The sequence below is a fragment of the Ictalurus furcatus genome, chromosome 21, assembly GCF_023375685.1.
Source record: "Ictalurus furcatus strain D&B chromosome 21, Billie_1.0, whole genome shotgun sequence".
NCBI lineage: Eukaryota > Metazoa > Chordata > Actinopteri > Siluriformes > Ictaluridae > Ictalurus > Ictalurus furcatus.
Genome location: NC_071275.1, coordinates 19,199,706 through 19,270,388, shown reverse-complemented (window position 1 = coordinate 19,270,388; position 70,683 = coordinate 19,199,706). Strand labels below are relative to the sequence as shown.

At 42.2% G+C, this 70,683-nt stretch overlaps 6 protein-coding genes and 1 pseudogene across 30 annotated transcripts; 2 read left to right on the top strand and 5 right to left on the bottom strand.

The window, feature by feature from the left end:
- Positions 1–3,849: 3,849 nt before the first annotated feature.
- On the top strand, positions 3,850–5,845 carry si:ch211-213o11.11 (probable G-protein coupled receptor; the record flags this gene model as incomplete). The annotated part of the gene is made up of 1 exon (XM_053652373.1): positions 3,850–5,845. A coding segment is annotated over one exon (1,296 nt), but the record flags the coding sequence as incomplete, so codon positions are not given.
- A 6,632-nt stretch (positions 5,846–12,477) lies between these two features.
- cav4a (caveolin 4a) lies at positions 12,478–16,010 on the top strand. 2 transcript variants are annotated; one of them, XM_053652474.1, is made up of 3 exons: positions 12,478–13,246; positions 15,276–15,463; positions 15,709–16,010. In XM_053652474.1, exons 1-3 carry the CDS (start codon positions 13,004–13,006, stop codon positions 15,857–15,859), a joined length of 582 nt encoding a protein of 193 aa, XP_053508449.1. In that variant the 5' UTR covers positions 12,478–13,003; the 3' UTR covers positions 15,860–16,010. The 2 variants fall into 2 exon arrangements, with proteins under 2 accessions (XP_053508449.1, XP_053508448.1); XM_053652473.1 differs by having other exon boundaries at positions 15,276–15,747.
- A 3,256-nt stretch (positions 16,011–19,266) lies between these two features.
- Positions 19,267–26,667, bottom strand: LOC128624749 (nuclear transcription factor Y subunit alpha-like). Of its 11 annotated transcripts, none has more exons than XM_053652440.1 (10): positions 24,783–25,021; positions 24,280–24,385; positions 22,902–23,016; positions 22,690–22,767; positions 22,111–22,257; positions 21,772–21,903; positions 21,458–21,557; positions 21,214–21,359; positions 20,854–21,027; positions 19,267–20,406 (listed from the first exon to the last, which is right to left on the bottom strand). In XM_053652440.1, the coding sequence occupies exons 3-10, from the start codon at positions 22,977–22,979 to the stop codon at positions 20,209–20,211; spliced, it is 1,053 nt and encodes a 350-aa protein (XP_053508415.1). In that variant the 5' UTR covers positions 22,980–23,016; positions 24,280–24,385; positions 24,783–25,021; the 3' UTR covers positions 19,267–20,208. The 11 variants fall into 11 exon arrangements, with proteins under 11 accessions (XP_053508415.1, XP_053508416.1, XP_053508420.1 ...); XM_053652441.1 differs by having other exon boundaries at positions 22,902–23,011; XM_053652445.1 differs by lacking the exons at positions 24,280–24,385; positions 24,783–25,021 and adding an exon at positions 26,606–26,667.
- Positions 26,668–26,683: 16 nt separating this feature from the next.
- LOC128624754 (nuclear transcription factor Y subunit alpha-like) lies at positions 26,684–30,596 on the bottom strand (annotated as a pseudogene).
- A 2,092-nt stretch (positions 30,597–32,688) lies between these two features.
- Positions 32,689–41,577, bottom strand: LOC128624751 (nuclear transcription factor Y subunit alpha-like). Of its 13 annotated transcripts, none has more exons than XM_053652454.1 (11): positions 41,511–41,577; positions 40,634–40,881; positions 38,149–38,263; positions 37,926–38,006; positions 37,654–37,800; positions 37,314–37,445; positions 37,010–37,109; positions 36,766–36,911; positions 36,406–36,579; positions 35,882–35,983; positions 32,689–34,610 (listed from the first exon to the last, which is right to left on the bottom strand). In XM_053652454.1, the coding sequence occupies exons 3-11, from the start codon at positions 38,224–38,226 to the stop codon at positions 34,536–34,538; spliced, it is 1,035 nt and encodes a 344-aa protein (XP_053508429.1). In that variant the 5' UTR covers positions 38,227–38,263; positions 40,634–40,881; positions 41,511–41,577; the 3' UTR covers positions 32,689–34,535. The 13 variants fall into 13 exon arrangements, with proteins under 13 accessions (XP_053508429.1, XP_053508432.1, XP_053508437.1 ...); XM_053652457.1 differs by having other exon boundaries at positions 38,149–38,258; XM_053652462.1 differs by lacking the exon at positions 37,926–38,006.
- Positions 41,578–41,588: 11 nt separating this feature from the next.
- sort1a (sortilin 1a) lies at positions 41,589–62,890 on the bottom strand. Of its 2 annotated transcripts, none has more exons than XM_053652434.1 (21): positions 62,355–62,890; positions 55,656–55,715; positions 53,511–53,584; positions 53,287–53,389; positions 52,949–53,110; positions 52,696–52,769; positions 52,040–52,089; positions 51,804–51,931; positions 51,463–51,607; positions 51,036–51,191; positions 50,542–50,648; positions 49,772–49,874; positions 47,774–47,945; positions 46,172–46,362; positions 45,510–45,699; positions 44,970–45,086; positions 44,223–44,331; positions 44,008–44,120; positions 43,761–43,881; positions 43,623–43,680; positions 41,589–43,527 (listed from the first exon to the last, which is right to left on the bottom strand). In XM_053652434.1, exons 1-20 carry the CDS (start codon positions 62,604–62,606, stop codon positions 43,660–43,662), a joined length of 2,448 nt encoding a protein of 815 aa, XP_053508409.1. In that variant the 5' UTR covers positions 62,607–62,890; the 3' UTR covers positions 41,589–43,527; positions 43,623–43,659. The 2 variants fall into 2 exon arrangements, with proteins under 2 accessions (XP_053508409.1, XP_053508408.1); XM_053652433.1 differs by having other exon boundaries at positions 43,644–43,680; positions 62,355–62,889.
- Positions 62,891–64,434: 1,544 nt separating this feature from the next.
- Positions 64,435–70,072, bottom strand: psma5 (proteasome 20S subunit alpha 5). The gene is made up of 10 exons (XM_053652469.1): positions 69,994–70,072; positions 69,253–69,291; positions 68,173–68,239; positions 67,743–67,869; positions 67,472–67,539; positions 67,211–67,318; positions 66,744–66,802; positions 66,506–66,608; positions 65,593–65,679; positions 64,435–64,799 (listed from the first exon to the last, which is right to left on the bottom strand). Exons 2-10 carry the CDS (start codon positions 69,279–69,281, stop codon positions 64,722–64,724), a joined length of 726 nt encoding a protein of 241 aa, XP_053508444.1. The 5' UTR covers positions 69,282–69,291; positions 69,994–70,072; the 3' UTR covers positions 64,435–64,721.
- Between the last annotated feature and the right edge of the window lie 611 nt (positions 70,073–70,683).

Genomic DNA, 70,683 nt, shown 5'->3' with positions numbered 1-70,683 from the left:
TAGTCTAATCTAATAGCAGTATTATATCAGTATAGTCTAATCTAATAGTAGTATTATATCGGTAGTATAATCTAATTGAAGTATAATACCATTAGTGTAATCTAATGTTGGTATAATTATTTAAGTACAATCTAATAGTAGCATACTACTACTACTACTACTACTACTACTAATAATAATAATAATAATAATAATAATAAATTATTATTCTATTAGATTGTACTTAAATCATAACAACATATAATACCAATCATGTAATCTAATAAAAGTATTACACCAGTAGTCTAATCTAATGTTAGCATAAACATGTTAGTATAATCTAATGGTAGTATAATAATGATAGAATAATCTAATGGAAGTATAGTACTACTAGTCTAATCTAATGGAAGTATAATAATGGTAAATAAGAGCACAATGTTTAGAATCTTTTGAGTGTAGGCTTAAATCATGCTAGTGTCTGACAAGTGCTGATGAGTTACTATTTGTTACTATAGAAACAATAACGTATCAAACCTGTGATTTGCAGCTGCACTACTGTCAGTGGTGCTGTTACAGAAAATCAATCAGCACCTTCTGACCAAATCTAAATATTTTTATACCACAGCGTGGAAGGATGGATAGATGGATGGAAGGATGGATGGAAGGATGTATAGATGGAATAATGGATGGAGGAAGAATGGATGGAAGGGTGGATGGATGGATGGATTGATGAAAGGATGGATGGAAGAATGGAAGGATGGATGGATGGATGGATGGATTGATGAAAGGATGGGTGGATTGAAGGATGGATGGAAGAATGGAAGGATGGATGGATGGATGGATGGATTGATGAAAGGATGGGTGGATTGAAGGATGGATGGAAGAATGGAAGGATGGATGGATGGATGGATGGATTGATGAAAGGATGGGTGGATTGAAGGATGGATGGAAGAATGGAAGGATGGATGGATGGAAGGATGGATGGAAGAATGGAAGGATGGATGGATGGAAGGATGGCTGGTTGGATGGATGGATGGATGGAAGAATGGAAGGATGGATGGTTGGCTGGCTGGATGGACGGATGGTTGGCTGGCTGGATGGACGGATGGATGGATGGATGGATGGGTAGGTTGGTTGATAGATAAACATTTAGGATAAAGCTTCTATACATAAATAGATTATAGTTCAAGGAAAGATTCATTTAAGGTGGATCGATTCATCTGCTGTAGATTGTTGATCTCAGACTGACATTGACCAGAAACTTTACCATATTATCAGAACTGTTCAATTATCAGATCGGATGGGGAAATCAGATCGACTTTCTGATCAGATGTACAGATTTTTTAATTCATATATACGTCTGTGTCATTGGCTGTTTTTCTTCATTATAGGGAAATTCAGTCAGGTTAGTTATGATCATTATTTCTCATCTCATCATTATCTAAAAGAAAATAATGGCAAAGTCAGCGTCATCACTAATTAAAGTAAACAGGCGTTGTGATCGCCGGTCATCGCTGTTCTGTGCATTTTAAAAAAAAATAATTTTTATTGCAGTGTGTGACATTTTAAAGAGACTGGCTGAAATCTTATATAACTGTCATAATCCGAAACAGCTCTGTGTCCTGACCTCATTAATACACACCGTGGACCAAACTCGGTCCATTAGAGCAGATTAGTGTGGATAAAATCAGAAACGTGCCACATGGCCTGAACTAATGAGCCTGTAGCACTGAAGCATTCTGGGAAACTTTCTAAGAAGATTCTGAGAAGAGCACAGAATTCACACGGTGCTCAGAGATAGTTGCTCATGTGTAGGCTCTGTTTGTGTGTGTGTGTGTGTGTGTGTGTGTGAAGGAGAGAGGGTTAAACACAAGGTAATATTTCATGTTTTGTACTCGGCGTTGTTATCAACGTTTCACACCAGACGGGCGAGGAGTGTGTTTGGAGATAAAGCTCTTTGGCTTCCTCATCCATAGGAAAAAAGCGTGGGAGCTGAGTGTGCAAGCCCTCATCCTATCCATCTGATCCATCAAGATCCACGCAGCGATAAAGCTGAAAAACACCATGCAGCCGTGATGATGTAACACACACACACACACACACATTTATAACACCCATTAGTGTCTATAAAGTGTATTCACCGACTGTGGCTCATACGTGCACAAAAAAACAAACCCTGAGATGATGGGCAAGCAAACAGAAGGTGATGCAGGTCCACTATCAGCAGGCACGATCGGTTTTAGGAGACGTTTCAGATTTCAGGTTCGATTCTGAGTCGGATTTTTAATGCAAATAATCAATGCTGCTTGGATGTCATTGAAAACGTAGTCTTTTGTTTAAGTGGTGCTCGGTTTTCATGCTCTCAGTTGAGATGCTGATTTTGTGGAGATTTTGAGTAGTGTGTGTGTGTGTGTGTGTGTGTGTGTGTGTGTGTGGAGAAGCTGTATTACAATGCATGTTGTATGAGTGTGTGGGAGGATGTTTCTGTGTGCATGGGGGCTTTGTATGCGTGTGTGATTGAGAGAGAAAAAGAAAAAGAAAAAGAGATTTTGTATGTGTGTGTGTGTGTGTGTGTGTGTGTGTGTGTGGTGAGGTGCAGGTGACAGTGACCTCACTCTAATGCTAATGCCGCTTAGAGCAGAAAAGCTTCCCGCAGCTGCAACCCAACAAGCCGCCTCATTATACTCACCATCAAAAGGTTGGAGAGAGACAGACAGAGAGACAGAGACAGAGAAAGGAAGAGCGAGAGGAGAGGGAGACAAAGAGAGAGAGAGAGAGAGAGAGACAGAGAGAGACAGAGACAAACACACACAGCGGGAGAGAAAACAGAAAGGTCGAGACTGATAGGAAAAGACAAAGACAGGGAGAGAGACAGAAAGACGACGTGCAAAAGGAGAGAGAGACAGAGACACACGCAGAGAAAGAGAGAGATGGAGAGAGACGGAGCGAGAGAGAGATAAAGACAGAGCTGAGATGTGAAATGAGACAGAGGTCACTGAGAGATGCAGAAAGATGCAGTGCAAGCAAAGGGGCGAGAAAGAGAGCGAGAGAGAGAGAGAGAGAAAGTGAGGGAGAGAGAGTGAGAAAGCGAGAGAGTGTGCCATGAATAATTCTCAGTGATCAAACTCCCACTCTCTCAATTCTGTAACGACTCATCCATGCAAGTCAAATATTGAACCAAAGGATTATGAGTCTAGAATTAAGCTGAAAACAATGTGACACGCTTTAGGGCTTATGGCACAAGTATAAAAAATAAAAAAAAATTAAAAAAGAGTTGCAAGTTAATAAGTCCTGATGCTCATCACTGAACTGTGAGGCTATTACACGGTCATAATTCCAACAATTTATATAACAAGTTGTTAAACTTGACTTATGATGGACTCGTGTCCCATCCAGTGGGAATTCTCCTGACTTAAGCATAAGAGGCTATGAAGATGAACGACTGAATGAATGAACGAGTTCCTAAACTTGTGGTAGGCGATACAGCAATATTTTAAAACGAAGACATTTTAACGATATTCAGTACATATATCATCTCATAAACTCGAATAGTCTCGAATTTAAAGGGGAAAAATGTATGATTTGTATATTTTGTGTACAGTATATTTTGAAATATTTCCATCTATATAATCATGGGATCATCCATGGGAAAGAAGTTAACCATTTTTAAAAAAAAAACAAACATCTTTTTTGTGTTTAGGGGTCTTTTTACACAAATGACTACCTTATCTGTTATTTCATCAACAGGTCTGGCCTGTGATTAGTCAAGCCCAGCGTCCCCGGTGCTGGACAATGGAGGAATCTGTGATTGTGACCTGCACTGTGTAGATCTGAGCTCCAAACATGGCAGAATATGGATTCCCTCAGACCCCCAACCTCAATGAAACACAAGCCAACCACTCACTGGAACATGGTACGTCTGGGCACCCTACTCCCAGCATGCAGCTGGGCACCATGTCCAACCCACAGTCCCGTCTCCGTGATGCTGTGGGTCTGGCGGCCATGGTGACGCTGAACGCCGTGGCTCTGTTGGCGAATCTGGCCGTGCTGATTGTGGTGCTGAAGGCAGCACACCTGAGGAAGTATAGCTTTGTGTGGCACCTATGTGGCGTGGATGTGCTGTGCGCAGCACTCCTCATGCCCCTCGCCATCGTGTGCGGCTCACCAATCTTCGCTGGGGTCGTCTTCACGCCACTTGAGTGTCGCCTGTACGTCTTCCTCAACGCTTTTCTGATCTCCGCCTCCATCTTCACAGTGACGGCGATCAGCGTCGAGCGCTACTACTACATTGTGCACCCGATGCGCTACGAGGCCAAAATGACGCCCCGCATTGCTGCTGCGGTCATGGCGTTGGTCTGGTTGGCGTCTGCTGTCCTCGGATTGGCCACTGTGTTTGGGTGGCCCAGTTATCGCCACCACAGCGCCATTGCTGCAGCTCACTGCTCACTTCACTGGAGCCACAGCGGGCACCGGCGTGTTTTCTCCATCATCTTCTGCGTGCTTTGCTTTTGCGTCCCCGCCGCCATCATCCTAGCCGTGTACGCCAACGTCTACAAGGTGGCGCACATGGCCGCCCGACACAGGGGTCCTCTGCCTAGCTGGGTGCCTGCAACACCCCGTCCAAAACACCGTTCTGACTCCGTCAACAGCCAAACCACCATCATCACCAGCAGCTCAAGTGCCAGGAGAGGGACAGGGACACACGCACCTCGCAGGCCACGTCGGACACTGGTGGGCGGTAAAGCAGCACTCACACTGGCCGTCATCGTGGGCCAGTTTGTCCTCTGTTGGCTGCCATACTTTGCCTTTCATCTGCACTTGTCCCTGGGCGTCGCGCACACCTCGGCTGACGAGGCTGAAGGCCCTGTCACGTGGCTGGCGTACTCTTCATTCGCTGCAAACCCGTTTTTCTACGGCCTGCTGAACCGCCAGATCCGCGAGGAGGTGTGTAAGACGATGTGCTGCTGCTGCCGCTCTCCCAGCAGACCCGCGAGACCCCCGGCGTCTGGCCACGATGCCTCGGCACATGAAGATTTCCTGCACTTCCTGAAGCGCAGCAGCTCGGTGGAAGCCACACGCAGCAGTTACAACACCGCAACTCCCAGAAATACACTGGACCAAACCGGGTTCAGGATACCAGGACAGATCCCTGAGGAACTCACCTAGGCTGTTCTGGAACTTTCGAGTTTGATCCAAATCTGGAACGTCCAAATTAGCTCCAGATCCTGAACATTCAAATTGGATCCAAATTCAGAACATTCGAATCATATCCATACCTGGAATATTCAAATTGAACCCAAATCTGGTTGATTTAAAACGGATCCAAATCTGGAATGCTTAGATCCAGATCTGGGAAGATCATATCTGATCCAAATCTAGAACCTTCAAATGGCATCCAAATCTGGGACATTTCAAACGGATCCAAATCTAGAACCTTCAAATGGCATCCAAATCTGGGACATTTCAAACGGATCCAAATCTAGAACCTTCAAATGGCATCCAAATCTGGGACATTTCAAACGGATCCAAATCTAGAAGATTCAAATGGGATCCAAATCTGGGACATTTCAAACGGATCCAAATCTAGAACCTTCAAATGGCATCCAAATCTGGGACATTTCAAACGGATCCAAATCTGGAAGACTCAAATGGGATCCAAATCTGGGACATTTCAAACGGATCCAAATCTGGAAGGTTGATATCAGATCCAAATCAATGTTCAAATCAGATATAAAGAGAAAAACTGCAGAAAAGGGGGGGAAAGGTCACTTCTGCTATTTTAGCAATTGATCGGACGCCGAAAGCAGGTCTAATCAAACAAATCTGCTCAAGCGAACAGAAAAATAACAAAAGGACAATTCAAATCTCTTTTGGTTCTGCTTTGTCATGCTTATAGCATGTGAAAGTGTAGTGATGTAGTCAAGGCCACATACACACACACACACACACACACACACACACACACACACACACACACCCAGTACACTCACTTTTATACTGGGTTGTTTATGTATACTGAATTTTAACATGGACTACACCACTGGTGATTATTATTATTATTATTATTATTATTATTATTATTACTATTTAAATAATAGAGAAGGTCAGTTTTTAGCATATTATCAGAAATGACCAAATTTCTGGTTCATTTCTGAAGTAAAATGTTCCAGTGACTTGACTTTGATTCCTATTCAGATATGTGAAAATAAAATCTGATACTGAGGTCGGGCTTTCTGAAGTCCACCTCAGATACTCAGGGCTGTTAGAAGTGAGAAGCTTTCCTTACACGTACGCCACAATAACGCCTTGGATTACCGCTTTCACCCGTGTTTTATTCAGAACAAGAATTTTCATCGCGGTCCGTAACAACACGTCTTCATTCGTTTGCCTTAAAATACAACATGACACTTTAAAGTCATCTATTTTGTTAATGATTTTAACAAATATCCTGTATTTTGGTACCAGTGTTTGTCGAGCTGTTCGCCGATTCACCTCGTTTTACGCAGCCGCACAATACTAAGGACTCCATATGATACTGGATATTACAACACGGTGTTGTTTAAATATTGTTTAAGTATTTATTTTAACAGTCGTTTTCGGTCATTTGTGATGCGAGTAGTTTCCTGTGCAAAAATGATATTTATTTGGAACTATATTTATTCAAGTTGTCTTGAAAGCTGTCTTTCTGTTTTTATCTCCTGTTCACGTTTCACCACGTGGCTCTGAGATGTTTCTAAGATCTCCTGTCTCCGTGCTGAATTCAACATAAATAAATAAATAAAACCCACCCTTCGCCCTGTCACGTGCGCTGTGTTATACAACACGTCTTTGTTTAGAAGAAAAAAAAAATGGTTTAACAGCCTTGGCGAACGCCACTGCTGGGTAATGTGTCTGCTAGTCAAAGTCCAGGGGATAAAGAAAGGCCTACTTATCACACTATAGCACAAAAAGCATAAGTAATGACCTTATAAGTGTCTGCTGCATTTAATTCTCCATAACAACCCAGTAAGACGGTACATTACGAAGTGGAGCGTTTTTTTTTTGTTTTGTTTTTTTTGTGCAAACAGTCCTATAACATGATAACAAGTGCACAAGTGATAAATAACAAACTATAAAGTGCACACAAGACCCCTAATTTAGATTTTCGAGAGCTAAATGTCCCAACTTCCTCTCACTATTACTGTTATGTCCTTGTATAATACACTTAACTTAAAGAATACTTCCTTTGGCACGCACAGATCAATGGCATATCGTGATTAAAAGACGTCAGTAAAACTTCAGAACCGATTTATTATCGCAATACGGAGGAAAAAAAATGTTATGGATTGCTTGTATTGGTTTAGCCGATTGAATTCATTTGTGATGTCACGCTCCACTGTAGTTGTGTTAATAGCTCATATGAACGTCATATAGCTCATAGCATCAATAGCTCGTATAGACACTCAGAGCTTTAAGAATTTGGAAGTTCTTGTGCGGAGTTTGCACGTACTCCCCTGAGGGTTTCCTCCGGGTTCTCCAGTTTCCTCCGCCAGTCCAAAGACATGCACGGTAAGCTGATTGGCATTTCCAAAGTGTCCGTAGTGTATGAACGGGTGTGTGATTGTGCCCTGCGATGGATTGGCACCCCGTCCAGGGTGTACCCCGCCTTGTGCCCAATGCCTCCTGGGATATTCAATTCAATTCAATTCGATTTTATTTGTTTAGCGCTTTTTACAATAGACATTGTCTTAAAGCAGCTTTACAGAAACATATAAACACAGGATAGAGATTTTAAATGTGTGAAATTATCCCAATTGAGTAAGCCGGTGGTGACGGTGGTGAGGAAAAACTCCCTATAAGATGTTAAGAGGAAGAAACCTTGAGAGGAACCAGACTCAGAAGGGAACCCGTCCTCATCTGGGTAACACCGGATAGTGTGAAAAAGTTCACTATGGATTTATATGAAGTCTGTTTTGGCCTTAGAAGCAACCGTAGTACCAGCAATCTGGACTTGGAGTAGATGAGAGCTCCATCCAGAGGTAGGACATCCGAAACGGATCAGGCAGGTCCGGAGAGCAGAGAGGATCAGGATCTCTAGTATCTCCATAAAATCGTGTGTGGCTCGACAGAAGGAGAGAGGGAGATGAGAGATTATTAGGACTGTGCTTAGCGTAATAGAAAGTCTAGTCAGGGTAGGCTTGAGTAAACAAATACGTTTATACGATATGCTCCAGGTTCCCCGCGACCCTGAAGGATAAGCGGTACAGAAAATGGATGGATGGACGGATGGATGGATGTTCCTTCCCTAGAAAAGAAAGGACAGCTTTTCTCCTCAGAAGTGTTCAGGCATGGATAGAAAAATGCTTCGTAGTTTCGAATCATACGATGATAACATATGCTTCGCACGATATATAACATATAAAACTTACCAACCTCCTAAAACAACATTATGACAGGCTTACTGTACCAAGCTGCCTCTCTCTTTCAAAGCAGCGCACCATCCATTTCCTCCATCTGTCCATCCAGAGTGGAGGATTTATGAGGAGTAGTGACCCTGATGCTGATGTGTACGGTTATATAAGAGAAAATCAGCACTGGAACAGCTGTAGAAGCAGCAGGACTACATGCTACAGCTGCGGAAACATGAAACACACAAACACACACACACACACACACACACACACACACACACAGAGCTACCTGTCTGGGTCATGATGACACACTTCTACATAACACCCAACAGACATGCAGCATGAAAACATAGAGATCTAACAAATTGTCAGATTAGAGTGTATAATGCATTGGGAAAAGATTTTCTGTCCCCCACAATGCTGTGTGTGTGTGTGTGTGTGTGTGTGTGTGTATGACAAAACAGGGATGGTATTAAACAAAATTACTAATACAGTACTTTTTTCGTACTCATGTTCGACGCACGTGAATCGAAGAGAGCTTTGGCTGAATGCGCATTGCGATGACGTCACATGACGCGTCGCGGGTCATATATATATATATATATATAGCGGAGTTTGCTTGTTTTTGCGTTCGTTTCTTTTGCGATCGCCAAATCCTGGAGGAACGTAGATTTCGACGCGGGATAACTTTAGCCGAAGAGCGACATCCGGTAGACATCGTGTCGGCCAATGCTTTAATCGTTAAGGGGCTCCGACCGAGTGAACGTTTCGATAATGTAAGAAATAAACGTAACCTGCATCGGGGTGCGAGATTTACGCGTCGTCGAATTATACGTGCGGTCGTCAGATCCCTCCGCTGCAGCTTCACGACAGTTCACGCAGTTTAAAACGGCGACGTACGCAAAAGCTACGGCAGTAAGAGCGCCCCCTTGTGGAGAATTTTCAGCCTGCGAAATAACCGTGATTGAGATGAGAGCTTAAACAAAAAAAACCCAACAACAACAACAAAGAGAAAGATACACTTCTGTTTATAATCCACTCAGGAGACATGAACTCCTTTTTAAAATTAAAATAAATCGGTGGTCTACTTTCTGTGAATACTGCTTCTGTTTTTATTCGTTAGGTTTCTTTTCCTTTTTAATGCAAAAAGTTATACATGACATGTTCATCTATTCGTTAGGTTTCTTTTCCTTTTTAATGCAAAAAGTTATACATGACATGTTCATCAGCCATGTACTGTCACACACACACACACACACACACACACACACACACACACACACACACACACACACACACACACACACACACACACACACACACACACAGCCATCTGCCACAGAGACGTCGAGTCCATTAGTGCCTTCATATACCACAGTAAGTAAATGAAGCCCAGAAGCAATAAGCATTGTGTGTGTGTGTGTGTGTGTGTGTGTGTGTGTGTGTGTGAAAATAAAGAACAAGAAGAGCAAGAGAACCAAGATTCATTTGGTTCTTTTCTCTTTCCATCTCTACTCTTCTTGCTCTTTATTTTCACACACACACACACACACACACACACACACGCTGTACACTGCATATATCAGTTTAAACACAAACACAGCCTGTGACTTAATTTGTTTAATTTCAATACCTATTCATGAAATACAAATCAGAAGATTTTTCATGTAATAATTCGTTTGATTCAACGAATCAGAACTCAGGACTCACAAAGTGTTTAAGAGAGAAAGACACACACACACAAAAACCCCCCACAATATTTCTGTATTTTAATCTCACTTCAGTTAAACTGGTTGTGTGGCTATAAATACACACTTAAGTATGATGTGTGAACAGAACAAATCTCCCTAAGAGCTCAAAGAGGGTTTTTTCTTCTTCTTCTTCTTTTCATTCCACATCATCCCGTCGCCGCATGACGCAACGCCACGCGTTTCTGTAGCGGATTGAAACGGCGCAGTGTTTCTCTGAAAGACGTCATGGCTGACTTCATTAGTGCCGATCGCGCACACGAGCACGTCGTTATGACTAACGCGTTCTGTCGAGCAAACAATTCACGCGTTAGATGAACGAGACGACGTGCTCGTGTTAAACAAAGCGGCTTAAACACACTTCCTGAGTGACTGCACGTACAGTCAACATCTCATAACTAAAGAAATGTAATCATCTCCTTTCTTCTGTGAGCGCTGGATTCTGATTGGTCAAATGGTGTTGATTCATTTTCTATAACAGCAGCTCAGACAGTAGCGCAGCCACAAGTCACGGGTTTATATGAACGCGCTCGTTCTAATATATATATATTTTTAAATGCGTACAATGCATCGCATCGTAATCGTTAAAGGTTTCCGTAAGGAGAAATGTGTTTAATTAACATTTATGGAAGGAGTCTCCAGTGTCAGTGTAACAGTCAGAGGTTTAAGATTTCCGACATCTTCAGGACAGGAGAATTTATGCTTTGTGGTTTCTCAGGAACATGATAGGATGCGATTTTGTAACTACAAAGTAAAAAAAAAAAACTTCAATCATGGGAAACTGCTGTAGTATAAGAGGAATAAAACACTCTCCGGATCATTTTTATTCATCATGTCTACCCACAATGTCGATCATCACTGTAAATAACTTTGTAGAACATAAACTTCACGTTGTTTTTTTTTTTATAAATGCGTGAGAATAATAAAACGTAAAGATGCTAGTCTTTGTGTGTACAGTGCGTAATGTTCAGGACGGCGACTCTGAGGCGACTTTTTTAACTGCCATTATGAAACACTGACAGGTCACCAACAATCTCAAACCCATTCATCACCTCGCTGTCTGCGTAATGGATTCCAGCGGCGTACAGAGTCGCAGTATCAACGCAAGCTGGGTTCGTGCTGAAGGCACTTTGCAGCTCTAATAATGAATCGTTAGACATTTGAATCTACAGTCGGGTCCGTAAGTATTTGGACGGTGAGCGATTTTTTCAGAATTTTCCCTCTGTACACCACCACGCTGGATTTGAAATGAAGCGATCGAGATGTGACCGAAGTGTAGAATTTCAGCTTTAATTCAAGGGGTTTAACAAAACATATCGCATCGACAGTTTAGGAATTATAGCCAGGGTCCATCCATTTTCACAGGCTCAAAAGTAATTGGACAATTATTACAATATTTATAATCATAAATATGAGGATTATTTTTAATACTTGGATGCAAATCCTGAAATCTGGAACCCATGGATATCACCAAACGCTGAGTTTCCTCTCTTGAGATGGTTTTTTAGGGGTCTAATCTGACCCCTTTCTGTTCTTGAGTGTTACCAGTGGTTTGTATCTTGAGGTAAACTTTATTCAAATAAACGTCTTTATTTACATTCATAAAGGCGTCTCTTGATTGTAGACTTTGACAATGACACGCCTACGTCCTCCTGAGCGTTCTCGACTCGGCTAGATTTTGTGAAGGGGCTTTTCTTCAACAAGGAAAGAACTCTGCATTCGTCCACTTCAGTTGTCTTCAGTGGTCTTCCAGACCTTAATTTCCATGACTTAACTTGTCATGAAGTCATGAGGAAACAGGCCAAACCTGGCCAGGAAATTGGCTTATTAGTCAATTGTCCAATTACTTTTGAGCCTGTGAAAATGGAGGGACCCTGTTTAAATGGGTAGCTTATAAATAACAGTGTTAAAATGAGCTGTAATGCCCAGCTCTAACTGCAAACAGCTCTTCTGAAGCTCAGCAGAAGCCAAAGGTGGTGCTGTTGAGCCTCTATCGAGAAGTTTCAGCGAGTCAAGTCACACGTTAACTCAGAGTCAGAGTCAGTAGAGAGACTTTTACTAAATCTTTGCAGTGATGAAAACCCTGTCTCCGTAAAGCACGGTCACGTCTCAAACCCGCTACACGACTACACCGTAATCCTTCCACAGCCACAGCTAAACATTTAAGGATGTTTATATATTTATTTATTTGACTTTTTTTTCCCAACTCCTACAGATTCACAAAACACTTTATAAAGTGTATAAAATCCTCCCATTAAAAATGTCCAGTTTCTTGTAAAGATGCAGCTTATAAACATTCAAATGTTTCCCAATCTAATTCAGTTTAAAATGAAACCTAAAATTAGCCATTTGAAGTATTTCCACGCACTTCAGTTTCTCCATTTCAGGCTTGTTTACATTTTTCCAGCCCAGAAATTAGCCCCGCCCATGCTCAAACAGAAGAGAAGAGCTAAGCCCTGCCCCTCTTTTCCTTAAACAGCTGCTCATGTGGTATATAGTGTATTAACAGAGGAGGCGGGGTCATTTCGGGGAAAGATGAGTGTTTTGTCAGAGGGCAGCAGTTGGCTATAAACATCGCAGACTGCCCCTTTAAGCTTATGTCTATCCATCCAGTCATGCAAAAAATAATTTGCTTTCATTGAGAGGAAGGTGGGTCTGACCCTCCATGTGCTTCTCTGGTTACTTACAAGAGGAGCGTTTAAAAAGTGACGGCCCATCGTGCGGTATTTATAGCTCATCTAGCAGGGGGTACAGATCTTCCCACGGGGAATTCTTGTATGAGCACGGTCACTTTCCTAATATATCCGTCCCTCGACCCCGGCACTGCAGCGACACAGCTAACACGCCGTTCAGAGTTTTACTGAGTTAAGGAGTTTTTTTGTATTCATGACCGACACCATGATGCGGAGTACGATCCCTGTAGATACAGAGATCGACCTCGGGGACTACGGGGACAGCGAGGACAGCGAGGACAGCGAGGGACAGCAGCCATGGAAGACGCAGCTGGAGACGGTCATGGAGGAAGAAGAAGAAGAGGAGGAGGAAGAGGAGGATATGGTTTCGACACAGAGTGACACAAGGCCTTTGATCAATGAAAGAGATCCACGACAGATGAACGAATGCCTGAAGGTAATTGAACGAATTACTGGATCACAGTTAGTGATGAGGTACGTCCCAGATGAGACACAGTACTCATACTGACAGTGTGATTTAATCCAAATCCAAATGTGCTTAGTCTTGGAAATGGACCAAATATTTGAGAGGAACTCCATGTACTAAGAAATCCTCAGGTTCTTGACATGATGTGGAAATTCTTAGCTCCATAGGGTGACATCATGTAGATTGGGATACTTTTCAGCATGCAATTTTCTTCATCGCGTGCCAAAAAAAAAGCAATGCCGCACCAATTTTAGCAATTATCCATCGCCAATAACCAAATTCGAAGACGTAGTAAAATTATCTGGCTTATTTTGCCCTGACTTCATCTTATATTGTGATTATTTTGCTCTGGACCACCGCTGCATCAATAACTCCTGCAGAAGCGGAGCAAAACATCTCCACGAAATGCTACAGAGTCGACATGAACCACAATTTGCACTGTAACTCCAGAACAAACTGTGCTCGGAAGTACATTTTGAGCACGCAATACAGTGCACTATAGCGCTAACGTTGAGAAGTAGTCCTGCCCTTCTGTGGTCCACTGCACCAAACAAACATGTTTCTCTCCAGAGGTCTGCGTTTCCTCTTCGCTCGTTAGTCTTGAAGTGAAAGCGAACAGCTGCTGCTCTGAGACAGATGGAGGATAAAAGCAGCACAAGTGTTCGGATCATGAGCACAATTATAGCAGCGCACTGATGAAGACTCATCTTATATTGTGTGAATGGGAAATCCCGGCTTCTACAAATAAACCATGGCTTTAACAACACTTTAAACCATGAATGTTCTTTAAATAAATGACAAAGTTGTGTAAAACATATATATATATATATATATATATATATATATGTAAGTGCATTCATGAGTTCTCTGGCTAAATCCATACAGGTTATATCTTCACGTTACATCACTAAAGCCATTTATACCACAGCTCTGATGATTCTGATTGGTCACAAGGTGTTGATTATTGTTATATTAACGCGCTCAATCAAACACTATTAAATCACTAAACAAATTTAATACGTGTAATATATATATATATATATATATGAGTAATGGAAAGTAAATCAGACACATACATTATACATTTTTATCAACCTGCGCTGTTTTGTCTCAAGTTCACTCTGTTGAAACATGCTCCACATCATTAGCCATTGAAGTATTCTCCAAACCCCCCTGATTAGCGCTCACAGCGTATGTTGTTCATATGCTAATATTCCAGTAATCAGCTGAAGGAGTTTCAGTGCAGGTTTGTTCGTGCAGGTTGATGTTTGTCTGCATCACATGAGACTAACACTACACTCTGATCGAGAGAGGTAACACAAAATGATCCGAAATGACCCAAATATGATACTTGGCTCAATGAAGGTACTAATCCAGTTGAAAAGTTCAACGTGTGATCATCATTTAGCGTCAAACTTCGCAGTGTTTGTGGTTACAAGATGGCCGCTACTGACATGATTTTGTTTGATTAATAAACATCAGTGCGACATGATGAAGTAACAACACGACAAAATGCTCAATTTGTGACTTATTAACTTCAAGAGAGAAGGAAATAAAAAGCGGCCAGTGAAGGAGTGACTGTTTATAGCTGCTATAACATAAGTGAGAACAGGAAGTAAGTCGTTTTGTGGTCGTTCCACAACGTTAAACATAACTACAAATGGATGGGAAAAAAAACCCCAAAAGATTGACGTGTTGTTTAATTAATAAAATAAAAATGTCTAAGCAAAATTCTTTGGCAAATTGCTTTAGTGGAAGAGGATTGAAACACTTCGGGACATGCTGTTATAGGTAAATAATAAACTTCAGGATGGTAGCAGTAACTCCACTTCATCAAACCACCCTGTTGATTATTTTCCTATAACGGAATGACATGGTGTTTTATTCTCTGTTTATAGCACATGATTACACAGCTATGTCTCTGAAAGGTCAACCAATGTTAAAATATCAGGTCTGATGTGTATGCCGTGCGTGTCTGTGTGTGTGTGTGTGTGTTCAGGTGAGTTTCGAGGACGTGATAGCCGAGCCGCTCTCAGTGCGCACCGGAGACCGGGTGTGGTTCTGGAGCAACGCGCTGTTCGAGGTGTCCCGGGTTTGGTTCTATCGCATCGTCACCGCGGTGCTCGCCATCCCGTTCTCCATCATCGCTGGAGTTCTCTTCGCGTTCCTCACCTGCCTTCACATCTGGTATGTTTCATTTAATATCAACATCCTGGTTTTCAAATCATTTACAGCTTTGTCGAGGGGAACTGAACCCGTGGCATCTTCACGTCACTTCATCGTTCACACTGACGAGTGGGGTAAAACGTCAAAGCGGGACGAGATTGGTGCAAATTATACGCTTCCCTTTAAACGGACGGTTGCGTTCATAGAGTTTGGATAGAGATGCTGCGATCTTGTAATGACTTGAGCTTTCCTCTCTTGTCCTTCAGGCTTCTCACTCCGTGCGTAAAGGTAATCTTCATGAACACCAGCTGGCTGGAGAGGTTATGGAGAAGCCTATTGGACATTTTCATCCTCCCTGTCTACCGCAGCGTCTCCAAGTCCTGCATGAGCATTAGCATGCGACTGACGAGCGAATGAAAAACTCACTCCTGGACCATCTGTATCGTAAAAGGAGCTTTCAGAGCAGAGACATGATCACCAGATGTAGAGTGGTAGTGACAGGACTCTATGGATTCTCTTGGATTCTTCTTCTTCTTCTTCTTCTTTTTACAAGGAATGACCAGATAGGACTGGTGTCATAGTTTTGTTAGGGAAAAAAATGTCCAATCAGGATCAGGACAAGAAAATGTCATGATCATCCTGTACCTATCGACTATACGGTATACCGCACCATTTAAGGAGATTTGCCATTTTGTAAGTCACGTCTAAAACCGTCATCCAATCCCACAATGCTCTGCAGTAGACCGGTGTCTAAACGTGCTAGCGTTATTAGTGATGAAGAACGACATTGTGCATTATGGTGGTGGTGAGACCATTTGAACACCATGAAAACTTTAAACACAAGTTATTTTCGTCCCACTTTAATCTTTAGTCTTTAATACCTGTGTAATTACACATTACGCTAGACAGCAGTAAAAGCACTGTTTACCATCAACTAATCTTATCATACTGTATAAATAACGTTAACAGGCACCGGGAATTTATAACGGTGAAATTTGTTTTGTTTTTTTCACAAACATGCTAGTAATATGATGGAAATTACATCTTAACGTATAAAAATGTATTTATTGGAAAAAAAAACAAAAAAAAACCGCTGGATTCCTATTGGTTAATCCTGTTTCTCATCATAGTTGCTGGTAGCCAATAAAATGTGATGAAACAAACTGAGGGATGAAAACACCTCAGGTTTAAGAAACCGTAATTATATTTCATGTAAACGTTTTTATTTACTTTCCGATCCTGCCTAGGATATCTCCCTGCAGTTCAGCTCACATGGTGGTAAAAAGAGTCAATCTTGGGCGGGGCGATATGACAAAAATATCATAATCACGATACTCGAGGGCATTTCTACGATACACGATGCGTATCACGATTAATAATTTAGCTAACAAACTGCCTGCAAAACAGCAGTAAAATAAACAAAAAAACAACAACGTTAAACTGAGTTTAACGCCTACAAAGACTACGTTTTTTTTAAAAATCACATCAAATCAACTGCATCCATTCAGTACTATTTAATTTCTAATGATTAATATATATATATATCACCATACCGACGATATATCAGAAAATTGTATCGTGTAATGATCTATCACGATATCGATATTATATCGATATATCGCCCAGCACTTAGTCAATCTGTCGAAAGATGTCTAAAACCTACATGATTTTTCACTTAGTCAGTTTATGCGTATGATTGCAGGTCTTTAAGGTAATTTCATCTGTATGATCTCCGACGTACTTTTACCACCTCAGGTTACATTACAATTGTGTAACAAACACAGGTATTTTTGTAACGCAATATAAACTCAGGCCGCCATTTTTAATCCTTTGTTGTTGTTGTTGTTGTAGTTTTTTACCTTAAATCTATATGATGTTATAAAAAGACAGCCAAGGCTTATCAATCCGTCTCTCTTGTCTTAAATTCAAATTGGGCGACGTGCTGCATTTTATCCCAGCTATTGAACTGAATACATGAAGCACCTTTTGTTTGAAAAAGAAAATATTAGTATTCAAATTATTCTGCACGCTTCCAGGCCTGATTATTTGTAGCACACCATTTTCATGCTAATGTGTGGCTATTGAGCTGGAAGAGCTGGTCCAGTGGGTGGTTGTTGGTGGATGCCTCCATTTTTCTGCTGATCTGAGGCCAGTTTTGACACTCTGACAACGAGCGAGGCTTGAACACCAGAACAAAAAGGAATATCAATACCAAGGCTCATTTTAGGGACGCGGTGTTCTCCAGACCGCTGAACAGTAAGATCGTGATCGTACACAACACGTCCGGCTCTTCTGAACAGCACCCTCTAGTGGTGGGAAGAGGGTAGTCGGTGCAAGAGATTGTAGACACTTGTAACAATTTTTGTCGTATAAAACCCTAATCAATAAAAACCCACCTTCTTTTTTTTTTTTCAAAACCGGCTGTTCAGTCAGTGGTATGGAGAATGTGCTCTGATTCAGCCCATCTCTCTCTCTCTCTCTCTCTCTCTCTCTGTGTCAAAGGTATGGTCTACAAGCGTGGCATTTGGAAATGACTATCAGGCATCTATATTTAATCACAGTTCCTCTGGGATGTTGTGTAGTTGCCTGGCAAAGAAACAGAAGTCCGATTCGAAATTAGACATAGCCACACCCATGAAGAAACTTCTCTTTGAAAGTGGCGAGATTTTTGTTCTATTTCTTTAAAAAGCAAAACAAAAGTCGATGGTCAAATTAATTCTTGCAAAACAACTTCTCCTGCACGGTGCCAATAGTTCCGGAGTTTACTGTGTACAAACGATCTGATTTATAAAAAAAAAAAAAAGAGAGAGAAAAAACCTCACCCACTACTGCTAAACACATCCATACATTCACAATGCTTGCATTTCTGAAACACACCAGCTTTTTATTCATCAAATGGATATTCGTGCTGTAAAGTTCACGTGAGACGTGGCCTTGGAGACCTTGAAGTATTTGGTACGTTCTGGAGAACGTTCAGTGTGGAAGTGCATAGTCAGAACATTTCAACTTTTCACAATTTGTACGAGGAAACACAACTCGATAAAACATGCCAGATGAGTTTAAATAACTTCTCTGATCCGAAAAACGTTGGTCTCGCTACAACGTTCACGGTCGAAATATTAAAACTCGTGCTTAGAAGCCAATCAGATCCCCCATAGAAAAACACAGCACACAGGAGCGACCTCGCGAGATAAGAAACGCACAGGATCCGTCTCTTCGAGTCTCTCCAAGCTTTCATACAGAAATTGTCAGTTGTGCAGGGCACCGATCTGGGATCTGTTCTCCGCGCCTTTACAGTAGCATTATATACAAGGTGAAAGGCGAAAAACGGATCCTAGCTCTGCGTTCTCGCTCATTAAGCACCAGACTCGAACAGAGCCAGTGTAGAAAGCTGTACAAAGCACCGGCACCGGATCTTTCAGCTTTATGCTGCAGTTAACACCGTACGAAGCGTTACGGAGGGTTATGAAACGCTGATCATTTGAGTCACAGCTTCCTCTCCGACCGGGGCCTGCTCTGACTCCACCTGCCGAACAGAGAGAGGAAGAGGAGGTGCGATGAAGGCAATTACAATCAATTACACTGTGACATTACACCTGTTTTATTACACTCACACACTAACCTGAATAAATAAATAATAAATAATAATGCATTTATGCTTCGCATGTGCGTCTGCATCACTCCATTAATATCACTTTAAACGTCATTAAAAGGTCACAAAATCTCGAAACATTCTCAATATTTTACATTATAGTGAAGTTAGAAAAAAATATATATCGAATAATCGTTTGGATATGGATATTAAAAACAAGAAAAAAGAAACGTCAAAATATAAAAAAGTGTTTATTTGCAAATTAAAAAAAAAAAAAAAAGTAACAGTACAAGAAAATAGCAGGACTACGAATATGACAAAACGGCTCGTTTTATACAGCAGGTCACAACGCAAGCTCGGTTCTGCGTGCATTCTTTTCTATAAACACTTTTAAACATGCAAATATAACTTATGACAAACAATTAAGCAATGATCTAGAGCTCTGAAAGCGGCAGAGATACAGATACAGGCAAGGCATGCAGACGACACAGAACACTTTACAGCGAAAAGCAAAATCCTGCAAACGAGTCCTGAAGCTGGATGACGCTGCGAATCAGCTTGGAATAATAAGAAATTATATGGAAGGACAATATTATAATACTGACTTTACGGAGATCAAGTGAAGTCAGATTCAAGTCCAGTGTAATTTCGACTTTCTATCAGCGAGAGAGCTTTAAATGTAAGCACTCGCAATGATGTGCTCAAGGCTGTTTTAAGACATTATATACACACACACACACACCGTACAGTACAGTGCCATACAGGCGGACGAGTTTTGGCTCTGAAACAGTGACTGTAAGGATAAAGTGCTGGACATATTTACTATGTATTTATTACATAATTATAATAATAATTATTATTATTAAGTTAATCATGCAAAAAAAATTAAGCCCTTCTTATCTAAGAGGCGTGTATCACGGCATCCTCCAGTCACTGCTCAGATCCAACCAAATACACAAAAGCACTTATTAACAAACGTCCCACTTGAAATATTCCACGGCTGCTGCAGCGTTTTAGGGAAATTCTGATTATTCTACAGTTCCAGCATCGAGCCACACATTCTCAGCAATAATAAAAGATGCATGCATGTGAAAAAGCCTGACAGGATTATCACACACACAAGCACGCGCATGTGCGCAGTCTTCTTTGCCTGGCAAAAGTGAACATGTATTGCTTAAAAGCCTGCGATATTTATCCCAGGGGGCGGGGCTGAGAAGGCAGTCCAATCAGTGCTGGGATTGATCTGGAGCCTCCCGCTCACCTGCACGTCCAGCTCGTCCAGCTCGTCCTTCTCCTTCCCCGAAAAGAAGCGCCCGCCATCACCACGCTTCCGCGCCATGGCGTGCCGATGACGAGACTCGTGCAGGTATTTCTAGGACAATAAGAATAAATCAGGTTAACACACCCACACACACACACACACACACCCACACACACACACACACACACACACAGACCATCACTAACTCTTAGTATGTGTTCCAAAACTGCTGCAAGCTTAAAGGGGTGGGTGGGGGGGGGGGGGGGTGTTGTTTAAGAAAAAGGGGCGGAGCTGAGGTGGAGCTAACATCCAGAATGAAAAATAAATTATACAAACAATAATCTGAAACGGAAAAAATTAATCAGGCAATATTGAGAATCACGTTTGTATTATGTTTTTATTTAAATCATGCGATTAATACAGGTTTAACACACTCTAAAACAAAAATAAAAACACACACCACATCTTTAAAGGCTGGAACCTCATTACTGGAACATAGAAACATTTCTCGCAGAAAGTAAATCCATTATATCTGCGAGTTTTGTTTGTTTAACTCACCCTCCTCTCTTTGGGGATCTTGCCCTCGGCCTCCAGCTTGGCGCGGGCCTGGCGTCTCTTCAGGATGCGGTGGTACTGCTTGGCGTTGACATAGAGCGGCTCCTCCTCCAGCATCTCAGCTCCGGGGAGAGGGATCCGCTGCATGGTCGGGACAGAGCCGCCGCTTTGGACCATCTGATAAATACACAAGTAATACAACTTTACTATCGGCCTACGATCCTGCTTGAAGCACCATGACAGAAACGCGTGTGATTAAGCGAACAAATTTATACGACATATAACGTCAGAAAGATATCGGTCCTGCATGCTGTTGATAAATGCCAGTAAACCTGGGCAAACCTCAGCCCGTGAGTGACCCACCATGACCATTCCTCCAGCGTTGACCATGTTTCCTGTGACGGGAACGGCGACAGTCACGGTGCCCTGACCCCCGGTGCCGCTCGCGTTTGAACCCGCCTGGATGATCTGACCTCCTGCTAAACTGGCAGCCGGAATAGTGATCACGCCTGAAGAGAACAAACTCCATCAGAAGACTCCCTCAGAGCTCACACACACTTTCTGTAACATCACAGTTGTGCACTAGAGTGTGGTTTTATTGTGTTACCCTGCTGGAGGATGGTTCCATCGGCGTTGACCGGCTGGTACAGGATGGTCTGACCCTCCGCCGTCTGAGCCTGCTGACCCTGCACTGTGATCTGCTGAGGCTGACACACACACACACACATTTACATTTACACAGGAGCTTGTGTGTTGCATTCTATAAATATAGTACAATATTAATCTAGTGTTAAACAGTATGTTATGTAGTCTTTATAGTACATTATGGTAAACTACTGCGTTCATACAAACTGTAATTTTGTTTTTATTTATGCGTGTGTGTGTGTGTGTGTGTGTGTGCGTGTATGTGTGTGTTGAGACCTGGTTCTGTCCTGCGGTCACTGCAGTCTGCGGCTGCTGGATGATGATCTGCTGAGTTTGTCCCTGTGCTGTTTGTACCTGCAGCGTTTGACCTCCTGAGAGCTGAATCTGTCCTGGCTGCACGAGCTGGATCTATCAGAGACGCATGACAAAAACAAACAAATAAACAAACAAACAAACAAACAAAAAATCAGCACAATTATCAACTATTACTCGGGATGCTGGGACTAACAGTTGGTGTCTACTATTTAAATTCTTTATTTGATACTTTATACCACACACAGCCAGACATTATTGTTATTATTATTAATGTGATAATAAACACACACTCTGGCTCACCTGCTGAAGACCCTGCGAGCCCGTCACCGGTAGCTGCATGATCGTCTGCGCCTGTCCTCCCGGCATGGCCTGTACCATTATGGGCTGCCCGGAAGGGGTGATGAGCTGACCCCCACTGACCTGCACCATTAAAGGCTGCCCTTGAACCTTCAAAGAGAAGAGCAATGAGGGTTATTTTTCTTTTCTTTTTTTTGGTGCCACGGGTCTCTTTGTGCTCTCACAGTCCAGATCAAGATGACATCATGCAGAACATATACAGGGGTCTGCAAAACAACCACCGAGTACGAACACGCTCACACACATTCGTACACTTAACAACGAACACATGCGCTGGAGAACGATATTTGTGCATTGTTATAATGGCTGTATGTCATGATATAATCATGCAGAGTAACATGAATGCACCGAACAGTTAAATATACACATGAAATGAATGAACGAGGCGCGGCTGCACACGCACGTGACTGCACGGATTTAACGTACGGACGATCGTCGGTAACCGTGCGATTTCGGGGAAATTTTTTTTATGTAGTCGCGGACATGCAGACAGCTGACGAGCCGGAGAGAGAATACCACTACCTGGAGCGTCTGAACCTGCTGGCCCGCACCCGCATCCACCTGGCCGTCGGCCTGCAGCTGCACTGCAGTCACTGTGCTCTGGACCACAGAGAACGAAGCCGTACGGTTATAAACACCACGCTCTTCTCACGCACACACGCACAATGGCCTGCAGCAACCGGTCATCAGTAGTACCGCACCCACTCCCATGCATTCAGAGGCAGATCTCGTACCTGCTGTTGCACCGCTCCACCGGACGCCTGCACCACGATCTGCTCTCCGCCGCTCGTCGACTCGGCGAACTGCTCCATGCTCAGAGTCTATTCAGAAACAAGGCTCAACACTACACTGCGGGAACACAAACAGAGGAAACAGGTACGAGTACAGAGAGAAGGATTTAGTTTAGTGGTACATTTTGGCAGTGCACAAAATCCACATTCTAGTCAGGCACTCAGAGGGGCACGGTGGCGTAGTGGTTAGTACGCCGTGGGTTCGAATCCCACTTCCGCCCTGCGTTAGCGCATGTTCGCCCCGTTCTTCGGGGCTTTCCTCCACCAGTCCGAAGACGCATTGTAGGCTGATTGGCATTTCCAAATTGTCAGTAGTGTGTGAATGTGTGAGATCATGCCCTGCGATGTTTTGGTACCCAGTCCAGGGTGTCCCCCACCTGGTCCCGCCCCTTTTCCCCAAATACATAGCTGTGCTGAATGGGGTGTAATTCAGGGTATATTCTTCGATATTACATGAGCTCTGATATAAAAGGTGCTCATCTTATGAGCATTCGATTCGATAATCATCATTATTGATATCATTTGCATTCAAGCCACATTTTGCAGAACATGGAGCCAGAACATGGACAGAAATAAAATTTTTGCCTAGTGTCCCGATGAATAGTTTAATAAATGACACATTGCACCTTGAATACAAGATAATTAAAGAAAAAATAAAGAAATAAACTCATTTATTAAATAAACTAAATTTCCATGGTCACGGCGTACAACAGCTTGGAATGAATTGGTTCGTTTGCACCGTTGGAGTCACGGGTCGTACCCCAAACTGCTCCTCGCTCCCTTCGCACGCACACTACAAATGCACCCCAAGCGACGACGCCCTACGTTCTGTTTAGTGCCCTAGCAAGATAAGTTTACGCATTTGGGATACGGCCATGTCCGCTGGTTTAGTAAATGCAGTATAACGTTATAACGAAGTTATCGTTAAAACGCGACTTATAACGTTACTTAGGCCAGTAAATAAATTCTGTATGCTTTTCGAAGAACATGCCAGGATGAATAACTTTCATCCACACGAAGGGGACATGTTTTAACTTCTGGTTTGAGACACAGACGCTAACTATTTATTTATTTTTGCTAACAACACAAAGACACCGACGGTTAGGTTAGCTACGCTAGCTAGGCCTCTTTATAGCGGTTAGCTTCTCGGCTAACTCGGTCCAATTCATCTGTGAGAATTACACCGTCCGGGTTAACACGCACACGGATCGTGCCCCTTAAATTCCTGTTTATAATTATTTTAGTCTTTTGGTTGGTCGGACGCACACCAATCGCCATCTGTTACCGAGTCCCATCCCCTCTCAGCGCCGCGCGCACTCACCGTCTTCCCGCTATTATCACCGCTGATTGGCTCCAATGGCGGCGCGCGGAGCCCAATCACAACTCTCTCGCGCACAGGAACACAGCGCGGCAAAATGGCGCCCAGTCTGAAAAGGGGGCGGGGGAAATGGGGGGCGGGGAGAAAGTGGGGCGGGGCGGGGTTCAGTACAGCGCCGTGTGGGTGTGTCTCTTCCTCTCTCTCTCTCTCTCTCTCTCTCTCTCTCACACACACACACACACGCAGGAGATTTGATTCTTTTTTGACAAAAAAACCCCAACAAACACCTTTAATACAATATCAGTAGAACATAAACTGCTCAGTGTGTAACTACAAATAAAGACCATCAAGTAAACATGGAGGGAAAAACACACTTATCCCCAAAATAGAAAGCAAATAAATAACATCCTCATGTCTCGAAAACTCATACAATTTTGTAAAAGATTTCATAAGTCTGTTAAACTGTGTAAAGAGGGATAGTATAAAATAATAAATAAATAAATAACCTGAGTAAAATAAAAAATCCTTGTGTAATTCCTGGCTTAGCAGTCAGCATGTTCGCCTCACACACACACACACACACACCCAGGGTTGAGGGTTCAATTCCCCCCGGTGTGCGCGCGCGGGTTTTCTCCGGGTACTCCGGGTACTGGAATAAAGTGGGTGTGATGTTCGATATTCCCGGAAATGAGGAAATTAAGGGACCGTCTCTAAAGTTACATATGACATTGTTAAACACGTTTCTAACTTCAATAGTATTTGAAGGGAATGGCTTACAGTCATATAACCAACTGTAAAGTGTTCATCTATGATGCACACCTCTTAGATTTCTGATATTTATCAAAATAAACTATTAAATCATATATAAATATTGTCATGTATTTTATTACTGCATGGGCCCATACACTATCTATCTAACTATATATATATATATATATATATATATATATATATATATATATATATATATATATATATATATATATATGTATGTACAGTATCTCACAAAAGTGAGTACACCCCTAAGTGAAAATGTCCAAATTGGGCCCAAAGTGTCAATATTTTGTGTGACCACCATATTTAAAATCTGGAGAAAATTCCATGTAAATATTACATTCTGACTCCACTGAAATACAGTGGAATAAATCAAATATAAGAATATTAAATATGACCATGAAAGCTATATTTATTTTTATACACACCTATATTCAAATCGTTTATTAAACTGCCACCTTATCTACAGCACGTGTAAATTGACTTATCATTATTGAGCTTTAAATAATGTTATATTTTGTGTATGGGCCCATGCAGTTATAAAATACATGACAATATTTATATATGATTTAATAGTTTATTTTGATAAATATCCAAAATCTAAAAGGTGTGTCTCATACTGGACACCTAGATGAACAGTTTACCGTTGGTTGTGTGACTGTAAGTCATTCCCTTCAAATGCTACTGAAGTTAGAATCGTGTTTAACAATGTCGTATGTAACTTTAGAGACGGTCCTTTAATTTCCGTGAATATCGAACACCCAACGTCAAACCAACTTTATTCCAGTACTCCGGTTTCCCCCCGAGTCCAAAGACATACATGGTAGGCTGATTGGCATGTCCAAAGTGTCTGTAGTGTGTGAACGTGTATGTGATTGTGCCCCATGTGCCCTGTGATAGGCTCCAGGTTCCCTACGACCCTGTAGGATAAGCAGGGAAAAAATGGATGGATGGATATAGATGGATAGAGTGTTAGACATTTAGGCAAGGAGTTAGAGTTGACGGTGTAATTTTAAGTTGTCAGATATCTTCAGAACACGGGTTTCTCTATGACATGGCAAAAGAGAAGCAGATGAGGAAGTTTTTTTTTTTTTTTATAACTGCTGTAACATCAGTCATAACAGCATTTAAAGTTGTGTATACCACAGCGCTACTGAATTCTCGATTCTGATTGGCTGATAGATGTTCCGAGGTGTGCAACGATTTTTCAGTGAACGGGCAGCTAAAGTAGTTCCAGTCAGGTCTTGACCGCATTACAGTTCCAGATCACTTTGCAGTTAACTGAAATAACCACCACGGCACACACATTTACCAACAAACAAATCGACAGAAAATGTAGATTTTCCAGAAATAAGTAAGGAATAATTGACTCCGGTTCGTTGAATTATTAGACAATAAATGCACGCCCGAGGTGTAACGGCCTCATTGCCACCTCGGATGTGCGTTATTTTCTAATAATTCAACAGCCCATTGTCAATTGCTCCTTATTTGGTGGATTTGATAACTAATTCACAGTAATTTGTTTCACACAAAAGTCACACACAAGTGGATATACCATAAACTCTCATTTGTCTTCGGTTTGTTAAATATCCCCAAGCGCTCTATGCTCACACAAAGAAAACCCACAATGGTATAGGTGTTTTAAATTCTTTATTCTGATTGGGGGGGTGAGGGGGGACAACAACCAACAACAAATAAAGACAACAAAATCTTCTCAATCAAGGCTTTACATTTTGAATGGGTTTCCGAGACTTGGATTGAGACGTCAGACATATGAAATGTAGTTACGAACAGTAGCTTATCTGTACATATCTTATTTACAGCACTGGAATTACAACGTCGTGTTTACTCCCCTTACATTCAAAGACAGATGCTGTAAATTCTCTGAATTACCCCAGTAGCATTAAAAATACCGAATACTGACAAATCCATCCAGCGATCAAACACAGAAACTCACTCAAGGTTTTTCTCATCACATTTTGAAGCTGAAGGTGAAAACCAGGGGCCCCTGAGATGTGCATTATTAAAAAATCAGTACATAAAAAGTATTGTATTCACATCTTATTTGGGCAGACGCCCTCCTGACAAATCTGTGCACTCAAATCGATCGTAGTCTTACACCGACTGGCCTTGTGGGTTTTATTTCCCGACTGGCATAAAATCTGAAATAAAAGTGGCCCTTTATCGAGCTAATTACTTACATACATACATTGCATTGTTGCCCAATACTGTCGGGTTTACACATCACACACCGTGTCGTAGTTAAGATTAGACAAATAGTCATTCGATTAATTATTGCTATGAAAAGTAATTATACCTTTGCGTAGTAAAAACATACGTTCTCAAACTCCCTTATCATTCATTTCGCCTAGTGTATTACTTACTACAAAATCATACAAAAAATATTTAAAAATTTTAGCTTAATGAACTGTTATTGCTTTGCAATACTGCTTTAATTACTCGGGCTGAATTCTTATATATAAAAAAGAAATACATGTATAAAAATGGCACTGGTGTGTCAATCAGAACTACAACCAGTGAAGCAGTCTGCCGAAGAAGAAACACACAAAGAGGAAAATAAAGAGGCGTCCAAAAAGAAAACCCTCGTCACAAAAATCCTCCAACTGCCTCCTGTCCAGTGGCTGGAACCAATTAATTTGAAAAAAAGTCTACACTTTCATTTCCTCATCCTTCAGTAAACTGGTCCGGGCTGTCACTATCCCCACACGGGGTTTAACGTTTACCTGTCACCAATCAGAGAATGAAGACACGTAAGTAATCGAACATTACTGATCGCACACACACACACACCGTACAGTTCAGTGCCATACAGGCGGACGAGTTGGGTTTTGGCTCTGAAACAGTGACTGTAAGGATAAAGTGCTGGACATATTTACTATGTATTTATTACATAATTATAATAATAATTATTATTATTAAGTTAATCATGCAAAAAAAATTAAGCCCTTCTTATCTAAGAGGCGTGTATCTCGGCATCCTCCAGTCACTGCTCAGATCCAACCAAATACACAAAAGCACTTATTAACAAACGTCCCACTTGAAATATTCCACGGCTGCTGCAGCGTTTTAGGGAAATTCTGATTATTCTACAGTTCCAGCATCGAGCCACACATTCTCAGCAATAATAAAAGATGCATGCATGTGAAAAAGCCTGACAGGATTATCACACACACAAGCACGCGCATGTGCGCAGTCTTCTTTGTCTGGCAAAAGTGTGAACATATATTGCTTAAAAGCCTGCGATATTTATCCCAGGGGGCGGGGCTGAGAAGGCAGTCCAATCAGTTTTGCGTGTTTAACTCACCCTCCTGCTTTTGGGGATCTTGCCCTCGGCCTCCAGCTTGGCGCGGGCCTGGCGTCTCTTCAGGATGCGGTGGTACTGCTTGGGGTTGACGTAGAGCGGCTCCTCCTCCAGCATCTCAGCTCCGGGGAGAGGGATCCGCTGCATGGTCGGGACAGAGCCGCCGCTTTGGACCATCTGATAAATACACGAGCGGTACCACATTTTACACACGGTCCATTTTCTTTCAAAAAAACAAAAAACAGATTTAACAAATTGGCGAATTATATATGAAAGCGCATTTACAGGTAATCACGTGTGCGTGTCTCAATCAGATCCCTAGTTCAGTAGCCCAGGCACTGATCAGGGAGTCGGTCATTTTAGGAGCCGTCGCAATCACAAAATCCTTCCAGTGCTCCCTAAAAAAACATCCCACAATGCACCGCAATTCCTCAGCTCGAAAAAAAACCCCAAAATGGCAAACGAACTCTCAGCCAACTTCGTCTACAAATATAAGTAGCTTGTTATCCTTGTTGTGGCTCTCAAATGATTAACGACTTTTAACTTTATTTGACGTTCTATATACGATTTGTTTGAGTCTAACGATTTTTCTTTATTAAAAATCCACTAGCTACTACGGCCTACTATCGGCCTACGATCCTGCTTGAAGCACCATGACAGAAACGCGTGTGATTAAGCGAACAAATTTATACGACATATAACGTCAGAAAGATATCGGTCCTGCATGCTGTTGATAAATGCCAGTAAACCTGGGCAAACCTCAGCCCGTGAGTGACCCACCATGACCATTCCTCCAGCGTTGACCATGTTTCCAGTGACGGGAACGGCGACAGTCACGGTGCCCTGACCCCCGGTGCCGCTCGCGTTTGAACCCGCCTGGATGATCTGACCTCCCGCTAAACTGGCAGCCGGAATAGTGATCACGCCTGAAGAGAACAAACTCCATCAGAAGACTCCCTCAGAGCTCACACACACTTTCTGTAACATCACAGTTGTGCACTAGAGTGTGGTTTTGTTGTGTTACCCTGCTGGAGGATGGTTCCATCGGCGTTGACCGGCAGGTACAGGATGGTCTGACCCTCCGCCGTCTGAGCCTGCTGACCCTGCACTGTGATCTGCTGAGGCTGACACACACACACACACACACATTTACATTTACACAGGAGCTTGTGTGTTGCATTCTATAAATATAGTACAATATTAATCTAGTGTTAAACAGTATGTTATGTAGTCTTTATAGTACATTATGGTAAACTACTGTGTTCATACAAACTGTAATTTTGTTTTTATTTATGCGTGTGTGTGTGTGTGTTGAGACTTGGTTCTGTCCTGCGGTCACTGCAGTTTGCAGCTGCTGGATGATGATCTGCTGAGTTTGTCCCTGTGCTGTTGTACCTGCAGCGTTTGACCTCCTGAGAGCTGAATCTGTCCCGGCTGCACGAGCTGGATCTATCAGAGACGCATGACAAAAACAAACAAACAGACAAAAAAAATCAGCACGATTATCAACTATTACTCGGGATGCTGGGACTAACAGTTGGTGTCTACTATTTAAATTCTTTATTTGATACTTTATACCACACACAGCCAGACATTATTGTTATTATTATTAATGTGATAATAAACACACACTCTGGCTCACCTGCTGAAGACCCTGCGAGCCCGTCACCGGTAGCTGCATGATCGTCTGCGCCTGTCCTCCCGGCATGGCCTGTACCATTATGTGCTGCCCGGAAGGGGTTATGAGCTGACCCCCGCTGACCTGCACCATTAAAGGCTGCCCTTCAACCTTCAAAGAGAAGAGCAATGAGGGTTATTTTACGGACGGTCGTCCGTAATCGTGCGATTTCGGGGAAATTTTTTTATGTAGTCGCGGACATGCAGACAGCTGACGAGCCGGCGAGAGAATACCACTACCTGGAGAGTCTGAACCTGCTGGCCCACACCCGCATCCACCTGGCCGTCGGCCTGCAGCTGCACTGCAGTCACTGTGCTCTGGACCACAGAGAACGAAGCCGTACGGTTATAAACACCACGCTCTTCTCACGCACACACGCACAAACACACAGTGGCCTGCAGCAACCGGTCATCAGTAGTACCGCACCCACTCCCATGCATTCAGAGGCAGATCTCGTACCTGCTGCTGCACCGCTCCACCGGACGCCTGCACCACGATCTGCTCTCCGCCGCTCGTCGACTCGGCGAACTGCTCCATGCTCAGAGTCTATTCAGAAACAAGGCTCAACACTACACTGCGGGAACACAAACATTGGAAACAGGTACGAGTACAGAGAGAAGGATTTAGTTTAGTGGTACATTTTGGTGGTGCACAAAATCCACATTCTAGTCAGGCACTCAGAGGGGCACGGTGGCTTAGTGGTTAGTACGCTGTGGGTTCGAATCCCGCTTCCGCCCTGCGTTAGCGCATGTTCTCCCCGTTCTTCGGGGGTTTCCTCCACCAGTCCGAAGACGCATTGTACGCTGATTGGCATTTCCAAATTGTCAGTAGCATGTGAATGTGTGAGATTGTGCCCCTGCGATGTTTTGGTACCCAGTCCAGTGTGTCCCCCACCTGGTCCCACCCCTTTTCCCCAAATACATAGCTGTGCTGAATGGGGTGTAATTCAGGGTATATTCTTCGATATTACATGAGCTCTGATATAAGAGGTGCTCATCTTATGAGCATTCGATTCGATAATCATCATTATTGATATCATTTGCATTCAAGCGACATTTTGCAGAACATGGAGCCAGAACATAGATATAAATAAACTTTTCACCACATGAACAATATTACAAGCCTAGTGTTGCGATTAATGCCCTACCCTACATGAATAAGTTTAATAAATGACACATTGCACCTTAAATACAAGATAATTAAAAAAAAAAAAGAAAAGAAAAGAAATAAACTCCTTATTTCCATGGTTACGGCGTACAACAGCTTGGAATGAATTGGCTCATTTGCACTGTTGGAGTCACGGGTCGTATCCCGAACTGCTCCTCGCTCCCTTCACACGCACACTACAAATGCACCCCAAGCGACGACGCCCTACGTTCTGTTTAGTGCCCTAGCAAGTCAAGTTTACGCATTTGGGATACGGCCATGTCCGCTGGTTTAATAAATGCAGTATAACGTTATAACGAAGTTATCGTTAAAACGCGACTTATAACGTTACTTAGGCCAGTAAATAAATTCTGTGCTTTTGGAAGAACATGCCAGGATGAATAACTTTCATCCACACGAAGGGACATGTTTTAACTTCTGGTTTGAGAAACAGACGCTAACTATTTATTTATTTTTGCTAACAACACAAAGACACCGACGGGTAGGTTAGCTACGCTAGCTAAGCCTCTTTATAGCGGTTAGCTTCTCGGCTAACTCGGTCCAATTCATCTGTGAGAATTACACCGTCAGGGTTAACACGCACACGGATCGTGCCCCTTAAATTCCTGTTTATAATTATTGTAGTCTTTTGGTTGGTCGGACGCACACCAATCGCCTTCTGTTGCCGAGTGCCATCCCCTCTCAGCGCCGCCCACACTCACCGTCCTCCCGCTATTATCACCGCTGATTGGCCCCAACGGCGGCGCGCGGAGCCCAAACACCACTCTCTCGCGCACAGGAACACAGCGCGGCAAAATGGCGCCCAGTCTGAAAACGAGTCGCTTTTAGAATACTCCTGTCATGTTCCCGTTTTACATGTTCTAGAACATAGTTCGATTAACAGTACACGTCATTACGTCACCGCGCCACGCCGTCGACGTCCCTCCAGAATCTCACGCATTAACATACAGTTCGTCTTCGTTATGGGACCGTATACAGTTTTTATTTATTTTTTTACGAACGCTTTAAGTGCAATTAATTATTAGTCATGTTGTACGTGCTAATAGACAACTGCTTGAAGCCGTGGGCTGCGTCTCAAACCGCGTACTTATCATCTATATAGTAGCCCAGATACATGTATTTTTCCTCACTACAGGCCTATAGTAGGAATGTATGCGGTTTGGGACGCGGCCGAACTCTCTTATTCGCCGTAAAATGTTGAGAACTGCCGTGTGTGATCGTTAATAAATACAATAAATGCACACCCGAGGTGTAACGGCCTCACTGCCACCTCGGATGTGCGTTATTTTCTAATAATTCAACAGCCCATTGTCAATTGCTCCTTATTTGGTGGATTTGATAACTAATTCACAGTAATTTGTTTCACACAAAAGTCACACACAAGTGGATATACCATAAACTCTCATTTGTTTTCGGTTTGTTAAATATCCCCAAGCGCTCTATGCTCACACAAAGAAAACCCACAATGGTATAGGTGTTTTAAATTCTTTATTCTGATTGGGGGGGTGAGGGGGGACAACAACCAACAAAAAAATAAAGACAACAAAATCTTCTCAATCAAGGCTTTACATTTTGAATGGGTTTCCGAGACTTGGATTGAGACGTCAGACATATGAAATGTAGTTACGAACAGTAGCTTATCTGTACATATCTTATTTACAGCACTGGAATTACAACGTCGTGTTTACTCCCCTTACATTCAAAGACAGATGCTGTAAATTCTCTGAATTACCCCAGTAGCATTAAAAATACCGAATACTGACAAATCCGTCCAGCGATCAAACACCGAAACTCACTCAAGGTTTTTCTCATCACATTTTGAAGCTGAAGGTGAAAACCAGGGGCCCCTGAGACGTACATTATTAAAAAATCAGTACATAAAAAGTACTGTATTCACATCTTATTTGGGCAGACGCCCTCCTGACAAATCTGTGCACTCAAATCGATCGTAGTCTTACACCGACTGGCCTTGTGGGTTTTATTTCCCGACTGGCATAAAATCTGAAATAAAAGTGGCCCTTTATCGAGCTAATTACTTACATACATACATTGCATTGTTGCCCAATACTGTCGGGTTTACACATCACACACCGTGTCGTAGTTAAGATTAGACAAATAGTCATTCGATTAATTGCTATGAAAAGTATTATACCTTTGCGTAGTAAAAACATACGTTCTCAAACTCCCTTGTCATTCATTTCGCCTAGTGTATTACTTACTACAAAATCGTACAAAAAAAAAAAAAAAACACTCATCTTATGCCATCAGGAGCTTTTTTTTTTTTTTTTTGCTAGTGCACAACTGCTTAGAAACTCTTAGCTTATTTTACAATAAAACGAGCTTAGTGGGTCATCAGTAAAAACCCACAGTGCAGGTATGAAAGTACCTCCATCCAAGGAAGTAACAGGGAAAGAGCTAGAAGCAATGCAAGTGCTATCGTTGCACAGCATGTCCATTTAGCTTGTTGTCTAGCCTGTACAAACATGAACACACTCCTTGAACTTTAGCTTAATGAACTGTTATTGTTTTGCAATACTGCTTTAATTACTCAGGCTGAATTCTTATATATAAAAAAGAAATACATGTATAAAAATGGCACTGGTGTGTCAATCAAAAGTCTAAAGGTCCTCACAAGCTTATATTATATTTTGTTGTCTCTGTCCCTATAACAGTTTGCATTTAACAAAATAATTCAGGGTTTTTCACTGAATCCCCCCACCCCTGCACCGAGAAAGTAACAGAAAGCTTGTTTATGCCAAACTCACTTATAAATGGAAGTCTAAGGGCAGTTGCTGGTGCGTCAATAAAAGTTTAGTCAGGAATTATTCAGTCCTTTATGAGAAGGAAGAATTAGAATACGATCAGAGTTAGCTCTGAGAGTCTCATGCCACATGGATACAGGAAGACGTAATGCGACCAGAACTACGTTCTTTATATTTATTTAATCTTTACACCTTTACGCTGAAACTTTGAGTTCTTTTCTCAGTACAGGGAAACATTTAGAAATTTGTATTTGTTGTAATCACAAGTTAGGTTGAACTAGTCCTTTAAGCTCTGTGATCTCATGTTATTACTAATATTTGCATTAAAGTGAAACCCTACACCATAACCATCCTTAAGTCTTAAAGGAATGAAAATTTCTCAAAAATCTGACTTGCTAGAAAACAAACTGTCAAACTACAACCAGTGAAGCAGTCTGCCGAAGAAGAAACACACAAAGAGGAAAATAAAGAGGCGTCCAAAAAGAAAACCCTCGTCACAAAAATCCTCCAACTGCCTCCTGTCCAGTGGCTGGAACCAATTAATTTGAAAAAAAGTCTACACTTTCGTTTCCTCATCCTTCAGTAAACTGGTCCGGGCTGTCACTATCCCCACACGGGGTTTAACGTTTACCTGTCACCAATCAGAGAATGAAGACACGTAAGTAATCGAACATTACTGATCGCACACACACACACACACACACACACACACACACCGTACAGTACAGTGCCATACAGGCGGACGAGTTGGGTTTTGGCTCTGAAACAGTGACTGTAAGGTGTCACGACTTCCCCTTTAAGCAGCAGGCTGAAGAGCATGTGAATGCACGCTGCTGTGCAAGGTGCGCGAGCACCTGCTTTTTCGTTGTTGACATTCGTGACATTTGGACACGTGCATTTGTTATGTTTTGTTTTGTCTCCTCCCTGTTCCGTCATTGGCTATTGTGTCACGTGTGTCCGAATTGCCCTCAGCCGTCAGCCATTACGAAGCTGATTATGTATGTATATATACCGCACGCCTCCCAGCACACGGCGCGGAATACTAGAGTAGTTTGAATGAGTTAGTCACTTTGTTTAGAGTCCTCACGATAGATATCCATAGTCTTAGTTTATGTCATGTTTCATGGTTCATGTTTAGGTTCATGTTCATGTTCATGTTCAGGTTAGTTAGTTTAGTTCACGCTGGTTTCTCTGCTACCCGTCCGGCGCTATAGTTCATGTTTCTTGTTTTGTTCCTCGACCCTGAATTTCCGTGACCGCGACCTTGATCCCTGCCTTGCCCCTTTATGCCTGTTTGCCGATCGCCTGACCTCTTGCATGTTTATGGATTACGTTTTGGATCACGTTTTGGATTTGTCTGCCTGTCTCTCTCTTAAATAAACCTGTTTTACTGCGATTGCATCCTGCCTTATCTCCGTTACGTCACGACACGTGACATAAGGATAAAGTGCTGGACATATTTACTATGTATTTATTACATAATTATAATAATAATTATTATTATTAAGTTAATCATGCAAAAAAAATTAAGCCCTTCTTATCTAAGAGGCGTGTATCTCGGCATCCTCCAGTCACTGCTCAGATCCAACCAAATACACAAAAGCACTTATTAACAAACGTCCCACTTGAAATATTCCACGGCTGCTGCAGCGTTTTAGGGAAATTCTGATTATTCTACAGTTCCAGCATCGAGCCACACATTCCCAGCAATAATAAAAGATGCATGCATGTGAAAAAGCCTGACAGGATTATCACACACACAAGCACGCGCATGTGCGCAGTCTTCTTTGTCTGGCAAAAGTGAACATGTATTGCTTAAAAGCCTGCGATATTTATCCCAGGGGGCGGGGCTGAGAAGGCAGTCCAATCAGTGCTGGGATTGATCTGGAGCCTCCCGCTCACCTGCACGTCCAGCTCGTCCTTCTCCTTCCCTGAAAAGAAGCGCCCGCCATCACCACGCTTCCGTGCCATGGCGTGCCGATGACGAGACTCGTGCAGGTATTTCTAGGACAATAAGAACAAATCAGGTTAACACACCCACACCCACACACACACACACACACACACACACAGAGACCATCACTAACTCTTAGGATGTGTTCCAAAACTGCTGCCACCTTAGGGGGGGGGGGGTGATGTTTAAGAAAGAGGGGCGGAGCTGAGGTGGAGCTAACATCCAGAATGAAAAAAAAAATTATACAAACAATAATCTGAAACGGAAAAAATTAATCAGGCAATATTGAGAGTCACGTTTGTATTATGTTTTTATTTAAATCATGTGATTAATACAGGTTTAACACACTCTAAAACAAAAATAAAAACACACACCGCATCTTTAAAGGCTGGAACCTCATTACTGGAACATAGAAACATTTCTCGCAGAAAGTAAATCCATTATATCTGCGAGTTTTGTTTGTTTAACTCACCCTCCTGCTTTTGGGGATCTTGCCCTCGGCCTCCAGCTTGGCGCGGGCCTGGCGTCTCTTCAGGATGCGGTGGTACTGCTTGGCGTTGACGTAGAGCGGCTCCTCCTCCAGCATCTCAGCTCCGGGGAGAGGGATCCGCTGCATGGTCGGGACAGAGCCGCCGCTTTGGACCATCTGATAAATACACAAGTAATACAACTTTACTATCGGCCTACGATCCTGCTTGAAGCACCATGACAGAAACGCGTGTGATTAAGCGAACAAATTTATACGACATATAACGTCAGAAAGATATCGGTCCTGCATGCTGTTGATAAATGCCAGTAAACCTGGGCAAACCTCAGCCCGTGAGTGACCCACCATGACCATTCCTCCAGCGTTGACCATGTTTCCTGTGACGGGAACGGCGACAGTCACGGTGCCCTGACCCCCGGTGCCGCTCGCGTTTGAACCCGCCTGGATGATCTGACCTCCCGCTAAACTGGCAGCCGGAATAGTGATCACGCCTGAAGAGAACAAACTCCATCAGAAGACTCCCTCAGAGCTCACACACACTTTCTGTAACATCACAGTTGTGCACTAGAGTGTGGTTTTGTTGTGTTACCCTGCTGGAGGATGGTTCCATCGGCGTTGACCGGCAGGTACAGGATGGTCTGACCCTCCGCCGTCTGAGCCTGCTGACCCTGCACTGTGATCTGCTGAGGCTGACACACACACACACACATTTACATTTACACAGGAGCTTGTGTATTACATTCTATAAATATAGTACAATATTAATCTAGTGTTAAACAGTATGTTATGTAGTCTTTATAGTACATTATGGTAAACTACTGCGTTCATACAAACTGTAATTTTGTTTTTATTTATGCGTGTATGTGTGTGTGTGTGTGTGTGTGTGTTGAGACTTGGTTCTGTCCTGCGGTCACTGCAGTTTGCAGCTGCTGGATGATGATCTGCTGAGTTTGTCCCTGTGCTGTTTGTACCTGCAGCGTTTGACCTCCTGAGAGCTGAATCTGTCCCGGCTGCACGAGCTGGATCTATCAGAGACGCATGACAAAAACAAACAAATAAACAAACAAACAAACAAACAAAAAAATCAGCACAATTATCAACTATTACTCGGGATGCTGGGACTAACAGTTGGTGTCTACTATTTAAATTCTTTATTTGATACTTTATACCACACACAGCCAGACATTATTATTATTATTATTAATGTGATAATAAACACACACTCTGGCTCACCTGCTGAAGACCCTGCGAGCCCGTCACCGGTAGCTGCATGATCGTCTGCGCCTGTCCTCCCGGCATGGCCTGTACCATTATGGGCTGCCCGGAAGGGGTTATGAGCTGACCCCCGCTGACCTGCACCATTAAAGGCTGCCCTTCAACCTTCAAAGAGAAGAGCAATGAGGGTTATTTTACGGACGGTCGTCGGTAATCGTGCGATTTCGGGGAAATTTTTTTATGTAGTCGCGGACATGCAGACAGCTGACGAGACGGAGAGAGAATACCACTACCTGGAGAGTCTGAACCTGCTGGCCCGCACCCGCATCCACCTGGCCGTCGGCCTGCAGCTGCACTGCAGTCACTGTGCTCTGGACCACAGAGAACGAAGCCGTACGGTTATAAACACCACGCTCTTCTCACGCACACACGCACAAACACACAGTGGCCTGCAGCAACCGGTCATCAGTAGTACCGCACCCACTCCCATGCATTCAGAGGCAGATCTCGTACCTGCTGCTGCACCGCTCCACCGGACGCCTGCACCACGATCTGCTCTCCGCCGCTCGTCGACTCGGCGAACTGCTCCATGCTCAGAGTCTATTCAGAACCCAAGCTCAACACTACACTGCGGGAACACAAACAGAGGAAACAGGTACGAGTACAGAGAGAAGGATTTAGTTTAGTGGTACATTTTGGCAGTGCACAAAATCCACATTCTAGTCAGGCACTCAGAGGGGCACGGTGGCGTAGTGGTTAGTACGCCGTGGGTTCGAATCCCGCTTCTGCCCTGCGTTAGCGCATGTTCTCCCCGTTCTTCGGGGGTTTCCTCCACCAGTCCGAAGACGCATTGTAGGCTGATTGGCATTTCCAAATTGTCAGTAGTGTGTGAATGTGTGAGATTGTGCCCCTGCGATGTTTTGGTACCCAGTCCAGTGTGTCCCCCACCTGGTCCCGCCCCTTTTCCCCAAATACATAGCTGTGCTGAATGGGGTGTAATTCAGGGTATATTCTAGGTGACATCAATATTACATGAGCTCTGATATAAAGGTGCTCATCTTATGAAGTCGCTTTGGATAAAAGCGTCTGCTAAATGAATAAATGTAAATGTAAATATAAATGTATGAGCATTCAATTCGATAATAATCATTATTGATATCATTTGCATTCAAGCGACATTTTTTTCTATTTGGCCTGGTCATTTTAGTTCAAGCAGAACATGGAGCCAGAACATGGATATAAATAAACTTTTCACCACATGAACAATATTACAAGCCTAGTGTTGCGATTAATGCCCTACCCTACATGAATAAGTTTAATAAATGACACATTGCACCTTAAATACAAGATAATTAAAGAAAAAATAAAGAAATAAACTCCTTATTTCCATGGTTACGGCGTACAACAGCTTGGAATGAATTGGCTCGTTTGCACTGTTGGAGTCACGGGTCGTATCCCGAACTGCTCCTCGCTCCCTTCACACGCACACTACAAATGCACCCCAAGCGACGACGCCCTACGTTCTGTTTAGTGCCCTAGCAAGTCAAGTTTACGCATTTGGGATACGGCCATGTCCGCTGGTTTAATAAATGCAGTATAACGTTATAACGAAGTTATCGTTAAAACGCGACTTATAACGTTACTTAGGCCAGTAAATAAATTCTGTGCTTTTGGAAGAACATGCCAGGATGAATAACTTTCATCCACACGAAGGGGACATGTTTTAACTTCTGGTTTGAGAAACAGACGCTAACTATTTATTTATTTTTGCTAACAACATAAAGACACCGACGGTTAGGTTAGCTACGCTAGCTAAGCCTCTTTATAGCGGTTAGCTTCTCGGCTAACTCGGTCCAATTCATCTGTGAGAATTACACCGTCAGGGTTAACACGCACACGGATCGTGCCCCTTAAATTCCTGTTTATAAGTATTGTAATCTTTTGGTTGGTCGGACGCACACCAATCGCCTTCTGTTACCGAGTGCCATCCCCTCTCAGCACCGCCCACACTCACCGTCCTCCCGCTATTGTCACCTCTGATTGGCTCCAACGGCGGCGCGCGGAGCCCAATCACAACTCTCTCGCGCACAGGAACACAGCGCGGCAAAATGGCGCCCAGTCTGAAAATGAGTCGCTTTTAGAATGCATGAGTCACTTTTAGAATACTCCTGTCATGTTCCCGTTTTACATGTTCTAGAACATAGTTCGATTAACAGCACACGTCATTACGTCACCGCGCCACGCCGTCGACGTCCCTCCAGAATCTCACGTATTAACATACAGCTTGTCTTCGTTATGGGACCGTATACAGTTTTGGGTGTTTTTATTTATTTTTTTACGAACGCTTTAAGTGCAATTAATTATTAGTCATGGTGTACGTGCTAATAGACAACTGCTTGAAGCTGTGGGCTGCGTCTCAAACCGCGTACTTATCATCTATATAGTAGCCCAGATACATGTATTTTTCCCCACTACAGGCCTATAGTAGGAAATTATGCGGTTTGGGACGCGGCCGAACGCTCTTATTCGCCGTAAAATGTTGAGAACTGCCGTGTGTGATCGTGTCCTGTCGCAAAATGCGGTGAAAACTCTCACACGACGTTAATATTGTGATGAAGGTGTTTACATGTCTGTAATACACGTCCATAATGCGACTAAAATAGGAGTACTGCACCTGTCTTAATTCAATTAGAGCTTAATTCGAGTATGGCCTTAATTAGATTAAGGCAAGTAAAAATTGCCGTTTACATGGTAGTTTCTTAATCAAAGTATGGTCTTAATCGGGTTAAGAGTGGATTATTGTTGACCATGTAAACGCAGCTAGTGTGTAACTACAAATAAAGACCATCAAGTAAACATGGATGGAAAACACACTTATCCCAAAAAGAAAGCAAATAAATAACATCCTCATGTCTCGAAAACTCATACAATTTTGTAAAAGATTTCATATGTGTTAAGCTGTGAAAAGAGGGATAGTATAAAATAGTAAATAAATAACCTGAGTAAAATAAAATCCTTGTGTAATTGCTGGTTGAGCAGTTAGCATGTTCGCCTCACACCTCCAGGGTTGAGGATTCAATTCCCCCGGTGTGTGCCCGGGGGTTTCCTCCGGGTACTCCGGTTTCCTCCCGAGTCCAAAGACATGCACGGTAGGCTGATTGGCGTGTCCAGTGTGTCTGTAGTGTGTGAACGTGTATATGATTGTGCCCCATGTGCCCTGTGATAGGCTCCAGGTTCCCTACGACCCTGTAGGATAAGCAGGGAAAAAATGGATGGATGGATATAGATGGATAGAGTGTTAGACATTTAGGCAAGGAGTTAGAGTTGACGGTGTAATTTTAAGTTGTCGGATATCTTCAGAACACGGGTTTCTCTATGACATGGCCAAAGAGAAGCAGATGAGGAAATTAATTTTTATAGCTGCTGTAACATCAGTCATAACAGCATTTAAAGTTGTGTATACCACAGAGCTACTGAATTCTCGATTCTGATTGGCTGATAGATGTTCCGAGGTGTGCAACGATTTTTCAGTGAACGGGCAGCTAAAGTAGTTCCGGTCAGGTCTTGACCGCATTACAGTTCCAGATCACTTTGCTGTTAACTGAAATAACCACCACGGCACACACATTTAACAACAAACAAATCGACAGAAAATGTAGATTTTCCAGAAATAAGTAAGGAATAATTGACTCCGGTTCGTTGAATTATTAGACAATAAATGCACACCCGAGGTGTAACGGCCTCACTGCCACCTCGGATGTGCGTTATTTTCTAATAATTCAACAGCCCATTGTCAATTGCTCCTTATTTGGTGGATTTGATAACTAATTCACAGTAATTTGTTTCACACAAAAGTCACACACAAGTGGATATACCATAAACTCTCATTTGTCTTCGGTTTGTTAAATATCCCCAAGCGCTCTATGCTCACACAAAGAAAACCCACAATGGTATAGGTGTTTTAAATTCTTTATTCTGATTGGGGGGGTGAGGGGGGACAACAACCAACAACAAATAAAGACAACAAAATCTTCTCAATCAAGGCTTTACATTTTGAATGGGTTTCCGAGACTTGGATTGAGACGTCAGACATATGAAATGTAGTTACGAACAGTAGCTTATTTGTACATATCTTATTTACAGCACTGGAATTACAACGTCGTGTTTACTCCCCTTACATTCAAAGACAGATGCTGTAAATTCTCTGAATTACCCCAGTAGCATTAAAAATACCGAATACTGACAAATCCGTCCAGCGATCAAACACCGAAACTCACTCAAGGTTTTTCTCATCACATTTTGAAGCTGAAGGTGAAAACCAGGGGCCCCTGAGACGTGCATTATTAAAAAATCAGTACCATAAAACGTACTGTATTCACATCTTATTTGGGCAGACGCCCTCCTGACAAATCTGTGCACCGAAATCGATCGTAGTCTTACACCGACTGGCCTTGTGGGTTTTATTTCCCGACTGGCATAAAATCTGAAATAAAAGTGGCCCTTTATCGAGCTAATTACTGACATACATACATTGCATTGTTGCCCAATACTGTCGGGTTTACACATCACACACCGTGTCGTAGTTAAGATTAGACAAATAGTCATTCGATTAATTATTGCTATGAAAAGTATTATACCTTTGCGTAGTAAAAACATACGTTCTCAAACTCCCTTATCATTCATTTCGCCTAGTGTATTACTTACTACAAAATCGTACAAAAAAAAAAAAAAACACTCATCTTATGCCATCAGGAGCTTTTTTTTTTTTTTTTTTTTTTTTTTTTTGCTAGTGCACAACTGCTTAGAAACTCTTAGCTTATTTTACAATAAAACGAGCTTAGTGGGTCATCAGTAAAAACCCACAGTGCAGGTATGAAAGTACCTTCATCCAAGGAAGTAACAGGGAAAGAGCTAGAAGCAATGCAAGTGCTATCGTTGCACAGCATGTCCATTTAGCTTGTTGTCTAGCCTGTACAAACATGAACACACTCCTTGAACTTTAGCTTAATGAACTGTTATTGTTTTGCAATACTGCTTTAATTACTCAGGCTGAATTCTTATATATAAAAAGAAATACATGTATAAAAATGGCACTGGTGTGTCAATCAAAAGTCTAAAGGTCCTCACAAGCTTATATTATATTTTGTTGTCTCTGTCCCTATAACAGTTTGCATTTAACAAAATAATTCAGGGTTTTTCACTGAATCCCCCCACCCCTGCACCGAGAAAGTAACAGAAAGCTTGTTTATGCCAAACTCACTTATAAATGGAAGTCTAAGGGCAGTTGCTGGTGCGTCAATAAAAGTTTAGTCAGGAATTATTCAGTCCTTTATGAGAAGGAAGAATTAGAATACGATCAGAGTTAGCTCTGAGAGTCTCATGCCACATGGATACAGGAAGACGTAATGCGACCAGAACTACGTTCTTTATATTTATTTAATCTTTACACCTTTACGCTGAAACTTTGAGTTCTTTTCTCAGTACAGGGAAACATTTAGAAATTTGTATTTGTTGTAATCACAAGTTAGGTTGAACTAGTCCTTTAAGCTCTGTGATCTCATGTTATTACTAATATTTGCAGTAAAGTGAAACCCTACACCATAACCATTACAATCCTTGAGTTTTAAAGGAATGAAAATTTATCAAAAATCTGACTTGCTAGAAAACAAACGTCAAACTACAACCAGTGAAGCAGTCTGCCGAAGAAGAAACACACAAAGAGGAAAATAAAGAGGCGTCCAAAAAGAAAACCCTCGTCACAAAAATCCTCCAACTGCCTCCTGTCCAGTGGCTGGAACCAATTAATTTGAAAAAAGTCTACACTTTCGTTTCCTCATCCTTCAGTAAACTGGTCCGGGCTGTCACTATCCCCACACGGGGTTTAACGTTTACCTGTCACCAATCAGAGAATGAAGACACGTAAATAATCGAACATTACTGATCTCACACACGAAGAGGGTACCGAAGAGGGCATTCCAGTTACTCACTAGTAAGCTTTAGGACACTACCTGAGAAATTCCTGCCTCAATTTCCAGCCAGAAGGTCCTACAGAAACACAAAAACACCTTTTCAGAATAGTTATGTTAAAAATGTAATACAGCTCAAAATAGTGTTGGTGTTGATACCTCGTCTGAGTCCTCATTGTAATGAGTCTTGTCTTCCTCTGGAGCATCCACGTCGTCCACACCTTCAATGGCATTAGCCTCCACATGCCTCTGCATCTCTGAATAACGGTGCACCAGGAACCTAACACGTACACACACACACACACACACACACACACACACACACACATAGGTGTGTCAATATCAAACTGATAACTGACAACACAACTCAATTCCACTCGCTTTATATAATTCAGTCAGATCTTACCTTCCTCCACACACGTACTTCTTGACGAGTAGGACCCCAGCCACGGCACAGACGAGCAGAACCAGGATGATGACGGACACTACAGGAGCCAAGCTTCCTGACTGAGACTCTGACTGATAAACATGCAGCGGATAAGCTCACCTAGACATTTGGCTCTAACTTGTGTCCAGATTCCAGTTAACACTGATTAGCATTAAAAAGTACAGATCTCTCACCAGAAGCTCTGGACTAAGCAGGTTACTGACGCACTTCTTGCTCAGGTCGATCAGTTTCCTCTCCGGCTGCGTGCCTCCCTCACACCGGTCTCCTGGGATCTTCCTGTAACTGTACCGCACAGCACAAAGCATGAGGAAAAATAACGACCGTATGAAAAACGGCAAAAGGGTTTGGGGAAAGAAAAAGAAAAAAAAAAAAAAAAAAAAAAAAAGTGAGGCTGAGGCTGATTTCTCTCTCATCCAGACTGCAGATTTTACACAGCCGATCAGTGACAATCGTGATGAGTGGATTATTTACTCCATCATCATTTTCCCCCCTCAAAGCGGCTTTGGAAGAGAAATTCAAAGTAGATAGAACGAGCACACATTGTCCAATCAAAGTACAAATTAGACAAAAGGACAGATGACAGAAGTGTTTAGTGTTTTTATTTGGTTTGGATTAAAGGGTTATCCGTTTGGTATTTTGGAGGAAACATGGCATGAACTCATTCGAGCATTACTTGAAACCCTTCAAACATTTGAAAATCATGAATGATTTCATGAAAATCCATGAACCCAATCTGCCTTGAAGTACGAGTAATAGTTTTCCACTCGTCATTATCAGTACGCCATCGGAAAGACGTTGGGATATAGCACATAACATTAACAGTGTCACTGTCGAGGTACTGATGCTTCATGTCTCATACGCAGCACATTTAATGTTCAAACACATAATAAAACAATAATGAATGACAGACTATGCAGTACCCGCTAGTCTGAAGCTGCTCTTTACGGCCATGCAGACAGAACTCGAGCGAGTGGCCCTTCAGCTCCGGCTGTTCCACACACTCGGAGCTGTTCACGGGACGGTAGTAGCCAAAATCACTGCAGGATTGAGAAGAAAGAAAAAAAAAGCCCAGGGTTGGGGAGTGGAAGAGGAGAGGCATTATACAGACCAGACTCAGCGGTCTCTCTCATGCCTTTCCTTCAGTAGTGATTCCTTTTTACCAGTTTCATTTGTTTATTTATTACCCATTTCATCCACCAATTTATTTACCAGCACCATTCTCTAAATTCCAAGGACCCCAGTGATTTTTCAACGATGCCTTTACGCAAGTTTATGTAAAAAAAAAAAAAAAAAAAAAAAAAAAAATATATAATAATAATAATAAAAAAAAATATATATATATATATATATATATATATATATATATATATATATATATATATATATAAATAATGTTTATGCCCCCCCCCAAAATCAACCATACGAAACGTTTCTAAACTTCAATCTAAACCAACTCTCACCACTGGAAGTCGTCTAGAGTGCAGGGACACGGCGTGGGCTGCTTGGTGACGACGAAATCCCTCCCGTTTCGGCATGCCGAGTCTTTGCGTAGCCGTAAGTACGTTTCTTTATATCCCAGCACACAACCATCGTTCGGGTTGCCAGTGTTATCGGAATGGGCGAGCCACTGCACGTAATCCTCCTCCCCGCCTGCAGGGGGAGACAGAGCGAGCGAGAGAAAGAGAGAGAGAGGAGAGAGTCAAGGATGAGTGAGGAATTTAAAGCATTCAGAAACACTATAAACACAGACACACTAGACTCCAAAGCAGTGTGTTCGCTAGATTAATCACAGCCTCTAAATATTTGTGAATTATTTAGTAAAGCACACAACTCAAAATTCCCTTTCAGGGAAAATGCCACTACTATATTATTATAAGTATTATGCGATATTATAAGAGCACTTAATACTGTATGTGCACGGTTGTGTGACATTCACAATAAGACACTTTCTTTTAGAGTTTAGACAGTTCTTTTAGTTTAGTCGCATATGTACGTGGCATTATGCATGTACTCAAACATATGTGGAGTGTTCTTCTGCAGTCCTGCAGTGATAATGCAAGCCTCTCTCACACACACACACAAACACACACACACACACACACGCGCTCTCGCATACACTCACAGTTTCTGGAGAGCAGCTGGTGGAAGTCTATAGTCATGGACACTAAGTGTTGGCTGAACACCGGTTGTCTGAAACCCCACAGGCTGAGGGTCATGGACTGAGCTCCAGGCTCCGAGGCCAAACCCGTGAAGTACAGTGGCGTGTCTGTGAAGTTATATACATGCCAACACTGGCCCTCGTCCGTGGAGAACCTGACAGTGAAAAAAGGCGGAAGGAAAAGCAAACCCCCCCCCCCGCAAAAAAAACAAACAAACAAACAAACAAAAAAAAAACAGTTGAACAAGAGCAGGGTAAGATTTCAGTTTAATTCAAATAAAATCAGAAATGTAGTTTAGAAGTTAAATGGAGATAGTGGCAAGAAAATAAAATGGCCAAAGAATATATATTACATATATATTAAATAAATAAACAAATATATATATATATATATATATATATATATATATATATATATATAGACACGCACACACACATTAAATAATAAAAAGAAAGCACAAAGAGCACAAGGTTTACTCTTAGCTTCAATTTTCAGCCAAGTGCTAGGCCAGAACACACACATTACTTTCAAAACTGATACATATTTAATTCCGTGTTAATCTACAGTTTAAAAAAAAAAAATAACTCTGCGTTTTAGTGTTTTAAGAAAAATGTTTATTACGATGCAGTCCATTTATAATCATGTAATATTGACTCGTTTTCATCCATTTAACTCAGTTTCAGTCAAATAAATTAAAGGGTGATGGGGGTGGGGGGGGGATGTGCACAGAAAACTAAGTAACAACAACATCATCAATAGAAAATGAATGACTTGTTTGTGCCATATTAATCACCAGCAATTCGAAAATGAAAACCAGATCACCATAAAACCGTCTGCTGAGTTAGTGCTGAATTCACACAGACAGACAGAAATACTCATATTTTCTGGTCAGTGAGACGCAACTAAATGTGTTCTGCCTTATTTTCCCTCACAGTGTGAATTAACATCAGTGCTTCCTTTGAACCAGAGCTCTGCAAACTGTCAACTGTGAACAAAGAGCTTCTGTTAGTCCGAGCAAACCGTATCGTCTCCGGCTGCGACACACTGCTGAGCGACTTCAACACAGCCGCCACCACCACAGATAAATAACGCTTAGTAACTCTGCCGAGTCTCTGCCTCATGCGACTGAGCTTGCGTCTGTCCTCCTCTGCTTCTCTAAATTTAATAAAACGTGTACTTTCACTGTTAGATCACTTTCAGGAGAATTCCTTTAAATACACAGACTGGACAAAATGAAAACCTCTCAAAAGAAAGTCTGAGTCAGCGTTCAACACAACATGCAAACGCATGTTACTGCGTCATAAACTACAAGAGCCAATCATGTTCCAGTATGCAAATACAGCCCATGAAATGAAATGGGTGGGTAGAAGCAGAAGAAAGGGGCGGGGCATGTGGGGTTTACAATTTGCATATTCATAGATTTTATAAACGAGAGTCAATGTTAAGATTCCTGTCTTTTTCGTCGTTTAAGAACAAGAACAGGTCCTTCGTGGTTTATTCCAAAATAATATGTCTTTTTAGGTTGGTTTTTTTTTTTGGCACCGGGTGTATGCATCAGGACTCACTTGATCTGCGAGATGGGCTGGACGGGATTGTGTTCCACGGCCACCAGCAGTCCTCCCGAGTCCAGGATGGCATAATGGTGCGGTCCTTTGAGCACTCGCGCCCACGTGTACCCGCCGTCACCAGACACGTAAACGTCAGGAGACATGATGGACACGGCGTCCCCCACGCTGCCTGAGGAGGAAAGGTTCACTCAAAGTCTATTTAAGAGCTAGAGCAAAGATCTACACCATCTCAAGCGCTGCATCTCAATTCATCTACTTATACCATGTACTAAAAGTATGTGTGTAGTAAAAGACAAACACGTCACGTAACGGAAGAGAACACGGTCACCGTAAACAAACTTCTCGTTGAATTTCAGCTTTTCTTCATTCATTATTCCTTATATAACTTATACTACAACCCCAATTAGGAAACAATTGGGACAGAATGGAAAATTCAAACAAAAACAAAGAAGAGTGATATGTAAATGTACTTTGACTTGTATTTAAACAAAAAAAAAAAACAAAACCAACATATAAAGACAAGCCCAACCACTTCTGAATGCGCGTGATCTCCGATCCCTCAGACGTCACCGTCTTAAAAACTGTCATGAGTCTGTAATGGATGGATCCACAGATTCAAGTTAAGGCTTTACTATGCAAAGCAGAAGCCATACATCAATGCTGTCCAGACGCACCGCCGACTTCTCTGGGCTCGGTCTCATCTGAGATGGACAGTAGCTCAGTGGAGTCGTGTTTTGTGGTCCGACGAGTCAATATTTCAAATAGTTTTTGGATAAAACAGCTGTCGTGTTCTCCGGGCCAAAGAGGAAAAGGACCATCCAACTATTATCAGAGTCAGGTCCAAAAGCCAGCGTCCGTCATGGTATGGGGATGTGTCAGTGCCCATGGTATGGGTAACTTGCACATCTGTGAGGACACCATTAATGCAGAAATATATATACACACACATTTTAGAGCAACATATGCTGCCATCCAGAGCAGGACAACGCCAAACCACATTCTCCGCAGATTACAATTGCATGGTTGCATAAGCAGAGAGTGCGGGTGCTAGCGTGGCCTGCTGCAGTCCTGACCCGTCTCCTATTGAGAATGTATGGCGCATTATGAAGCGCAAAATAAGGCAACGAAGGCCCCGTACAGTTGCGCATCTGAAGAAATGCATAATGGATGAATGGGGGAAAATTCCTCTTGCTAAACTTAACTAACTGGTATCTCCACCCAGCGTCCAAATGCCTAATAAGTGTTATTAAAAGAAAAGGCGATGTTACACAGTGCTAAACAGTCGACTGTCCCAACTTTTTTGGAGTGTGCTACAGTAGTCAGATTTGAAATGAGTGTATATTTTCAAGAATAAATCAAATTCACAAAGTAAAAAAATCAAATAATGTGTTAATAATGTGATTTCAATATAGTACAGAGCAAACTGAATTTTCAAATGACTCTAGGGTTTTTGTTTGTTTGTTTGTTTTTTTGCATTTTCCTTACTGTTCCAACTTTTTCAGAATTGGGGTTGTATAAAATTGATCGTTCCCTTGATATATTTTCCCACATTTCATTTACACCTCTCTAAAAATACGTGCTTGAATTCAGCGAAGCGATCCTTCACAAAGCTCCTCCTCCCTCATGCAAGGAGTTTGCGAGTAATATCAGCTGAAACGGTGTCCACGGATCCACACTCGGAAAAATCTAGCAGAAATCGTAGACCATCCGGGTACCTTCGGGATACTCGTTTAAACATACGTAAGATTTGGGACACACTAACCTCATCTCAGATACGATTTAGTATGGACAGTATGCGAAATTATGATAATGTTTCTCTTTTCTTCTATGTGTGTATTTCTATGCCATAAATTAAAATGTGTGGTACAATATTGCAACTGAACAACAAAGCAACATGGATAAAGATTTTCCATAGTTCAGAATATACAGTAGGTGGTTTACAGATAGAAATCAGCAAGTGTGTGTGTGTGTGTGTGTGTGTGTGTGCGCGAGTACCATGAGCAAGGATGAGACCAACAGCGCTAGGTTCGGTCAGCGGCAGCATTGGCACGGTGAGCCTCATCGATGTGCTGTAGGAGGCGTGAATATGGAGACTGCACTATAGCAACACACACACACACACACACACACACACACACACACACACACACACACACACACAGAGAGAGAGAGTACATCCCACACAATTGACCATTTCCTCCATGCAATATCACAGACTGCTGAATAAATGCACAATTCTAGCCTCGTATAGCTATAAAGAGTCACGGTTTGCATGACGCTATGATTTAAGACTCTTCCACTCCTAATCACAGTCGCTGCGAAGGCAAGTTAAACGGCGAAGGTGACGGAATGAATTCAGGTGTCTCTGTATGAATCAAATGCAGATCTAATATTAGTATCCTTCATTAATTAGCAGCGTTTCATCATGAACTTCCTCTGGCACTGTGCATCTGTCTCCCATCGATGTACCTGGCAGTACACACACGCACAGTACCATTAAGGAAGGAGGCATGGCTTCAGTCCAACAAATTTACAAATATGTGTCTGGCAGTGTATATTCTCCCTAAATAGCCCTTTTAGAACTACTCTGCTCAAGCAAAATATGCAAAATGACTCTTCACTGGCAAGGACCTTCACTGACATCGTTCCTGCTCTTGGTGCAAGCCTAAATTGACCGAACGTGAACCACCTACACTAATATATTCCTCTAAACTAGATCTGCAGCGTCTGCATGTGTGTGTTTGTTTGTTTAAAAGGACTCTCACCATGTCCGGATCCTTTGCAGTGGAGTCGCACTCTGCGTTCCAAGGTTTCTTCAGAGGCATCCAATTTCCTCCCTGATTGAACGTTACCACGGACTGAACAGAACCATCTGGACAGACCAACACACACCAGCTTACATCACACACCAGGACTCACCAGTACACACACAATCTCCTGTCGCAGAGCTTTTTGGAAGAGCACTCAGCAGATAAACCAGCACATCTGATACAAGAAAGACCGAAAGCGAGTGTAGAAAAAGCGTTTTAAGAGATTAGCTAAATGGAGAATTTCATAAGAACAGTTTAAAACAAATAACGTAGACTATTTTTTAAATTAAAACTAAAAGTAATAATTAATAACGTCCAATAAGCGCATGCTACTTTCATTAAACGTTATGTTCTTTTGTCCAAGGTGGGGGTGATGAAAGTTCATTCCAGACTGGAGATATGTGTGCGTGTGTGTGTGCGCACATGTGTGTGTGCGCGGGTGTGTGTACCGTGAGCCAGCACGCTGGTCATGTAGACGCCCCTGAGCGAGCTGACGACAGTGAAGTCAGTCTCGCCGCCTGTGGACGTGTAAAGATGGCGCTCGAGGGACTTGGAGAAGACGATGCCTCGGTAATCAGACACGTAGATCGTGCCCATCCCTGAGTCTGGAGAGGACGAGAGATACGCAATCGACAACCTTGAGTTACCGTCAATCAAATTTAAACCTCAGGTGCAGACAAGACACTATCCAGGTCAGGATACAATGCAGGTTTCAATCTTACTTCATACAATACATAGTGTAGGTAGTGTAATATTGTCAGAATAATGGGAGATGAATAAGAAAGATTAACACAATGAGGACTTTAATGACACGGTTTAATCTTACTAGCTTGAGGACCACGCGTAAATGCACATGCGCACACACACAAAACTGACCACCAAGTTCATCCACATGCATGAAAACCATGTCGTCGTTGGCAGACAGTATGGAGTAAAACTGTTCGTGTCCCACGTCCGGCAACTGGGCCATGTCCCAAACGTCACCCTGATCCACAGACACGTGAATCATGCGCATCGAACTCTGATACACAGAGAAAGAGAGGGAATGAAAATACAACCAAAAAAAATTGTGAAAACCATTTAAATGTCTTCACATTCTCCCAATTGTCACGTTTTACTGTAATTACAAGGACATTATGGTTTAACAAAGAACACAGACAGACATGCCCAACTACACACACACACACAAACACACACACAAACACACACGAGCGTACCGTGGCAGCCATGATTGAAGCGAAGAGAAAGCGGCCGCCCAGACCAAACGAGTAAATCCTGCTCCCGATAGTCTTAAAGCTCCGGCCGAAATCTGAGGTTTTCCTCAACTCCAGCGCACCCCTTTCACCTTACAGTACAACACACACACACTTTATAACAACAGGGACAAACAATAAGCAGCTGTGTATTTAGACACATTTGACATTTTTCGTGGCAATATGAGAACAAGACTCACTACAGGAGCCGTTTGGGTTTGTGGTGAAAAACAGAGTGTCAGCAGTCCCCCTAAAAAACACACACACACACACACACACACACACACACACACACACACGAATGAGCATCAAAGAATTCACCCTTTTAGATTCAGGACACTGAACACTGCTTGGTTAATATGTGTCCATTTCCGCAGTGTTAACGGTGGGTGTGTTTTATTATTTATATATTTTTGTTCTTCACCTGTCAAGGAATCTACATTATTGTGGATTTCATATGCAGTCCCTGACGCAACGCTTATATGTGCCGCCTTGTAAAGTCTTTGCATCCAAGTGTACATCCAACATTAGCCCGAACCAACATTCCTCGCTGTGGTAAAACTACTGACCACTGAAACCATCTTTCCCCCTGCGTCATCTAAGCTGTTTCTGGAGCGCTCACTTGTAATTACGACTCGCAGTCATATGGAGATTTTAGGTAGTTGAAAACTACTAATAGAACGTAAAGGAAGCTCGTTTTAAAAACAGCTCTGAGACGGAATGGATTTACACTTAAATTGCACACTAGCTAGCAGAACAAAATCAAACTCATGTAGGAATGGGATTTACATCACACGAATTGTCTTACTTTATACATATGTATGTGTGTGTGTGTGTGTGTGTGTGTGTGTGTTACCATTTCACCAGACACACTGTATAGTGAATCCTCTTCCAGTGGAGCCCAAAGTCCTTAGAGAGCCACAGGTCATACTGCAGGAGGAACAAGGAGCATGAGTGAAAACTCTCACAGAAGCTCAGTGTCCATTCACATTTAACAATAATGTGGGAATAAAAGGGGGGGGGGTAAAAAAAAAAAAAAGTCCAAAACTAATAAATAATGACACCGTTTAAATGACACTGTAATAACGATACAATTCCCCCGAGCTCACCACTGTGCTAATAACAGCGATTACGCTGTTGTTCTCCGGGTTGTAGGTGATCTGCGTCAGCACTTGGAAGGGCAGGTTGGATGGGGTGAAACTCTTTCCGAAATCCAGCGAGCGTAAAATTCTCGAGCCTTGTCCCTCAGACACATAACCTGTGAGGATCACCTGGGGAGAAAATAAATAAATAAATAAATAAATAGATAGATAGATAGATAGATAGATAGATAGATAAAACACAGCATAAGACTTCCACACATGCTTTTTTCTTTTACTGGGTGAACAGGAGAATGAGCGAAGAGAACATAACGGTCATCCGGGGTCACGAGGAGTTTCAGCCTCACCTTTCCGGAGTTGTCCGGGCCGATGGCAATGCCGAAGTGTGTCATGACGAAGGTGTTGTTCAGGAGATACGTGACGTCCTGGAAGGACTTCCCATGGTCTTCACTGGGACACAGGGTTATTATTAGTGAGCGATGCTAATCAAAGGATCCTTGAATCATTTGATTATTAGACACACACACACACACACACACACACACACACACACACACACACACACACACACCTCCTGTAGAGTTTGGGATCGCTAAAGCGGAACATGAACAACGGAACCTGATACGTAGTGAGGACCAGCAACACCTGCACACAGGAACATACAGCAAGTGTAAACACAGTAAAACAAAATAATGTGCTGGATTTTGTTGGAAAACTAAACTAAACTAAATGAAAAGGAATGAATAATAACCCCACCCCTCATCCTGACCTTAACCAATCAGTCCATCCTAAGCTTAACCAATCAGGGTTGTTTTTTTTTGTTTTGTTCGGTTTTTTGCAGAACTACTTGAATCGAATGAAATAGTTCTGCACAGTCTTTCACAGTGATGTTTGTTGGTAAATGAGACATTTTAGCTGCACTCATGTTCGACGCATGTGAACCTAAGAGGGTTTTGGGTGAACGCATGTTTGAGACGACGTCACATGACGCATCTTGGCCCAAAACTTCAGAAAATCTGCTGCAATTTTGAAAAATAGCAAGCTCCTTGCGTTTGCGTAAATAAAACCCTACACTTACAAGACCACACCACAATAGCACAATGGTGAATTTTATTATTACAGTTTAAATTGTTTTCTTGTACTTTATCATTTAAAAATATCCGACAAAACCTGCCACTAGATTTTTGATTTGACAACAGTGTTTGTTTTTTGTTGTTGTTGACACAATTTTTTTGAACTTTTACAAAACCAATTAGGGTGACAAACATTTTAAAAATTCATTTTTATTTCATTCCAATATTATTATTATTATTACATAATTGTTTGGCCTTTTTGGCCATCTAGATTTCTAGAACAGCTTGATCCCCCCTGAGTCTGCCAACCTGTATGAATGAGGTCATTAGTCTCAAAGCTGTGTGACTCCAAGCCCAGATTTGTGTGTGTGAGAAAGAGTGAGGAGAGAGAGAGAGAGAGAGAGCGAGAGAGAAAAGGGAAAACAGACAGATGGGGAGGGAGAGAGAGAGAGAGAGAGACACAGTAAAACAGACAGATGATGAGAGAGAGGGAGGGAGAGAGAGCGAGAGAGCAGGCGAGAGAGAGAGCGCGAGAGAGGGCCAGTTCTGGAGAAGGTCAGATGAAGAGTGCAGTCTGGCGTTAGCTGTGCGCTGAGGCAGTTATTAGAGATATGTATTTTCTTAGTCGAACAAACAGACATCACAGAATATCGGCTTTTAGAAAACCGTTCTTACAATATTAAGACTCAAGGCTTGTTTTTCATTTCGCTGAACTCCAACATGCACTCTTCATCGATCAAATTGCTATTTTACTTATTGCTAAATACTAGTGTATTTATTTAATCCACTAAAACTCTTTTCGAATCCGTCCCATAATAAAAGGAGAGAGAAGGAAATCGCTTAATTCCTCACACTAAAATAAAATAACCCTCACAGGTTCTTCATAAACATTCTTTATTTTCATAGCTGGATCTTTTGCTGACTAAAAGAACGACATCCGCTGTCTTTCTGATACGGTGTCGAGTATGGTGCCGGAAAACGCGGCGTAAGGATAAGAATTTGAAATTCAATTCGCCCCGGGTTTCGCGATTCGGAAGGGTCGCATACCACAGGCTCAGAGCATGAAGCCAAACGCAAACACGCGCTCAGGAGGACAGCGGGTCTCTCGCAGCTCGAAAGGAAGAACAGCTTTAAGGGTTAGAGTACTGCGAGAGTACTGCGAGTACCGCGTCTCGGCGTGTCCCAGACACTCGGGTCACGCTTAAATCTCCACTTCACTAACAACTTCCCTTCCGCTTCACGAGCAGGTGCTCGTCCTCATAACAAATCAGACCTGACATCACAAAAACCCCAGGCTATGAGGACTACGAGGCCGAACAGGGACACGATTTACCCGAACAATCCTTTAGAACTGAAGGTTATGATTTAAGTGAAAGCTCTGGCATGTTAAATGATTTATATGCTTTAATGATTTAATTCCACACCCAATCTGTATATGAAATATGGATATTGCACTCCTGAGGTACTGTCATTATTATCAGGGGATTAATAGTAAAAACATCAACATCAACAATACATTGCATTCTGACATAAACTACTCGGCAGTGTTCCTGAAGGCGCGGTCGGTGTTTCGTAGGCAGAAGAACGCTGTAGAAATCACAGAAGTGAATGATTTGAGCTGGCAGAGGTAGATAAACACTCACCCCCGTTCCATCTCCCACCCAGGCCAGAGACACCGAGCCGGACACGTCATTAAAGACTCGCTGCAAGAGACATAGGGACAAAAGCGTTCAAGTGATAGGTTACACTTCAGCACACTTTGAATTATCGTTCACGCTGTGATAACACATCGCAGAGTGTCTGGTGAGGATTAACCGTGGCGTTACCGTGGTAACAGCCACCGGCGACAGTAAAAACTTGTTTGTTGATTTATTTTACGCAAATCATACAGAGACACGAGTTAACTTTACTTTTACATCAAGTGCTGTGCTTCATCCCCAAAAACTAGACGCTGAAATACAGCAGAGCCCCTACAAGTGTGTGTGTGTGTGTGTGTGTGAGAGACAGAGAGCGTGAGCGCGAGAAACTGAGGAAGAGCATAACCCCCTCCTTCTTTTCACCACTGGGTTCACCATTGGAATGTCTTTTGTGTGTGTGTGTGTGTGTGTGTGTGTGTGTGTGTGTGTGTGTGTGTACCACATTTTTGTCTGCCTGACACACTGAGAAAAGAAGAGGCACTGAGGAAAAAAACATTAACATCCACTCATGAGAGACAGAGAGATAAGCAGATAATGACGGAAACAGACAGGCATGAACTGTGAAAAACAGAGAGAGAAAGACAGACAGATAAACAGACAGCCGAACAAAGAGACAGACAGACTGACGAAAAGAGTGGCAGACCAATAGATAAATGGATTGAGAGAAAGGAAGGTGCCTATAGATGCTTATTTAAACAGAGTAACGGACAGACAGACAGATAAAGAGATGAAAGAGAAACAGAAAAACAGGCAAATAGATAGATAGGCAGATAGACAGAAGAGGGTACAACAGACCTGTAAGGTAAGGTGAACTGACAGACAGACCAACAGAAAGAAAGACAGATTAATAGAGGTCTATTTAAAACAGACTGATGGACAGACAGGTCGATAAAGAGATGGAGAGACCGACAGAAAGAAAGAATCCTAAACAAATAGAAAAGCAAACAGAGAGAGAGGGAAAGACAGGCAGATACACTAAGAGAAAGACAGGTTAGAAGACGTACATTTTATCCACAGGCTGTCGGAGAGACAGACGGATAAACTGACTGAAAGACAGAGAGACAAACAGATCGATAAAGAGTTGGAGAGGTAGACAGAAAGACAGACAAACAATCTAGCAGGTATACAGACAGAGGGCAAGACAGAAACAGATAGACGAACAAAAATATAGACAGTGATTAACAAACAAAACAGATTGAAAGACAGAAGTCAATAAACAGAGAGAGGGACAGCAAGACAGATAGAGAGACAGAGGGCAAGACAGATAAATCGATAAATAGACAGACAGACAGACAGACAAACAGAGAGACCAATAGATAAACAGATTGAGAGACTGGACAGACTGAACAACCAATGGAAAAATAGACAAGGAAAGATAGAGATGGCTAAATGGATGGACAAGAGAGAGAGAGTATGAGAGTAAAAATGAATGGAATGGAGGTTTAAGACACATAGTATAAATTAGGACACCACAGAAAACCTCTCCACACACACACACACACACACACACACACACACCCCATCTGCCCTTTACAGGCCACATGGCCTTTAGTCCGACTGTCTCGAAGGCAAAAAGCCTTCACAGCATTTCTGCAATTCCAGATTGTTCCCCAAGGGCACACAACCTCTCAAACTCTCTCTTTATACACACACACACACACACACACACACACACTCCAGGTTTGCATTTAAATGGATGAACTTGTTGCAATAGAAGGCAAATAAATAAATTAATAAATCAGTGCATGTTTGGAGAAGGCAGTGGAAAGCCGAGGCTGCGTTCACTCCAAGTGTGAATAAAAGTTTCCATGTTTCGCAAATGCAGAGCGGTTTTTACCTCCCCGTCTCCTCCAGACCCGGCCTGTAACTCCGACAGCACGTGCACTCGGCATGTTCACAGCACCTGCATCAAATCTACTGCCAGAGCTACTTTTCCAGAACATTCTGTTTTACGTGCTGTGAATAACACCGCCCGTCTCACCTTGTTATAACATAACCTGTTATGTTTGGCTGCAGGAACCAAACATAATATAAAAACCCTCAGAGAGAGAGAGAGAGAGAGAGAGAGAGAGAGACAGAAAAAGCACGAGAGTGAGACAGAGGTATACAAAGAGAGAAACAATGCGAGAGACAGAGAGAGAGAGAGACAGAACAGAACAGACACTTCTCTTCAGCCACAGGTGCAACGTGCACCCCCCCCCCACACACACATCCACACCCACACACCTTCCAGCCAAACACCACAACCACACCCCCAAACAACCACCCACCGCCTCTCCCACCCACACACACCCCAATATACCTCGCGCCCACACTCCCCGCTACACACCCCAACACACCTCCCACTCACATCCATAGCCACACCCCCCCCACACACGCACCCCCCAACACACACACACCCCCCCCCCAACACGCACACACACTGACACCCCCCACAGACACACCGTCACACCCCCCCCCCATCCACCCCCCCCACAAACACACACCCTGTGACGTGACGTCACTCCTCCTGTCCGTCTCCCTCAGTATGAAGGATAAACTATTAACACTCAGTAAATTTACATGGACAACAATAATCCACTATTAACCCAATTAAGACGATACTCTGATTAAGAAACTAGCATGTAAACAGCGATTATTGATGACCTTAATCCGATTAAAGTCCTACTCGAAGTAAACACAAACGGAATTAAGACGTGTGGAGTATTCCTGTTTTAGTCGCATTATCGACGTGTGTTACAGACACGTACACACCTTAATCACACTGTTAACGTCGTGTGAGTTCTCACCGCATTTTGCGACAGGACACGATCACACATGGCAGTGCTCAACCGTTTGATGGCTAACAAGAGAACACGTCTGTGTCCCAAACCGCACATTTACCTACTATAGGCCTGTAGTGGGGAAAAAAATACATGCATCTCGGCTACTATACAGACGGTAAGTACGCAGTTTGGGACGCAGCCCACGGCTTCAAGCAGTTAAAGCGTTCGTAAAAAATTAAATAAAAACACCCAAAACTGTATACGATTCCATAACGAAGACCAACTGTACGTCGAAAAGTGAAATTCTGGAGGGACGTCAGACGGCGCGGCGCAGTGACGTAATGACGCGGGCTGTTAATCCAATTATGTTCTATAACACGTAAAACGGGAACATGACAGGAGTATTCTAAAAGTGACTCATGTAAACACGGCTCATGTAAGGTCAATAATTAGATTACTGCTGTCCATGTAAACGCAGTCATTCATGTTCAGCAGGCATCCGAGAGGAACATGGGTGAAAGGTCATATCTGCTAAATTATTCTTCTGCTTTGAACCCAGAGAGACTCTGTAACATCATCTCATGTCTAGCCAACACACACACACACACACACACACACACACACACACACACACACACACACACACACACACTATGAGAGGAGATGACAGACAAGAGTTTTGACTTTAAACCCCATGTCAAACTGCAAACATTTTAGTGTTTTCTTCTTGTAAGACTGTCCTTATTTCCCTGTCTCTCGCGCTGTAAAAGTTAGAAACGATCATTCTTCTGCATTTCCACATTCTCAGTTCCTGGAAGCACTGCATTCTACACCATTCCCCCCTCTCCCCCCCCCCCCCCCGTATCCCACGAGCACATAAAGTTATTTTGGCTTCCTTCGTTTTTTTTAAAAAAAAAATTTTTATTACAATATTTAAACAGCAGGAATCCAGAAACCACAGGCTTCTCTCTGGAAAGAAAATAACATTTAGACAGGTGCGCGACTGCAAAAGCACACACGGTAAAGTTAAAACCTAAAAATAAATAAAATTCCACTGTTTGAGAAGGAGCAGAACTTTAAAAATAGTTACACACTTTCATGATGGACGTTTAAAAAGGTGCAGTGCATAGATTTTAATTTTAAATAAATAAATAAATAAATAAATAAATAAAGACAACGAAAAAACAATCTCCGACATCAAAACCTGGAATAAATACTGAATGATCTGAAGCTGATCATTGCAAATTTACACAAACTCCAGATACAAATGTTTTTCCAAACTCACTTTATTTGGCGGGGGGGAAACCCCCCCCCCCCAACATTTCTTGTGTAAATGCTCCTACAAACTATTTACAAATAAACCGGTTCATATCCAGCGTGATAAAGGAGGCACACTGTGAATTCCCTCTTTCCTTCTGTCCTCCATTTTTCAGAATCGCCTCAGATTACGTTGACATGCAAATCAATATTCTGATCATTATCGCAATTTGGCGATATTCTGATTAGTATTAGTGAGTCATGTAAACACCGCAGTCCGGTGTGTCTGAATTTACATGGAGAATTTACACAGAAAGGTAGAACTGTAGACCTCCCACGTCATTTATATGAAGTATTTAGGGGGAAAAGGTGGTTTCAGGTGACGTGGAATGCAACGTACGTCACCTCTGAAGACTTTTACACAGATCTGTGAAATTTCACAGTAATTCCTTGTTGAAAGTTCGTCGTTAGCGGCTGAGCCGCTGCGAGTTTTTTTTTTGAATATGTTAATGTGTGGCCCTTATGTAAAGCTAAATGGAAAAAAATAATAAATAAATAAAAACCCCAACAACAGCCTGAACCTTTCTTGCTGAGCGTGTATGAAGAATTCCTCAAACATGACGAGTGTGCGCACCGAGAGCCTGCTCAAATCCGTCCATCTGTCCGTCCATCTGTCGGTCCCATTATAAAACCCGGAGAGCAGCAGGACACCTCGACGCTCTGGCATTCTTCTGTGCGTGTTTTAACATAATTCCTTCCATACAGACCACACCTAAAGTGTTGAGAATGTCAGGAATCGAAAGTTCAATATTCCACACATTCTTTGGAGAGCTCATTTTTGCTGTGGATCGTGAAACTAATGAGTTTCCTTTGGCACTGATTGAAATGTCCAGAGAAGGAAAGACATCTGACTCCGGCACGACTGATTCCAGTAGATCTGTATCTGTAGAAGCCTGACACCGGGTAGATCTGTATCTGTAAAAACCCGCATCTGACAGACGTTGGAGACATGTCCTGGCTGATCAACGACGTTTGTGCTAAGCGGGAATCTGTGCGACTTTGCCGTTTTTTGGCAGCTTGGCGTACGCAGCACAAATTCTTCTGATGTGGAAAAAGAAAGTGGGTCTGACAAATTACTGTCAAAATGTTCAGACGTTTTAATAAAATATTTACTGCAGTTTAATTATTTTTCCTATCGCTCATCTCTACATGTCACTTTAATTGATCTATTCGCCACACACTGACACAGAGAGAGACACAGAGACAGAGAGAGAGAGACACAGAGACAGAGAGAGACACAGAGACAGAGAGAGAGACATATACAGAGAGACACAGAGACACATACAGAGAGAGAGGGTGAGACAAGGAGAGAGAGAGAGAGACATACAGAGAGACACGGACAGAGACACAGACACATTCAGAGAGAAACACAGAGGGTGAGACAAGGAGAGAAAGGGGGAGACAGACAGACACACAGAGAGAGAGACACATATACAGAGAGAGAGAGAGAGAGAGAGAGAGAGACAAGGAGAGACAGGGAGACAGACACAGAGAGAGACATACATACAGAAAGAGAGAGAGACACACACACACAAAGAGAGAGGCACAGAGAGAGATGGAGAGACAGAGAAACAGATACACTGAGACACACACAGACAGAGACACAGATACAGAGAAACACAGACACAGAGAGGGGGGGGGGACACAGAGAGAAACACACAGAGAGAGACAGACAGAAACAGATAAACAGAGAGAGGGAGACACAGAGAGAGAGAGACAAACTGTACTATTCCACAACATAGAGGAGCTGTAGAAGTGTCCCTCATCTTTACTGTGAAAATGAACATATGATACAGCACACTAAAACCAGAATCAAACCCAACTGATCACTCGAGATGATTCCCATTTATCTTTACATGTAGTGTATTTAAAGGGACCTTGACCTAACAGGCTGATTGTGAAACCAGGTTTGGCTTCCTGTCCTCAGCGCACGCACACATGGTGATCAACTTGGCTTTCGCTCACGTTCACTTGGGTTTCAGCAAACACTAAACTGCTTGGCACAGGACAGAGGAACGAGATATAATCAGAGAAATAAAAAGAATCAGTCTTTCTTTTGCACCCGGAACACATCTGACAGAGTTATGGATTAAGTTAATGAGTGACTGGTGTTTTGGGGGTTTTACTTTATTTGCACAGCGTAAACTAAAAAATTAAAAATGTTTACTTTATAAAACATTTGTGATCCAGAACAAGTCAATCACCAATCATATTTTAGTTAACGAAACAGGAAATTTAAAAAAAGTGAGAAAGTTTTTCGAGCAGTTGTGGGCTGACTGATCATCAGTACCTTCCATCAGTTAAGTTTTATTACACGTAACACTCAGTATTTTACACATATTTATATACTTGTAAATAATATGCTAAAAAAAAAAAAGTATTTATGAGTATCAGGTGTATTGTCAGGAGTCAGTGCATTTATACATCCATTTCCATTACACCCCCAAATATCGCGGATACGTATCGCGAGGACAAATATCGCGATATTTCGCTTGACATATCATCCATCTCTAAACAAGAGTACTGCATGTTCTCCAGAAGCGTAACAGCAAATCCTACTCACAGTGTGTGTGTCCTCCTGCAGCCTGGCTTCATAGTCCTGCAGGGAACGACACGACTCTCCCACCGACTCCTCGCTCCTTTTCACTTTCCCCTCAACTAAATCGTTAAAACCGGTTTTCCATTGGTTTAAAAGCGCCGTGTTTTCTCTCCGGCTGAGACTCAATGCGTGCTCAAAGTCCACACACAGCGCCGCTAAAACAAATAAAACTGCAACAGGCCAGCACACAGCTCTCATATTTACTCCAAACAGCATTAAAAACTCTAGTATTTATTTCAAGTGTGTGTTTAAAAGTTGTGAAAAGTTGTAAAAGCCGTCGAGCATCACTTCACGTTGACACCGCCGCTGTATAACAGTTACATATCTGCTGTGTCGCGAGCCGTAGCGGTCTCGTGCACTTACTGATGCGCGAGTTCAGCTCGAATTAGGAAGGCGGGGTCTAAGCGCTTGATTGGCCCATTCAAACCGCCCACTCACGCACCTTAACGCACGCGATTGGCCGCTTAAAATTGTCGGCGAGATTTCATTGGACAGCACAGGTGTCGATTTAAACCCCAGCTCGCCCAAGGCGGAGAAAAGTTAAAAGTGAGCATAGCGCGACAGAAAGTAGGTTAGCCACGCCCCCTGGTGATGTATCTGAGGGCGCTGATTGGTTGCTACGGCATCAGGCACTAATTCTGTGTGATCGAAGGGTCATAATACAACGGACATGAAAAAAGGTTCAAATAATATGATATACTTACGTTTTAAAACAGTGTAATAGTAGGATTTTCTCTTCTAAGTCTCCATTAGCATCGTCATTTCCTCAGCGACGTATTTAAAGCAGAAAAACCACAAGACGATCATGATTCAAAAATATTTCATAAAATATAATATTCAACTATGTTTTGCTTATCACCGCACACCACAGGTTATGTGGTTTAAAAAAGTTTTTGGTTACCATGTCTTGCTAAAATAATCATATCGTTATTGCAGATCACGCGCGATTGGTCCACAAGCGTTGCCACTTGTTTTATGTCAGCACATTGAATAAACTTCTATACATTAGTGATAAAAAAAAACAAAAAAAACAAACCCCAGTCATCCAAAAGACATGCCAGCTATACGTCGTACAATCTTTAATAACTTCTTGGTGGTGAGCCGGAAACAGAGGTCGAGAACACATAATATGACATGTTTACCATCCGATTTAGTGCCACTGCGACCAAAGATGGCCGATGACAAAGTTCTGGGAGCGCAAGAAACATTTAGTGAAATTCCTAGAAAGAACAGTCCATACAGGATTTCAGAGGGGGTTTTTTTTGTGAAAAAAATTAGCGATATAATTTGCGGAGTCTTTTGCACTGTTTTTTTTTCGGAAAACGATTCGAATTTGAGAAATCGCGATCGCACAAAATTTTTTGCACGTCCTCTCGCAGTGATGTTTGTTACTAAATGAGACCTTTCAGCCGTACTCATACGCCACACACGTGAATCGCAGAGGGCTTTGGCTGAATGCGCGTTGTGATGATTTCATACGACGCGTCTTGGCCCAAATCTGCAGAAAATCTGTGGTCACTTTGAAGAAGAAGAAAGAAAGAAAGAAAAAAATCGCAAACTCCTGCGGATATTGCTTTTCCGTTTGATTTCTGTGATCACAAAATCTGGAAATCCTGAGGGACTGATGAGGATGACATGAAACTACACACAGGGTAGTGTCAATCATAAAACACAAACGTTTTCTGTACGAGTCCAGATCACGCTGATTGATGACAATCTGAACGTAGTACGTTTTCTTTTAATCGCAGGTCTATTGTTAGATATACCGTTCAGTGTATAATCTGGCATGCAGAAAACACGTCTGTTATGGAATTCGGTGAAGAGTGTATTGGGATCTTGTACAGTGATAAAATCGGCTTTAAACCTCATGTCAGTTCTACTCTAACGCACTACGAACTAGATCAACCAAGTCACTTTGTGCTGCATCAGGACGTGTTCATTGGCTGCTACGCCACCGGACTCCTCTTCTTCCTGTTAATGACTGGGATAGACTTAGATAAAATACAACATTTTGTACAACATTCACACAACACTCAATTCTTCCTGACTACAATTTTTTTATTAGCGCATTGATTTGTAACAAAAAAACATACCCCCCCCCGCCCCCTTCTTTTTTTTCACTCCATTGCAAGAACTGATGTTCTGTGGCATGAACAGAACAGTAGAAATAATTGTGTATCCTGAATTGACAGAGGAAAAGAAAAAAGAAAAAACAGTATAAAGAGTGGATTCCGGTCTGAAAAAAAATCAGCCAGGCTGCTGTTAGGTTCGCTGTTATCCGTCTGCACAGAGAACATCAGAGAACATCAGTCAGGCCAGCGCAGAACTGCTCTAGATGTCCTTGATGACCTCCTCGAGTTCCTCTTTTGTGTACATGTGGAACGTCTTGTTGGGCTCTATTGTAGCCAGCTACGGAGTAAAGACAAGTGGGGGGATTACTCAACAATCGTCTGGGCGAGGGTTTTCCTAGACATGAATTCAGCCTGGGCTAAACTGCACCGTTATGGACATTATTTATTTAACTCATTTTATTTTAAGCAGAACCCTGACCTCTGACCTACTGCCGCTGCAAATTCATGCTTAGGTTGTGAGTTCTAATCCCAGGACTGGCAGAGAATGACTGCAGGAGTGGCTAGTGCACATGGAAGACAGGTAACACTACCTCTTTATAAAAACGTGACGTAGGGATTAAAACACTTGGAAAAGTGTGGGTGGTGTGACGAAGCGACATTACTGTTGATACTGCTGAAGTGTTTTTCTCCTCTTACACCACAGCAATAAATCAAGAATGACAATTTGAAATACATTAAAAAAAGGCAGGCCAAAATTTTTTTTTATCAGTTTATAGTTACAGTTCATGAAAATCCATCCATGCAACGACTCGGTTCCTGTCCTCGCTTAAGTTATAGCAGCTATAAAAAGACATTCCTCTCGCCAGCCTCTCTCTTTTTTTCTTCTCTTCCTCGCTCTTGAAGTTATAAGCTAAAAACCAGGCAAGTGTAAACTCCTGAACTTAGGGGCCGTTACAAATTTGCTGACACTCACAGAAAACTACGTCGTGCGCCGAAGCGGATCAAACGAGCTGCTACTAGAGAAACGGTAACGCATCAGATTCGCGGTATAAAAGATCATCAAGTGAAGTGTAAACGTTCCTTCACGCTCTAAATGGGTGTCGTCTCGTGTTTTTGTTTTTGTTTTTTACCTCAATGTTGATAGCGTTCAGCTTCTCCTCCATAACCTGCTTCAGTATGGTGAGGGAAGACTTAATGGCTTCTTTTAACGTCATGGACTGGAACAAAAATAAATCAATCAATAAATCAACAACAGAAAACATTCATTTCAAAAGTTAACTTTGAGTCATGTATGCCTGACTTGCAGCTGATTATATAATATTTACTCTCTCTTTTTTGTTCTCTCTCTTTTTAGTCAGTGCTCTATCTAACACAAACCAGATATCCAGGCAGAACAAATCGAGCAGCTGTGAACAGATCCTGTTAGGAATCTTTATTTATTTATTTATTTATCTGAAAGTAAACGGTAAACATGAACTCGCTGTGAATGTTTATCAAACTGCAGGGTCACGTGAGCGGTCCATCTGGTGATCACAGGGAGAAGTTATGAAGAACCGGAAAGTGGGCGGGGCAGGATGGGAGCGAGTTAAAAATAATAATTTGGTGCTAAGCCCAACGTCCATAGTGACAGGGGTAAATTCCAGTCCTAAAAATAACCTGCTGTTGGATTTAGAAACAAAACTTGCGAGACGGCAGCATACTACACAAGGATCTGGACAAAGATGAGAAGAGGAAAAAAAAAAAAAAAGGAAATAAAAAAAACCCCACACACTAATTTTAATTGCCAGGTGTTTAATATTTAAGTTGGATGAGTACAAATATTTACAGAGTACACTCTAAGAGGGGAAACCTTGAAAAGGTCCTATGTAGAACACTTTTTTCTAAGGTCCCATGTAGAACACTGTTTTTTCAACAAAAAAAAAAAAGAAAAAAAGAAAGAAATCTGCATTTTCTGTGTCCCTTTACGGGAAAAAGCGACCGCTTTGTGTCATGAGCTTCATTCGAATTGTGTAGAGTAACACAGGGTATTTGCCGTGTACCTACCTTGTGGTAGACCTCCTGCAAAGAGCTCTGGGCACCCTCGGATGCTGACCCGATTGCCCTGGCATCGCACTGCACGAACGTCCCTGACGGGTCCATGTGGTACCTGCGAAACAAAACAAAACAAAACAAAAACAAAAAATGTTGAGGACAAACGTCAGGTTTTATTCTGCTGACAGCCTTCGAGAAAAAAAGTAACGCATGTTGTAAATTTGTGTGAAGTGCTCTTGAGGATGCTTACAGCTGGGGTCCTTTTTCATCCACACCTCCAAAGAGCAAGGCGACTCCAAAAGGACGGCTCTGAGGACGGGGAATAAATAAAACAGATTTAAATTAAACGATGACGTTTTCGCCCGTCAAACTGAAAAATACGAAGCTTAAACAGAGATGCGCTCAGGGACGGGTTTTTTTTTTGATAAAATATATTAAAATACATAAAGTACATTTTTGTAGATTATAATTAATTAAATAAGTTTTTTACTTCGCATTTGCTGGCACTTTATATGCCTAAACTATACAAATTTGCAGATTAGACCAGATCTGATCTGATACTCGATGCTGGCGCTCGTTTTTTGTATATATGTGTACGCCGCTATTAACGTAGTGATGCACATCACCTGAAGGCTTTATCTATATCTGGTCGTTTTCCACACGTCGTTGCATAGTACGACTCACAGATCTACACTCCGTGTCTCGGATTTACTTTACCATGGCGCCGGGGTCTGCATCCTCCTCTCCGAACTGCAGAGCCAGGTTCGACACAGCCTGTGTCACGCTCTCTACCGTCATCGTCTCGTTGTAGGTGAACCAGTGATTCTGCGGTCGGCGCGAAGAAACAGAAAAGCATGCGTAAAATAAAAAAACATTCGCATTTAGAACAAACAATTCTAATAAAGATTTACAGTGTGGTCCTGCAGATTTGTAATCGGTTTGAGTCAGCGATAAGGCGCGACAGAGGCGTGCACTGACCTGTGTTTCCACTCTCGCTTTGTCGATAAGTGTTTTAGCATCAGCGATCAAGCCACTCATAGCGCAGCCTGTGGATAAACAAAAACAGATCTGCACGGTCATATTCAAGCTCACCGATTTCGCTCTTCCAGCTCACTCATGAGAGATATTCTGTTCTTGCGATTTAATTATTTTTTTTATACAGAGCAGCGTTTGTGTTATACAGGACAGAAACAGCAAACAAAACAACAAATTGTTTGCAGGTTTGGAAGGTGCGGCGAGGCCATGTTACCGATGTGAGTGTCGATCTCTACGATCTTCTCGATGCTGTTGGGCTCCATCAGGGGCGAGGTGATTCTCTTCTCCACAGCGAGACACACTCCTTCCGACGTCTGAATGCCGATGGCTGTCGAGCCCAGCTACAAAACGTGTTCACAAGCATCAAAGGAGCGTCCGAGCAAGAAGAAATAACAGATGGAAGGTTGTTTGTTTTTTTAATGTAATATTCTATTTAAACTGTCACACCAATTAAGAATAATCACAACAGAAGACAATAGATGGAGGAAGTTACATGGACTCGGATTAATAAAATGCACAGATGTCTATGATTTGCATTAGAAACTCTTTTTTTTTTTTTTTTGTTAAACCTAACAGTTATTTAAATTTTTTTCTCCAAACTTTTGCACTCTGCTACCCGTTACATGCTTGAGCAGATGAAATACCTTGATAGCTTCGATGGCATACTCCACTTGAAAAAGTCTTCCTTCTGGAGAGAAAGTGTTCACACCTCTGCGGAGAGAAAAGTCTCATTAAGACACAGATTTAACTCGAATAGCGCATTTTTGTTTTCTAAGGGGCGGACGAAATGACCGTAAAAATAAAAACCGTAACTAAAAACCCGGCAGTAATCCCAGTGTTTAGTTTCACAAACGATCCTGATCCTGTACAGTACAGATTACTCGCCGGAGAGTGACGACACTGTCAAAAATAAATAAAATCATGAAACGGTAATAAATTAAACATTCAAGTCTATATTTGGTTTGACGACCCTTTACAAAATGAGCAGTCTCAGGTACACTTTGTGCAGTTTGATAAGGAAATGAGCTGTAGGTTTTATTGAGCGTCTTGCAGAACCAGACACGGCTCTTCTGTAGACTTTGACTGTCGCACTTGCTTCTTATTTTTGCAGCAAAACCCAGCGGCCTTCATTATGTTTTATCGTTTTGTCTGAAAAGTGTCTCTTAACACGATGCTTTCTTTACTGACGTACAATAACTTTTCCTGTAACATTTCATTTTACGCTAACTAACGTGTGGAGACATTTTTGTACTGACTCGATCACGCTGAAGTCATAAAATAAAAATCTATAACAACAGCTTGCCTATTGACTTTCGTACAGTACTGCGTGTCGAATCTGATCCTATACCGACTGAGAAATTCAGCACCTTTATTAACACTAATAACTCAAAGTCTTGACAATAAGTCTTTTAAAAAAAAATCATATTTCAGTCGAATAATAGCAAAATTAAAGCAAAGCATATTTCCTTTATGAATTTGAGTCCAGTTTACATAGAAATATGATAGGAGTATGGTTGTATTTTGGGGCTCTGTAAGGCAGTAAACAGAATAATAACACACTGGATATTCTTCAAAATGATGTATAATATAATTGTATACTGATGTATAATCACAGCATCACTTAATCATGTCCTCGGTAGACTGTACTGCATCTAATGACTCAACGAGACTGAACTGAAAGTGAAAGTTGCTTCAGCACCGTTTAATCAAGGACATTCGCTTACCTGTCATATTCTGATCTTGTCAAGAACATCCTGAATTGTCTGGAAAAAGGAAAGAAAAATAATAATAGCAGGCAAATGTAAGAAAATATCCTGAACTACTCCGGACAGGTTCAGTATTTATGAATCAAGTTGCTAGCCTGTATGTGGGAAGGCCTCAAACATATCCCGAAGCCGATTGGTTGATCCTCCAACCCAAGGCGGGAATAAGAGATATCCTTCAACGCTATTGGCTGAACGGTTCGTCAATCCTACACCAGGTTGCCATTCACACTCGCGCTAACTAAAATCATAACCGCTCCATTCATACCTTATTGCTATCCAAGTTCTGCACGTGGCAGCTCTTTTATTTTAATAAATAGTAGAAACATTACAGCGACGGTGTCCAACACTTTATTTCGCCAGAAGCGACCTGAGAGTTATTAGCTAAAAGCGTGGACACACTGTTAGCCAGCTAGCTAACCGAACAACTAATTTCCTACCCGTATTTAGACAAATCCGTCCTCCCGCGATATAGACATGTCTGCCGGAATACGAATGGGAAACAAATAACGCGAAGTCCCAACTCAAGTTAGCCACGGCGCTCGCCGGTAGTCTTATTGAGTCAAACTCTTATCTTATCACTCTTAGAAATCTTTTTTTTAATGTTCGGATGACTTTAACGTCGCACCTCATATCACGAACGAAGACGTGTCTGTTACTTTCCACACGTTTTAATTATTAATTGTTGAAAGAACAGCTTACCTCCTCTTGCAGCAGAGTGAGTTTGCTTGTTTCAGCAGTGCAGGAAGTGCGTATGTTTACTGGTCCGGAAGAAACCGTGGCATCCAAAATATTAGTTCCTACCTGAAACTATAGAACTTTTATTTTTGTTGTTAAAGAAAATCACACTTCTCTTACAAATTTAGAACAGAAAATAAATCTTGTATAAAAGGCAACTTTATGTACACATGTGCTTCACGTAAACCGTTAACTGTAGATAACAATTTGAAATATTTATTTATTATAACCAAAACTGAATAACCTTAACGCTATTCAGTTAATATTTTTTTGGATATACAACGGTATGGCAATGTGCAACAACAATTGTATCCTTATCAGTAATTTATTATCTTATATTCTGCATTAACTAGAATTTCTAGAATACCATAGTCTTGTTTTCTCTCTCTCTCTCTCTTTAAAAAAAATCTATATAAGGGCGTCTCCCAAATGTCATAAATGCAAAATGTTACATAATTTCCAACCTAATAAATAAATCAATAAATACGCTACATAGCCAAAAGTATGCCGACACCTGACCATCACACCCATATGTGGTTCTTCCCCAGACTATTCGTTGCCACAAATTTGGAAGCACACAAGTCAGGCTCTCCAGGATCTAGCGATCGCAGAAATTAACGCAAAATGAAGCAAACTCCGCAATATTCAGAGGAG

Excerpts from the sequence above, each read along its gene's own strand:
- cav4a (XM_053652473.1), top strand. The coding sequence starts at position 13,004 with ATGACCGACACCATGATGCGGAGTACGATCCCTGTAGATACAGAGATC. Across the intron at positions 13,247-15,275 it reads AGATGAACGAATGCCTGAAG|GTGAGTTTCGAGGACGTGAT; the intron begins GTAATTGAACGA and ends GTGTGTGTTCAG.
- LOC128624749 (XM_053652445.1), bottom strand. The coding sequence starts at position 22,979 with ATGGAGCAGTTCGCCGAGTCGACGAGCGGCGGAGAGCAGATCGTGGTG. Across the intron at positions 22,768-22,901 it reads GTGGAGCGGTGCAACAGCAG|AGCACAGTGACTGCAGTGCA; the intron begins GTACGAGATCTG and ends TCTGTGGTCCAG. Across the intron at positions 21,558-21,771 it reads TGACCGCAGGACAGAACCAG|CCTCAGCAGATCACAGTGCA; the intron begins GTCTCAACACAC and ends TGTGTGTGTCAG.
- LOC128624751 (XM_053652454.1), bottom strand. The coding sequence starts at position 38,226 with ATGGAGCAGTTCGCCGAGTCGACGAGCGGCGGAGAGCAGATCGTGGTG. Across the intron at positions 37,110-37,313 it reads TGACCGCAGGACAGAACCAA|CCTCAGCAGATCACAGTGCA; the intron begins GTCTCAACACAC and ends TGTGTGTGTCAG. Across the intron at positions 35,984-36,405 it reads AGATCCCCAAAAGCAGGAGG|AAATACCTGCACGAGTCTCG; the intron begins GTGAGTTAAACA and ends TTATTGTCCTAG.
- sort1a (XM_053652434.1), bottom strand. The coding sequence starts at position 62,606 with ATGCTGTTTGGAGTAAATATGAGAGCTGTGTGCTGGCCTGTTGCAGTT. Across the intron at positions 46,363-47,773 it reads CAGCCCATCTCGCAGATCAA|GTTCTCCACGGACGAGGGCC; the intron begins GTGAGTCCTGAT and ends TTTCACTGTCAG. Across the intron at positions 45,700-46,171 it reads CCAGCTGCTCTCCAGAAACT|GCGGGGAGGAGGATTACGTG; the intron begins GTGAGTGTATGC and ends CTCCCCCTGCAG.
- psma5 (XM_053652469.1), bottom strand. The coding sequence starts at position 69,281 with ATGTTCTTGACAAGATCAGAATATGACAG. Across the intron at positions 67,540-67,742 it reads AGAGATCGACACTCACATCG|GCTGCGCTATGAGTGGCTTG; the intron begins GTAACATGGCCT and ends GTTTATCCACAG. Across the intron at positions 67,319-67,471 it reads AAGCGAGAGTGGAAACACAG|AATCACTGGTTCACCTACAA; the intron begins GTCAGTGCACGC and ends CGCCGACCGCAG.